Raw genomic sequence first — 72,089 nt, 5'->3', positions numbered from 1 at the left:
ATAGTGGCGGAAGGGTTAGTATCCTACCAGCTATAGGTGATAGTGGTGGAAGGGTTAGTATCCTACCTCTACCAGCTATAGGTGATAGTAGTGGAAGGGTTAGTATCCTACTGCTATAGGTGATAGTGGTGGAAGGGTTAGTATCCTACCTCTACCAGCTATAGGTGTTGGTGGTTGAAGGGTTAGTATCCTACCTCTACCTGCTATAGGTGATAGTGGTGGAAGGGTTAGTATCCTACTGCTATAGGTGTTGGTGGTTGAAGGGTTAGTATCCTACTGCTATAGGTGATAGGGGTGGAAGGTTAGTATCCTACTGCTATAGGTAATAGGGGTGGAAGGGTTAGTATCCTACTGCTATAGGTGATAGGGGTGGAAGGGTTAGTATCCTAACTGCTATAGGTGATAGTGGTGGAAGGGTTAGTATCCTACCTCTCCCGGCTAAAGGTGTTGGTGGTTGAAGGGTTAGTATCCTACCTCTACCAGCTATAGGTGATAGTAGTGGAAGGGTTAGTATCCGACTGCTATAGGTGATAGGGGTGGAAGGGTTAGTATCCTACTGCTATAGGTGTTAGGGGTGGAAGGGTTAGTATACTACCAGCTATAGGTGATAGTGGAGGAATGGTTAGCATCCTACCTCTACCTCTACCAGCTATAGGTGATAGTGGTGGAAAGGTTAGCATCCTACCTCTACCAGCTATAGGTGATAGTGGTGGAAGGGTTAGTATCCTACCTCTACCAGCTATAGGTGATAGTGGTGGAAGGGTTAGTATCCTAAATCTACCAGCTATAGGTGATAGTGGTGGAAGGGTTAGCATCCTACCTCTACCAGCTATAGGTGATAGTGGTGGAAGGGTTAGTATCCTACCTCTACCAGCTATAGGTGATAGTGGTAGAAGGGTTAGTATCCTACCTGCTATACGTGATAGTGGTGGAAGGGTTAGTAACCTACCATCTATAGGTGATAGGGTTGGAAGGGTTAGTATACTACCAGCTGTAGGTGATGGTGGTGGAAGGGTTAGTATCCTACCTCTACCAGCTATAGGTGATAGTGGTGGAAGGGTTAGTATCCTACCATCTATAGGTGATAGTGGTGGAAGGGTTAGTATCCTACCTCTACCAGCTATAGGTGATAGTGGTGGAAGGGTTACTATCCTACCTCTACCAGCTATAGGTGATAGTGGTGGAAGGGTTAGTATCCTACCTCTACCAGCTATAGGTGATAGTGGTGGATGGGTTAGTATCCTACCTGCTATAGGTGATAGTGGTGGAAGGGTTAGTATCCTACCTCTACCAGCTATAGGTGATAGTGGTGGAAGGGTTAGTATCCTACCTCTACCAGCTATAGGTGATAGTGGAGGAAGGGTTAGTATCCTACCAGCTATAGGTGATAGTGGTGGAAGGGTTAGTATCCTATCAGCAATAGGTGATAGGGGTGGAAGGGTTAGTATCCTACCTCTACCAGCTATAGGTGATAGTGGTAGAAGGGTTAGTATCCTAACATCTATAGGTGATAGTGGTGGAAGGGTTAGTATCCTACCTCTACCAGCTATAGGTGATAGTGGTGGAAGGGTTAGTATCCTACCTCTACCAGCTATAGGTGATAGTGGAGGAAGGGTTAGTATCCTACCAGCTATAGGTGATAGTGGCGGAAGGGTTAGTATCCTACCAGCTATAGGTGATAGTGGTGGAAGGGTTAGTATCCTACCTCTACCAGCTATAGGTGATAGTAGTGGAAGGGTTAGTATCCTACTGCTATAGGTGATAGTGGTGGAAGGGTTAGTATCCTACCTCTACCAGCTATAGGTGATAGTGGTGGAAGGGTTAGTATCCTACCTCTACCAGCTATAGGTGATAGTGGAGGAAGGGTTAGTATCCTACCAGCTATAGGTGATAGTGGTGGAAGGGTTAGTATCCTATCAGCAATAGGTGATAGGGGTGGAAGGGTTAGTATCCTACCTCTACCAGCTATAGGTGATAGTGGTAGAAGGGTTAGTATCCTAACATCTATAGGTGATAGTGGTGGGAGGGTTAGTATCCTACCTCTACCAGCTATAGGTGATAGTGGTGGAAGGGTTAGTATCCTACCTCTACCAGCTATAGGTGATAGTGGAGGAAGGGTTAGTATCCTACCAGCTATAGGTGATAGTGGCGGAAGGGTTAGTATCCTACCAGCTATAGGTGATAGTGGTGGAAGGGTTAGTATCCTACCTCTACCAGCTATAGGTGATAGTAGTGGAAGGGTTAGTATCCTACTGCTATAGGTGATAGTGGTGGAAGGGTTAGTATCCTACCTCTACCAGCTATAGGTGTTGGTGGTTGAAGGGTTAGTATCCTACCTCTACCTGCTATAGGTGATAGTGGTGGAAGGGTTAGTATCCTACTGCTATAGGTGTTGGTGGTTGAAGGGTTAGTATCCTACTGCTATAGGTGATAGGGGTGGAAGGTTAGTATCCTACTGCTATAGGTAATAGGGGTGGAAGGGTTAGTATCCTACTGCTATAGGTGATAGGGGTGGAAGGGTTAGTATCCTAACTGCTATAGGTGATAGTGGTGGAAGGGTTAGTATCCTACCTCTCCCGGCTAAAGGTGTTGGTGGTTGAAGGGTTAGTATCCTACCTCTACCAGCTATAGGTGATAGTAGTGGAAGGGTTAGTATCCGACTGCTATAGGTGATAGGGGTGGAAGGGTTAGTATCCTACTGCTATAGGTGTTAGGGGTGGAAGGGTTAGTATACTACCAGCTATAGGTGATAGTGGAGGAATGGTTAGCATCCTACCTCTACCTCTACCAGCTATAGGTGATAGTGGTGGAAGGGTTAGTATCCTACCTCTACCAGCTATAGGTGATAGTGGTGGAAGGGTTAGTATCCTAAATCTACCAGCTATAGGTGATAGTGGTGGAAGGGTTAGCATCCTACCTCTACCAGCTATAGGTGATAGTGGTGGAAGGGTTAGTATCCTACCTCTACCAGCTATAGGTGATAGTGGTGGAAGGGTTAGTATCCTACCTGCTATACGTGATAGTGGTGGAAGGGTTAGTAACCTACCATCTATAGGTGATAGTGTTGGAAGGGTTAGTATACTACCAGCTGTAGGTGATGGTGGTGGAAGGGTTAGTATCCTACCTCTACCAGCTATAGGTGATAGTGGTGGAAGGGTTAGTATCCTACCATCTATAGGTGATAGTGGTGGAAGGGTTAGTATCCTACCTCTACCAGCTATAGGTGATAGTGGTGGAAGGGTTACTATCCTACCTCTACCAGCTATAGGTGATAGTGGTGGAAGGGTTAGTATCCTACCTCTACCAGCTATAGGTGATAGTGGTGGATGGGTTAGTATCCTACCTGCTATAGGTGATAGTGGTGGAAGGGTTAGTATCCTACCTCTACCAGCTATAGGTGATAGTGGTGGAAGGGTTAGTATCCTACCTCTACCAGCTATAGGTGATAGTGGAGGAAGGGTTAGTATCCTACCAGCTATAGGTGATAGTGGTGGAAGGGTTAGTATCCTATCAGCAATAGGTGATAGGGGTGGAAGGGGTAGTATCCTACCTCTACCAGCTATAGGTGATAGTGGTAGAAGGGTTAGTATCCTAACATCTATAGGTGATAGTGGTGGAAGGGTTAGTATCCTACCTCTACCAGCTATAGGTGATAGTGGTGGAAGGGTTAGTATCCTACCTCTACCAGCTATAGGTGATAGTGGAGGAAGGGTTAGTATCCTACCAGCTATAGGTGATAGTGGCGGAAGGGTTAGTATCCTACCAGCTATAGGTGATAGTGGTGGAAGGGTTAGTATCCTACCTCTACCAGCTATAGGTGATAGTAGTGGAAGGGTTAGTATCCTACTGCTATAGGTGATAGTGGTGGAAGGGTTAGTATCCTACCTCTACCAGCTATAGGTGTTGGTGGTTGAAGGGTTAGTATCCTACCTCTACCTGCTATAGGTGATAGTGGTGGAAGGGTTAGTATCCTAATGCTATAGGTGTTGGTGGTTGAAGGGTTAGTATCCTACTGCTATAGGTGATAGGGGTGGAAGGTTAGTATCCTACTGCTATAGGTAATAGGGGTGGAAGGGTTAGTATCCTACTGCTATAGGTGATAGGGGTGGAAGGGTTAGTATCCTAACTGCTATAGGTGATAGTGGTGGAAGGGTTAGTATCCTACCTCTCCCGGCTAAAGGTGTTGGTGGTTGAAGGGTTAGTATCCTACCTCTACCAGCTATAGGTGATAGTAGTGGAAGGGTTAGTATCCGACTGCTATAGGTGATAGGGGTGGAAGGGTTAGTATCCTACTGCTATAGGTGTTAGGGGTGGAAGGGTTAGTATACTACCAGCTATAGGTGATAGTGGAGGAATGGTTAGCATCCTACCTCTACCTCTACCAGCTATAGGTGATAGTGGTGGAAGGGTTAGTATCCTACCTCTACCAGCTATAGGTGATAGTGGTGGAAGGGTTAGTATCCTACCTCTACCAGCTATAGGTGATCCTCTCTAGGTTTCTTCCTAGGTATTGGCCTTTCTAGGGAGTTTTTCCTAGCCACCGTGCTTCTCCACCTGCATTGCTTGCTGTTTGGGGTTTTAGGCTGGGTTTCTGTACAGCACTTTGAGATATCAGCTGATGTACGAAGGGCTATATAAATAAATTTGATTTGATTTGATTTGATAGTGGTGGAAGGGTTAGTATCCTAAATCTACCAGCTATAGGTGATAGTGGTGGAAGGGTTAGCATCCTACCTCTACCAGCTATAGGTGATAGTGGTGGAAGGGTTAGTATCCTACCTCTACCAGCTATAGGTGATAGTGGTGGAAGGGTTAGTATCCTACCTGCTATACGTGATAGTGGTGGAAGGGTTAGTAACCTACCATCTATAGGTGATAGTGTTGGAAGGGTTAGTATACTACCAGCTGTAGGTGATGGTGGTGGAAGGGTTAGTATCCTACCTCTACCAGCTATAGGTGATAGTGGTGGAAGGGTTAGTATCCTACCATCTATAGGTGATAGTGGTGGAAGGGTTAGTATCCTACCTCTACCAGCTATAGGTGATAGTGGTGGAAGGGTTACTATCCTACCTCTACCAGCTATAGGTGATAGTGGTGGAAGGGTTAGTATCCTACCTCTACCAGCTATAGGTGATAGTGGTGGATGGGTTAGTATCCTACCTGCTATAGGTGATAGTGGTGGAAGGGTTAGTATCCTACCTCTACCAGCTATAGGTGATAGTGGTGGAAGGGTTAGTATCCTACCTCTACCAGCTATAGGTGATAGTGGAGGAAGGGTTAGTATCCTACCAGCTATAGGTGATAGTGGTGGAAGGGTTAGTATCCTATCAGCAATAGGTGATAGGGGTGGAAGGGTTAGTATCCTACCTCTACCAGCTATAGGTGATAGTGGTAGAAGGGTTAGTATCCTAACATCTATAGGTGATAGTGGTGGAAGGGTTAGTATCCTACCTCTACCAGCTATAGGTGATAGTGGTGGAAGGGTTAGTATCCTACCTCTACCAGCTATAGGTGATAGTGGAGGAAGGGTTAGTATCCTACCAGCTATAGGTGATAGTGGCGGAAGGGTTAGTATCCTACCAGCTATAGGTGATAGTGGTGGAAGGGTTAGTATCCTACCTCTACCAGCTATAGGTGATAGTAGTGGAAGGGTTAGTATCCTACTGCTATAGGTGATAGTGGTGGAAGGGTTAGTATCCTACCTCTACCAGCTATAGGTGTTGGTGGTTGAAGGGTTAGTATCCTACCTCTACCTGCTATAGGTGATAGTGGTGGAAGGGTTAGTATCCTACTGCTATAGGTGTTGGTGGTTGAAGGGTTAGTATCCTACTGCTATAGGTGATAGGGGTGGAAGGTTAGTATCCTACTGCTATAGGTAATAGGGGTGGAAGGGTTAGTATCCTACTGCTATAGGTGATAGGGGTGGAAGGGTTAGTATCCTAACTGCTATAGGTGATAGTGGTGGAAGGGTTAGTATCCTACCTCTCCCGGCTAAAGGTGTTGGTGGTTGAAGGGTTAGTATCCTACCTCTACCAGCTATAGGTGATAGTAGTGGAAGGGTTAGTATCCGACTGCTATAGGTGATAGGGGTGGAAGGGTTAGTATCCTACTGCTATAGGTGTTAGGGGTGGAAGGGTTAGTATACTACCAGCTAAAGGTGATAGTGGAGGAATGGTTAGCATCCTACCTCTACCTCTACCAGCTATAGGTGATAGTGGTGGAAGGGTTAGTATCCTAAATCTATCAGCTATAGGTGATAGTGGTGGAAGGGTTAGCATCCTACCTCTACCAGCTATAGGTGATAGTGGTGGAAGGGTTAGTATCCTACCTCTACCAGCTATAGGTGATAGTGGTGGAAGGGTTAGTATCCTACCTGCTATACGTGATAGTGGTGGAAGGGTTAGTAACCTACCATCTATAGGTGATAGTGTTGGAAGGGTTAGTATACTACCAACTGTAGGTGATGGTGGTGGAAGGGTTAGTATCCTACCTCTACCAGCTATAGGTGATAGTGGTGGAAGGGTTAGTATCCTACCATCTATAGGTGATAGTGGTGGAAGGGTTAGTATCCTACCTCTACCAGCTATAGGTGATAGTGGTGGAAGGGTTACTATCCTACCTCTACCAGCTATAGGTGATAGTGGTGGAAGGGTTAGTATCCTACCTCTACCAGCTGTAGGTGATGGTGGTGGAAGGGTTAGTATCCTACCTCTACCAGCTATAGGTGATAGTGGCGGAAGGGTTAGTGTCCTACCAGCTATAGGTGATAGTGGTGGAAGGGTTAGTATCCTATCAGCTATAGGTGATAGGGGTGGAAGGGTTAGTATCCTACCTCTACCAGCTATAGGTGATAGTGGTAGAAGGGTTAGTATCATAACATCTATAGGTGATAGTGGTGGAAGGGTTAGTATCCTACCAGCTATAGGTGATAGTGGTGGAAGGGTTGGTATCCTACCAGCTATATGTGATGGTGGTGGAAGGGTTAGTATCCTACCTCTACCAGCTATAGGTGATAGTGGTAGAAGGGTTAGTATCCTAACATCTATAGGTGATAGTGGTGGAAGGGTTAGTATCCTACCTCTACCAGCTATAGGTGATAGTGGAGGAAGGGTTAGTATCCTACCAGCTATAGGTGATAGTGGCGGAAGGGTTAGTATCCTACCAGCTATAGGTGTTGGTGGTTGAAGGGTTAGTATCCTACCTCTACCTGCTATAGGTGATAGTGGTGGAAGGGTTAGTATCCTACTGCTATAGGTGTTGGTGGTTGAAGGGTTAGTATCCTACCTCTACCTGCTATAGGTGATAGTGGTGGAAGGGTTAGTATCCTACCTCTACCAGCTATAGGTGATAGTAGTGGAAGGGTTAGTATCCTACCTCTCCCGGCTATAGGTGACGGTAGTGGAAGGGTTAGTATCCTACTGCTATAGGTGATAGGGGTGGAAGGGTTAGTATCCTACTGCTATAGGTGATAGGGGTGGAAGGGTTAGTATCCTACTGCTATAGGTGATAGGGGTGGAAGGGTTAGTATCCTAACTGCTATAGGTGATAGTGGTGGAAGGGTTAGTATCCTACCTCTCCCGGCTAAAGGTGTTGGTGGTTGAAGGGTTAGTATCCTACCTCTACCAGCTATAGGTGATAGTAGTGGAAGGGTTAGTATCCGACTGCTATAGGTGATAGGGGTGGAAAGGTTAGTATCCTACTGCTATAGGTGTTAGGGGTGGAAGGGTTAGTATCCTACCAGCTATAGGTGATAGTGGTGGAAGGGTTAGTATCCTACCTCTACCAGCTATAGGTGATAGTGGTGGAAGGGTTAGTATCCTAAATCTACCAGCTATAGGTGATAGTGGTGGAAGGGTTAGCATCCTACCTCTACCAGCTATAGGTGATAGTGGTGGAAGGGTTAGTATCCTACCTCTACCAGCTATAGGTGATAGTGGTGGAAGGGTTAGTATCCTACCTGCTATACGTGATAGTGGTGGAAGGGTTAGTAACCTACCATCTATAGGTGATAGTGTTGGAAGGGTTAGTATACTACCAGCTGTAGGTGATGGTGGTGGAAGGGTTAGTATCCTACCTCTACCAGCTATAGGTGATAGTGGTGGAAGGGTTAGTATCCTACCATCTATAGGTGATAGTGGTGGAAGGGTTAGTATCCTACCTCTACCAGCTATAGGTGATAGTGGTGGAAGGGTTACTATCCTACCTCTACCAGCTATAGGTGATAGTGGTGGAAGGGTTAGTATCCTACCTCTACCAGCTATAGGTGATAGTGGTGGATGGGTTAGTATCCTACCTGCTATAGGTGATAGTGGTGGAAGGGTTAGTATCCTACCTCTACCAGCTATGGGTGATAGTGGTGGAAGGGTTAGTATCCTACCTCTACCAGCTATAGGTGATAGTGGAGGAAGGGTTAGTATCCTACCAGCTATAGGTGATAGTGGTGGAAGGGTTAGTATCCTATCAGCAATAGGTGATAGGGGTGGAAGGGTTAGTATCCTACCTCTACCAGCTATAGGTGATAGTGGTAGAAGGGTTAGTATCCTAACATCTATAGGTGATAGTGGTGGAAGGGTTAGTATCCTACCTCTACCAGCTATAGGTGATAGTGGTGGAAGGGTTAGTATCCTACCTCTACCAGCTATAGGTGATAGTGGAGGAAGGGTTAGTATCCTACCAGCTATAGGTGATAGTGGCGGAAGGGTTAGTATCCTACCAGCTATAGGTGATAGTGGTGGAAGGGTTAGTATCCTACCTCTACCAGCTATAGGTGATAGTAGTGGAAGGGTTAGTATCCTACTGCTATAGGTGATAGTGGTGGAAGGGTTAGTATCCTACCTCTACCAGCTATAGGTGTTGGTGGTTGAAGGGTTAGTATCCTACCTCTACCAGCTATAGGTGATAGTGGTGGAAGGGTTAGTATCCTACTGCTATAGGTGTTGGTGGTTGAAGGGTTAGTATCCTACTGCTATAGGTGATAGGGGTGGAAGGTTAGTATCCTACTGCTATAGGTAATAGGGGTGGAAGGGTTAGTATCCTACTGCTATAGGTGATAGGGGTGGAAGGGTTAGTATCCTAACTGCTATAGGTGATAGTGGTGGAAGGGTTAGTATCCTACCTCTCCCGGCTAAAGGTGTTGGTGGTTGAAGGGTTAGTATCCTACCTCTACCAGCTATAGGTGATAGTAGTGGAAGGGTTAGTATCCGACTGCTATAGGTGATAGGGGTGGAAGTTTTAGTATCCTACTGCTATAGGTGTTAGGGGTGGAAGGGTTAGTATACTACCAGCTATAGGTGATAGTGGAGGAATGGTTAGCATCCTACCTCTACCTCTACCAGCTATAGGTGATAGTGGTGGAAGGGTTAGTATCCTACCTCTACCAGCTATAGGTGATAGTGGTGGAAGGGTTAGTATCCTACCTCTACCAGCTATAGGTGATAGTGGTGGAAGGGTTAGTATCCTAAATCTATCAGCTATAGGTGATAGTGGTGGAAGGGTTAGCATCCTACCTCTACCAGCTATAGGTGATAGTGGTGGAAGGGTTAGTATCCTACCTCTACCAGCTATAGGTGATAGTGGTGGAAGGGTTAGTATCCTACCTGCTATACGTGATAGTGGTGGAAGGGTTAGTAACCTACCATCTATAGGTGATAGTGTTGGAAGGGTTAGTATACTACCAACTGTAGGTGATGGTGGTGGAAGGGTTAGTATCCTACCTCTACCAGCTATAGGTGATAGTGGTGGAAGGGTTAGTATCCTACCATCTATAGGTGATAGTGGTGGAAGGGTTAGTATCCTACCTCTACCAGCTATAGGTGATAGTGGTGGAAGGGTTACTATCCTACCTCTACCAGCTATAGGTGATAGTGGTGGAAGGGTTAGTATCCTACCTCTACCAGCTGTAGGTGATGGTGGTGGAAGGGTTAGTATCCTACCAGCTATAGGTGATAGTGGTGGAAGGGTTAGTATCCTATCAGCTATAGGTGATAGGGGTGGAAGGGTTAGTATCCTACCTCTACCAGCTATAGGTGATAGTGGAGGAAGGGTTAGTATCCTACCAGCTATAGGTGATAGTGGTGGAAGGGTTGGTATCCTACCAGCTATATGTGATGGTGGTGGAAGGGTTAGTATCCTACCTCTAACAGCTATAGGTGATAGTGGTAGAAGGGTTAGTATCATAACATCTATAGGTGATAGTGGTGGAAGGGTTAGTATCCTACCAGCTATAGGTGATAGTGGTGGAAGGGTTGGTATCCTACCAGCTATATGTGATGGTGGTGGAAGGGTTAGTATCCTACCTCTACCAGCTATAGGTGATAGTGGTAGAAGGGTTAGTATCCTAACATCTATAGGTGATAGTGGTGGAAGGGTTAGTATCCTACCTCTACCAGCTATAGGTGATAGTGGAGGAAGGGTTAGTATCCTACCAGCTATAGGTGATAGTGGCGGAAGGGTTAGTATCCTACCAGCTATAGGTGTTGGTGGTTGAAGGGTTAGTATCCTACCTCTACCTGCTATAGGTGATAGTGGTGGAAGGGTTAGTATCCTACTGCTATAGGTGTTGGTGGTTGAAGGGTTAGTATCCTACCTCTACCTGCTATAGGTGATAGTGGTGGAAGGGTTAGTATCCTACCTCTACCAGCTATAGGTGATAGTAGTGGAAGGGTTAGTATCCTACCTCTCCCGGCTATAGGTGACGGTAGTGGAAGGGTTAGTATCCTACTGCTATAGGTGATAGGGGTGGAAGGGTTAGTATCCTACTGCTATAGGTGATAGGGGTGGAAGGGTTAGTATCCTACTGCTATAGGTGATAGGGGTGGAAGGGTTAGTATCCTAACTGCTATAGGTGATAGTGGTGGAAGGGTTAGTATCCTACCTCTCCCGGCTAAAGGTGTTGGTGGTTGAAGGGTTAGTATCCTACCTCTACCAGCTATAGGTGATAGTAGTGGAAGGGTTAGTATCCGACTGCTATAGGTGATAGGGGTGGAAGGGTTAGTATCCTACTGCTATAGGTGTTAGGGGTGGAAGGGTTAGTATCCTACCAGCTATAGGTGATAGTGGTGGAAGGGTTAGTATCCTACCTCTACCAGCTATAGGTGATAGTGGTGGAAGGGTTAGTATCCTAAATCTACCAGCTATAGGTGATAGTGGTGGAAGGGTTAGCATCCTACCTCTACCAGCTATAGGTGATAGTGGTGGAAGGGTTAGTATCCTACCTCTACCAGCTATAGGTGATAGTGGTGGAAGGGTTAGTATCCTACCTGCTATACGTGATAGTGGTGGAAGGGTTAGTAACCTACCATCTATAGGTGATAGTGTTGGAAGGGTTAGTATACTACCAGCTGTAGGTGATGGTGGTGGAAGGGTTAGTATCCTACCTCTACCAGCTATAGGTGATAGTGGTGGAAGGGTTAGTATCCTACCATCTATAGGTGATAGTGGTGGAAGGGTTAGTATCCTACCTCTACCAGCTATAGGTGATAGTGGTGGAAGGGTTACTATCCTACCTCTACCAGCTATAGGTGATAGTGGTGGAAGGGTTAGTATCCTACCTCTACCAGCTATAGGTGATAGTGGTGGATGGGTTAGTATCCTACCTGCTATAGGTGATAGTGGTGGAAGGGTTAGTATCCTACCTCTACCAGCTATGGGTGATAGTGGTGCAAGGGTTAGTATCCTACCTCTACCAGCTATAGGTGATAGTGGAGGAAGGGTTAGTATCCTACCAGCTATAGGTGATAGTGGTGGAAGGGTTAGTATCCTATCAGCAATAGGTGATAGGGGTGGAAGGGTTAGTATCCTACCTCTACCAGCTATAGGTGATAGTGGTAGAAGGGTTAGTATCCTAACATCTATAGGTGATAGTGGTGGAAGGGTTAGTATCCTACCTCTACCAGCTATAGGTGATAGTGGTGGAAGGGTTAGTATCCTACCTCTACCAGCTATAGGTGATAGTGGAGGAAGGGTTAGTATCCTACCAGCTATAGGTGATAGTGGCGGAAGGGTTAGTATCCTACCAGCTATAGGTGATAGTGGTGGAAGGGTTAGTATCCTACCTCTACCAGCTATAGGTGATAGTAGTGGAGGGGTTAGTATCCTACTGCTATAGGTGATAGTGGTGGAAGGGTTAGTATCCTACCTCTACCAGCTATAGGTGTTGGTGGTTGAAGGGTTAGTATCCTACCTCTACCAGCTATAGGTGATAGTGGTGGAAGGGTTAGTATCCTACTGCTATAGGTGTTGGTGGTTGAAGGGTTAGTATCCTACTGCTATAGGTGATAGGGGTGGAAGGTTAGTATCCTACTGCTATAGGTAATAGGGGTGGAAGGGTTAGTATCCTACTGCTATAGGTGATAGGGGTGGAAGGGTTAGTATCCTAACTGCTATAGGTGATAGTGGTGGAAGGGTTAGTATCCTACCTCTCCCGGCTAAAGGTGTTGGTGGTTGAAGGGTTAGTATCCTACCTCTACCAGCTATAGGTGATAGTAGTGGAAGGGTTAGTATCCGACTGCTATAGGTGATAGGGGTGGAAGTTTTAGTATCCTACTGCTATAGGTGTTAGGGGTGGAAGGGTTAGTATACTACCAGCTATAGGTGATAGTGGAGGAATGGTTAGCATCCTACCTCTACCTCTACCAGCTATAGGTGATAGTGGTGGAAGGGTTAGTATCCTACCTCTACCAGCTATAGGTGATAGTGGTGGAAGGGTTAGTATCCTACCTCTACCAGCTATAGGTGATAGTGGTGGAAGGGTTAGTATCCTAAATCTATCAGCTATAGGTGATAGTGGTGGAAGGGTTAGCATCCTACCTCTACCAGCTATAGGTGATAGTGGTGGAAGGGTTAGTATCCTACCTCTACCAGCTATAGGTGATAGTGGTGGAAGGGTTAGTATCCTACCTGCTATACGTGATAGTGGTGGAAGGGTTAGTAACCTACCATCTATAGGTGATAGTGTTGGAAGGGTTAGTATACTACCAACTGTAGGTGATGGTGGTGGAAGGGTTAGTATCCTACCTCTACCAGCTATAGGTGATAGTGGTGGAAGGGTTAGTATCCTACCATCTATAGGTGATAGTGGTGGAAGGGTTAGTATCCTACCTCTACCAGCTATAGGTGATAGTGGTGGAAGGGTTACTATCCTACCTCTACCAGCTATAGGTGATAGTGGTGGAAGGGTTAGTATCCTACCTCTACCAGCTGTAGGTGATGGTGGTGGAAGGGTTAGTATCCTACCTCTACCAGCTATAGGTGATAGTGGCGGAAGGGTTAGTGTCCTACCAGCTATAGGTGATAGTGGTGGAAGGGTTAGTATCCTATCAGCTATAGGTGATAGGGGTGGAAGGGTTAGTATCCTACCTCTACCAGCTATAGGTGATAGTGGAGGAAGGGTTAGTATCCTACCAGCTATAGGTGATAGTGGTGGAAGGGTTGGTATCCTACCAGCTATATGTGATGGTGGTGGAAGGGTTAGTATCCTACCTCTAACAGCTATAGGTGATAGTGGTAGAAGGGTTAGTATCATAACATCTATAGGTGATAGTGGTGGAAGGGTTAGTATCCTACCAGCTATAGGTGATAGTGGTGGAAGGGTTGGTATCCTACCAGCTATATGTGATGGTGGTGGAAGGGTTAGTATCCTACCTCTACCAGCTATAGGTGATAGTGGTAGAAGGGTTAGTATCCTAACATCTATAGGTGATAGTGGTGGAAGGGTTAGTATCCTACCTCTACCAGCTATAGGTGATAGTGGAGGAAGGGTTAGTATCCTACCAGCTATAGGTGATAGTGGCGGAAGGGTTAGTATCCTACCAGCTATAGGTGTTGGTGGTTGAAGGGTTAGTATCCTACCTCTACCTGCTATAGGTGATAGTGGTGGAAGGGTTAGTATCCTACTGCTATAGGTGTTGGTGGTTGAAGGGTTAGTATCCTACCTCTACCTGCTATAGGTGATAGTGGTGGAAGGGTTAGTATCCTACCTCTACCAGCTATAGGTGATAGTAGTGGAAGGGTTAGTATCCTACCTCTCCCGGCTATAGGTGATAGTAGTGGAAGGGTTAGTATCCTACTGCTATAGGTGATAGGGGTGGAAGGGTTAGTATCCTACTGCTATAGGTGATAGGGGTGGAAGGGTTAGTATCCTACTGCTATAGGTGATAGGGGTGGAAGGGTTAGTATCCTAACTGCTATAGGTGATAGTGGTGGAAGGGTTAGTATCCTACCTCTCCCGGCTAAAGGTGTTGGTGGTTGAAGGGTTAGTATCCTACCTCTACCAGCTATAGGTGATAGTAGTGGAAGGGTTAGTATCCGACTGCTATAGGTGATAGGGGTGGAAGGGTTAGTATCCTACTGCTATAGGTGTTAGGGGTGGAAGGGTTAGTATCCTACCAGCTATAGGTGATAGTGGTGGAAGGGTTAGCATCCCACATCTACCAGCTATAGGTGATAGTGGTGGAAGGGTTAGGATCCTACCTCTACCATCTATAGGTGATAGTGGTGGAAGGGTTAGTATCCTACCTCTACCAGCTATAGGTGATAGTGGTGGAAGGGTTAGTATCCTACCTGCTATACGTGATAGTGGTGGAAGGGTTAGTAACCTACCATCTATAGGTGATAGTGTTGGAAGGGTTAGTATACTACCAGCTGTAGGTGATGGTGGTGGAAGGGTTAGTATCCTACCTCTACCAGCTATAGGTGATAGTGGTGGAAGGGTTAGTATCCTACCATCTATAGGTGATAGTGGTGGAAGGGTGAGTATCCTACCTCTACCAGCTATAGGTGATAGTGGTGGAAGGGTTACTATCCTACCTCTACCAGCTATAGGTGATAGTGGAGGAAGGGTTAGTGTCCTACCAGCTATAGGTGATAGTGGTGGAAGGGTTAGTATCCTATCAGCTATAGGTGATAGGGGTGGAAGGGTTAGTATCCTACCTCTACCAGCTATAGGTGATAGTGGAGGAATGGTTAGTATCCTACCAGCTATAGGTGAAATTGGTGGAAGGGTTGGTATCCTACCAGCTATATGTGATGGTGGTGGAAGGGTTAGTATCCTACCTCTACCAGCTACAGGTGATAGTAGTGGAAGGGTTAGTATCCTACCTCTACCAGCTATAGGTGATAGTAGTGGAAGGGTTAGAATCCTACCTCTCCCGGCTATAGGTGATAGTAGTGGAAGGGTTAGTATCCTACTGCTATAGGTGATAGGGGTGGAAGGTTAGTATCCTACTGCTATAGGTGATAGGGGTGGAAGGGTTAGTATCCTACCTCTACCAGCTATAGGTGATAGGGGTGGAAGGGTTAGTATCCTACCTCTACCAGCTATAGGTGATAGTGGAGGAATGGTTAGTATCCTACCAGCTATAGGTGAAATTGGTGGAAGGGTTGGTATCCTACCAGCTATATGTGATGGTGGTGGAAGGGTTAGTATCCTACCTCTACCAGCTACAGGTGATAGTAGTGGAAGGGTTAGTATCCTACCTCTACCAGCTATAGGTGATAGTAGTGGAAGGGTTAGAATCCTACCTCTCCCGGCTATAGGTGATAGTAGTGGAAGGGTTAGTATCCTACTGCTATAGGTGATAGGGGTGGAAGGTTAGTATCCTACTGCTATAGGTGATAGGGGTGGAAGGGTTAGTATCCTACTGCTATAGGTGATAGTGGTGGAAGGGTTAGTATCCTACCTCTCCCGGCTAAAGGTGTTGGTGGTTGAAGGGTTAGTATCCTACCTCTACCAGCTATAGGTGATAGTAGTGGAAGGGTTAGTATCCGACTGCTATAGGTGATAGTGGTGGAAGGGTTAGTATCCTACTGCTATAGGTGTTAGGGGTGGAAGGGTTAGTATACTACCAGCTATAGGTGATAGTGGAGGAATGGTTAGCATCCTACCTCTACCTCTACCAGCTATAGGTGATAGTGGTGGAAGGGTTAGTATCCTACCTCTACCAGCTATAGGTGATAGTGGTGGGTGGGTTAGTATCCTAAATCTACCAGCTATAGGTGATAGTGGTGGAAGGGTTAGCATCCTACCTCTACCAGCTATAGGTGATAGTGGTGGAAGGGTTAGTATCCTACCTCTACCAGCTATAGGTGATAGTGGTGGAAGGGTTAGTATCCTACCTGCTATACGTGATAGTGGTGGAAGGGTTAGTAACCTACCATCTATAGGTGATAGTGTTGGAAGGGTTAGTATACTACCAGCTGTAGGTGATGGTGGTGGAAGGGTTAGTATCCTACCTCTACCAGCTATAGGTGATAGTGGTGGAAGGGTTAGTATCCTACCATCTATAGGTGATAGTGGTGGAAGGGTTAGTATCCTACCTCTACCAGCTATAGGTGATAGTGGTGGAAGGGTTACTATCCTACCTCTACCAGCTATAGGTGATAGTGGTGGAAGGGTTAGTATCCTACCTCTACCAGCTGTAGGTGATGGTGGTGGAAGGGTTAGTATTCTACCTCTACCAGCTATAGGTGATAGCGGCAGAAGGGTTAGTGTCCTACCAGCTATAGGTGATAGTGGTTGAAGGGTTAGTATCCTATCAGCTATAGGTGATAGGGGTGGAAGGGTTAGTATCCTACCTCTACCAGCTATAGGTGATAGTGGAGGAAGGGTTAGTATCCTACCAGCTATAGGTGATAGTGGTGGAAGGGTTGGTATCCTACCAGCTATATGTGATGGTGGTGGAAGGGTTAGTATCCTACCTCTACCAGCTATAGGTGATAGTGGTAGAAGGGTTAGTATCCTAACATCTATAGGTGATAGTGGTGGAAGGGTTAGTATCCTACCTCTACCAGCTATAGGTGATAGTGATGGAAGGGTTAGTATCCTACTGCTATAGGTGATAGGGGTGGAAGGGTTAGTATCCTAACTGCTATAGGTGATAGTGGTGGAAGGGTTAGTATCCTACCTCTCCCGGCTAAAGGTGTTGGTGGTTTAAGGGTTAGTATCCTACCTCTACCAGCTATAGGTGATAGTAGTGGAAGGGTTAGTATCCGACTGCTATAGGTGATAGGGGTGGAAGGGTTAGTATCCTACTGCTATAGGTGTTAGGGGTGGAAGGGTTAGTATACTACCAGCTATAGGTGATAGTGGTGGAAGGGTTAGCATCCCACCTCTACCAGCTATAGGTGATAGTGGTGGAAGGGTTAGTATCCTACCTCTACCAGCTATAGGTGATAGTGGTGGAAGGGTTAGTATCCTACCTGCTATATGTGATAGTGGTGGAAGGGTTAGTAACCTACCATCTATAGGTGATAGTGTTGGAAGGGTTAGTATACTACCAGCTGTAGGTGATGGTGGTGGAAGGGTTAGTATCCTACCTCTACCAGCTATAGGTGATAGTGGTGGAAGGGTTAGTATCCTACCATCTATAGGTGATAGTGGTGGAAGGGTTAGTATCCTACCTCTACCATCTATAGGTGATAGTGTTGGAAGGGTTAGTATACTACCAGCTGTAGGTGATGGTGGTGGAAGGGTTAGTATCCTACCTCTACCAGCTATAGGTGATAGTGGCGGAAGGGTTAGTGTCCTACCAGCTATAGGTGATAGTGGTGGAAGGGTTAGTATCCTACCTGCTATATGTGATAGTGGTGGAAGGGTTAGTAACCTACCATCTATAGGTGATAGTGTTGGAAGGGTTAGTATACTACCAGCTGTAGGTGATGGTGGTGGAAGGGTTAGTATCCTACCTCTACCAGCTATAGGTGATAGTGGTGGAAGGGTTAGTATCCTACCATCTATAGGTGATAGTGGTGGAAGGGTTAGTATCCTACCTCTACCATCTATAGGTGATAGTGTTGGAAGGGTTAGTATACTACCAGCTGTAGGTGATGGTGGTGGAAGGGTTAGTATCCTACCTCTACCAGCTATAGGTGATAGTGGTGGAAGGGTTACTATCCTACCTCTACCAGCTATAGGTGATAGTGGTGGAAGGGTTAGTATCCTACCTCTACCAGCTGTAGGTGATGGTGGTGGAAGGGTTAGTATTCTACCTCTACCAGCTATAGGTGATAGCGGCAGAAGGGTTAGTGTCCTACCAGCTATAGGTGATAGTGGTTGAAGGGTTAGTATCCTATCAGCTATAGGTGATAGGGGTGGAAGGGTTAGTATCCTACCTCTACCAGCTATAGGTGATAGTGGAGGAAGGGTTAGTATCCTACCAGCTATAGGTGATAGTGGTGGAAGGGTTGGTATCCTACCAGCTATATGTGATGGTGGTGGAAGGGTTAGTATCCTACCTCTACCAGCTATAGGTGATAGTGGTAGAAGGGTTAGTATCCTAACATCTATAGGTGATAGTGGTGGAAGGGTTAGTATCCTACCTCTACCAGCTATAGGTGATAGTGATGGAAGGGTTAGTATCCTACTGCTATAGGTGATAGGGGTGGAAGGGTTAGTATCCTAACTGCTATAGGTGATAGTGGTGGAAGGGTTAGTATCCTACCTCTCCCGGCTAAAGGTGTTGGTGGTTTAAGGGTTAGTATCCTACCTCTACCAGCTATAGGTGATAGTAGTGGAAGGGTTAGTATCCGACTGCTATAGGTGATAGGGGTGGAAGGGTTAGTATCCTACTGCTATAGGTGTTAGGGGTGGAAGGGTTAGTATACTACCAGCTATAGGTGATAGTGGTGGAAGGGTTAGCATCCCACCTCTACCAGCTATAGGTGATAGTGGTGGAAGGGTTAGTATCCTACCTCTACCAGCTATAGGTGATAGTGGTGGAAGGGTTAGTATCCTACCTGCTATATGTGATAGTGGTGGAAGGGTTAGTAACCTACCATCTATAGGTGATAGTGTTGGAAGGGTTAGTATACTACCAGCTGTAGGTGATGGTGGTGGAAGGGTTAGTATCCTACCTCTACCAGCTATAGGTGATAGTGGTGGAAGGGTTAGTATCCTACCATCTATAGGTGATAGTGGTGGAAGGGTTAGTATCCTACCTCTACCATCTATAGGTGATAGTGTTGGAAGGGTTAGTATACTACCAGCTGTAGGTGATGGTGGTGGAAGGGTTAGTATCCTACCTCTACCAGCTATAGGTGATAGTGGCGGAAGGGTTAGTGTCCTACCAGCTATAGGTGATAGTGGTGGAAGGGTTAGTATCCTATCAGCTATAGGTGATAGGGGTGGAAGGGTTAGTATCCTACCTCTACCAGCTATAGGTGATAGTGGAGGAATGGTTAGTATCCTACCAGCTATAGGTGAAATTGGTGGAAGGGTTGGTATCCTACCAGCTATATGTGATGGTGGTGGAAGGGTTAGTATCCTACCTCTACCAGCTATAGGTGATAGTAGTGGAAGGGTTAGTATCCTACCTCTACCAGCTATAGGTGATAGTAGTGGAAGGGTTAGAATCCTACCTCTCCCGGCTATAGGTGATAGTAGTGGAAGGGTTAGTATCCTACTGCTATAGGTGATAGGGGTGGAAGGTTAGTATCCTACTGCTATAGGTGATAGGGGTGGAAGGGTTAGTATCCTACTGCTATAGGTGATAGGGGTGGAAGGGTTAGTATCCTAACTGCTATAGGTGATAGTGGTGGAAGGGTTAGTATCCTACCTCTCCCGGCTAAAGGTGTTGGTGGTTGAAGGGTTAGTATCCTACCTCTACCAGCTATAGGTGATAGTAGTGGAAGGGTTAGTATCAGACTGCTATAGGTGATAGGGGTGGAAGGGTTAGTATCCTACTGCTATAGGTGTTAGGGGTGGAAGGGTTAGTATACTACCAGCTATAGGTGATAGTGGAGGAATGGTTAGCATCCTACCTCTACCTCTACCAGCTATAGGTGATAGTGGTGGAAGGGTTAGTATCCTACCTCTACCAGCTATAGGTGATAGTGGTGGAAGGGTTAGTATCCGAAATCTACCAGCTATAGGTGATAGTGGTGGAAGGGTTAGCATCCTACCTCTACCAGCTATAGGTGATAGTGGTGGAAGGGTTAGTATCCTACCTCTACCAGCTATAGGTGATAGTGGTGGAAGGGTTAGTATCCTACCTGCTATACGTGATAGTGGTGGAAGGGTTAGTAACCTACCATCTATAGGTGATAGTGTTGGAAGGGTTAGTATACTACCAGCTGTAGGTGATGGTGGTGGAAGGGTTAGTATCCTACCTCTACCAGCTATAGGTGATAGTGGTGGAAGGGTTAGTATCCTACCATCTATAGGTGATAGTGGTGGAAGGGTTAGTATCCTACCTCTACCAGCTATAGGTGATAGTGGTGGAAGGGTTACTATCCTACCTCTACCAGCTATAGGTGATAGTGGTGGAAGGGTTAGTATCCTACCTCTACCAGCTGTAGGTGATGGTGGTGGAAGGGTTAGTATCCTACCTCTACCAGCTATAGGTGATAGTGGCGGAAGGGTTAGTGTCCTACCAGCTATAGGTGATAGTGGTTGAAGGGTTAGTATCCTATCAGCTATAGGTGATAGGGGTGGAAGGGTTAGTATCCTACCTCTACCAGCTATAGGTGATAGTGGAGGAAGGGTTAGTATCCTACCAGCTATAGGTGATAGTGGTGGAAGGGTTGGTATCCTACCAGCTATATGTGATGGTGGTGGAAGGGTTAGTATCCTACCTCTACCAGCTATACGTGATAGTGGTAGAAGGGTTAGTATCCTAACATCTATAGGTGATAGTGGTGGAAGGGTTAGTATCCTACCTCTACCAGCTATAGGTGATAGTGGTGGAAGGGTTAGTATCCTACCTCTACCAGCTATAGGTGATAGTGGAGGAAGGGTTAGTATCCTACCAGCTATAGGTGATAGTGGCGGAAGGGTTAGTATCCTACCAGCTATAGGTGTTGGTGGTTGAAGGGTTAGTATCCTACCTCTACCTGCTATAGGTGATAGTGGTAGAAGGGTTAGTATCCTAACATCTATAGGTGATAGTGGTGGAAGGGTTAGTATCCTACCTCTACCAGCTATAGGTGATAGTGGTGGAAGGGTTAGTATCCTACTGCTATAGGTGATAGGGGTGGAAGGGTTAGTATCCTAACTGCTATAGGTGATAGTGGTGGAAGGGTTAGTATCCTACCTCTCCCGGCTAAAGGTGTTGGTGGTTGAAGGGTTAGTATCCTACCTCTACCAGCTATAGGTGATAGTAGTGGAAGGGTTAGTATCCGACTGCTATAGGTGATAGGGGTGGAAGGGTTAGTATCCTACTGCTATAGGTGTTAGGGGTGGAAGGGTTAGTATACTACCAGCTATAGGTGATAGTGGTGGAAGGGTTAGCATCCCACCTCTACCAGCTATAGGTGATAGTGGTGGAAGGGTTAGGATCCTACCTCTACCATCTATAGGTGATAGTGGTGGAAGGGTTAGTATCCTACCTCTACCAGCTATAGGTGATAGTGGTGGAAGGGTTAGTATCCTACCTGCTATACGTGATAGTGGTGGAAGGGTTAGTAACCTACCATCTATAGGTGATAGTGTTGGAAGGGTTAGTATACTACCAGCTGTAGGTGATGGTGGTGGAAGGGTTAGTATCCTACCTCTACCAGCTATAGGTGATAGTGGTGGAAGGGTTAGTATCCTACCATCTATAGGTGATAGTGGTGGAAGGGTTAGTATCCTACCTCTACCAGCTATAGGTGATAGTGGTGGAAGGGTTACTATCCTACCTCTACCAGCTATAGGTGATAGTGGCGGAAGGGTTAGTGTCCTACCAGCTATAGGTGATAGTGGTGGAAGGGTTAGTATCCTATCAGCTATAGGTGATAGGGGTGGAAGGGTTAGTATCCTACCTCTACCAGCTATAGGTGATAGTGGAGGAATGGTTAGTATCCTACCAGCTATAGGTGAAATTGGTGGAAGGGTTGGTATCCTACCAGCTATATGTGATGGTGGTGGAAGGGTTAGTATCCTACCTCTACCAGCTATAGGTGATAGTAGTGGAAGGGTTAGTATCCTACCTCTACCAGCTATAGGTGATAGTAGTGGAAGGGTTAGAATCCTACCTCTCCCGGCTATAGGTGATAGTAGTGGAAGGGTTAGTATCCTACTGCTATAGGTGATAGGGGTGGAAGGTTAGTATCCTACTGCTATAGGTGATAGGGGTGGAAGGGTTAGTATCCTACTGCTATAGGTGATAGGGGTGGAAGGGTTAGTATCCTAACTGCTATAGGTGATAGTGGTGGAAGGGTTAGTATCCTACCTCTCCCGGCTAAAGGTGTTGGTGGTTGAAGGGTTAGTATCCTACCTCTACCAGCTATAGGTGATAGTAGTGGAAGGGTTAGTATCAGACTGCTATAGGTGATAGGGGTGGAAGGGTTAGTATCCTACTGCTATAGATGTTAGGGGTGGAAGGGTTAGTATACTACCAGCTATAGGTGATAGTGGAGGAATGGTTAGCATCCTACCTCTACCTCTACCAGCTATAGGTGATAGTGGTGGAAGGGTTAGTATCCTACCTCTACCAGCTATAGGTGATAGTGGTGGAAGGGTTAGTATCCGAAATCTACCAGCTATAGGTGATAGTGATGGAAGGGTTAGCATCCTACCTCTACCAGCTATAGGTGATAGTGGTGGAAGGGTTAGTATCCTACCTCTACCAGCTATAGGTGATAGTGGTGGAAGGGTTAGTATCCTACCTGCTATACGTGATAGTGGTGGAAGGGTTAGTAACCTACCATCTATAGGTGATAGTGTTGGAAGGGTTAGTATACTACCAGCTGTAGGTGATGGTGGTGGAAGGGTTAGTATCCTACCTCTACCAGCTATAGGTGATAGTGGTGGAAGGGTTAGTATCCTACCATCTATAGGTGATAGTGGTGGAAGGGTTAGTATCCTACCTCTACCAGCTATAGGTGATAGTGGTGGAAGGGTTACTATCCTACCTCTACCAGCTATAGGTGATAGTGGTGGAAGGGTTAGTATCCTACCTCTACCAGCTGTAGGTGATGGTGGTGGAAGGGTTAGTATCCTACCTCTACCAGCTATAGGTGATAGTGGCGGAAGGGTTAGTGTCCTACCAGCTATAGGTGATAGTGGTTGAAGGGTTAGTATCCTATCAGCTATAGGTGATAGGGGTGGAAGGGTTAGTATCCTACCTCTACCAGCTATAGGTGATAGTGGAGGAAGGGTTAGTATCCTACCAGCTATAGGTGATAGTGGTGGAAGGGTTGGTATCCTACCAGCTATATGTGATGGTGGTGGAAGGGTTAGTATCCTACCTCTACCAGCTATACGTGATAGTGGTAGAAGGGTTAGTATCCTAACATCTATAGGTGATAGTGGTGGAAGGGTTAGTATCCTACCTCTACCAGCTATAGGTGATAGTGGTGGAAGGGTTAGTATCCTACCTCTACCAGCTATAGGTGATAGTGGAGGAAGGGTTAGTATCCTACCAGCTATAGGTGATAGTGGCGGAAGGGTTAGTATCCTACCAGCTATAGGTGTTGGTGGTTGAAGGGTTAGTATCCTACCTCTACCTGCTATAGGTGATAGTGGTAGAAGGGTTAGTATCCTAACATCTATAGGTGATAGTGGTGGAAGGGTTAGTATCCTACCTCTACCAGCTATAGGTGATAGTGGTGGAAGGGTTAGTATCCTACTGCTATAGGTGATAGGGGTGGAAGGGTTAGTATCCTAACTGCTATAGGTGATAGTGGTGGAAGGGTTAGTATCCTACCTCTCCCGGCTAAAGGTGTTGGTGGTTGAAGGGTTAGTATCCTACCTCTACCAGCTATAGGTGATAGTAGTGGAAGGGTTAGTATCCGACTGCTATAGGTGATAGGGGTGGAAGGGTTAGTATCCTACTGCTATAGGTGTTAGGGGTGGAAGGGTTAGTATACTACCAGCTATAGGTGATAGTGGTGGAAGGGTTAGCATCCCACCTCTACCAGCTATAGGTGATAGTGGTGGAAGGGTTAGGATCCTACCTCTACCATCTATAGGTGATAGTGGTGGAAGGGTTAGTATCCTACCTCTACCAGCTATAGGTGATAGTGGTGGAAGGGTTAGTATCCTACCTGCTATACGTGATAGTGGTGGAAGGGTTAGTAACCTACCATCTATAGGTGATAGTGTTGGAAGGGTTAGTATACTACCAGCTGTAGGTGATGGTGGTGGAAGGGTTAGTATCCTACCTCTACCAGCTATAGGTGATAGTGGTGGAAGGGTTAGTATCCTACCATCTATAGGTGATAGTGGTGGAAGGGTTAGTATCCTACCTCTACCAGCTATAGTTGATAGTGGTGGAAGGGTTACTATCCTACCTCTACCAGCTATAGGTGATAGTGGCGGAAGGGTTAGTGTCCTACCAGCTATAGGTGATAGTGGTGGAAGGGTTAGTATCCTATCAGCTATAGGTGATAGGGGTGGAACGGTTAGTATCCTACCTCTACCAGCTATAGGTGATAGTGGAGGAATGGTTAGTATCCTACCAGCTATAGGTGAAATTGGTGGAAGGGTTGGTATCCTACCAGCTATATGTGATGGTGGTGGAAGGGTTAGTATCCTACCTCTACCAGCTATAGGTGATAGTAGTGGAAGGGTTAGTATCCTACCTCTACCAGCTATAGGTGATAGTAGTGGAAGGGTTAGAATCCTACCTCTCCCGGCTATAGGTGATAGTAGTGGAAGGGTTAGTATCCTACTTCTATAGGTGATAGGGGTGGAAGGTTAGTATTCTACTGCTATAGGTGATAGGGGTGGAAGGGTTAGTATCCTACTGCTATAGGTGATAGGGGTGGAAGGGTTAGTATCCTAACTGCTATAGGTGATAGTGGTGGAAGGGTTAGTATCCTACCTCTCCCGGCTAAAGGTGTTGGTGGTTGAAGGGTTAGTATCCTACCTCTACCAGCTATAGGTGATAGTAGTGGAAGGGTTAGTATCCGACTGCTATAGGTGATAGGGGTGGAAGGGTTAGTATCCTACTGCTATAGATGTTAGGGGTGGAAGGGTTAGTATACTACCAGCTATAGGTGATAGTGGAGGAATGGTTAGCATCCTACCTCTACCTCTACCAGCTATAGGTGATAGTGGTGGAAGGGTTAGTATCCTACCTCTACCAGCTATAGGTGATAGTGGTGGAAGGGTTAGTATCCTAAATCTACCAGCTATAGGTGATAGTGGTGGAAGGGTTAGCATCCTACCTCTACCAGCTATAGGTGATAGTGGTGGAAGGGTTAGTATCCTACCTCTACCAGCTATAGGTGATAGTGGTGGAAGGGTTAGTATCCTACCTGCTATACGTGATAGTGGTGGAAGGGTTAGTAACCTACCATCTATAGGTGATAGTGTTGGAAGGGTTAGTATACTAAAAGCTGTAGGTGATGGTGGTGGAAGGGTTAGTATCCTACCTCTACCAGCTATAGGTGATAGTGGTGGAAGGGTTAGTATCCTACCATCTATAGGTGATAGTGGTGGAAGGGTTAGTATCCTACCTCTACCAGCTATAGGTGATAGTGGTGGAAGGGTTACTATCCTACCTCTACCAGCTATAGGTGATAGTGGTGGAAGGGTTAGTATCCTACCTCTACCAGCTGTAGGTGATGGTGGTGGAAGGGTTAGTATCCTACCTCTACCAGCTATAGGTGATAGTGGCGGAAGGGTTAGTGTCCTACCAGCTATAGGTGATAGTGGTTGAAGGGTTAGTATCCTATCAGCTATAGGTGATAGGGGTGGAAGGGTTAGTATCCTACCTCTACCAGCTATAGGTGATAGTGGAGGAAGGGTTAGTATCCTACCAGCTATAGGTGATAGTGGAGGAAGGGTTAGTATCCTACCTCTACCAGCTATAGGTGATAGTGGTAGAAGGGTTAGTATCCTAACATCTATAGGTGATAGTGGTGGACGGGTTAGTATCCTACCTCTACCAGCTATAGGTGATAGTGGTGGAAGGGTTAGTATCCTACCTCTACCAGCTATAGGTGATAGTGGAGGAAGGGTTAGTATCCTACCAGCTATAGGTGATAGTGGCGGAAGGGTTAGTATCCTACCAGCTATAGGTGTTGGTGGTTGAAGGGTTAGTATCCTACCTCTACCTGCTATAGGTGATAGGGGTGGAAGGGTTAGTATCCTAACTGCTATAGGTGATAGTGGTGGAAGGGTTAGTATCCTACCTCTCCCGGCTAAAGGTGTTGGTGGTTGAAGGGTTAGTATCCTACCTCTACCAGCTATAGGTGATAGTAGTGGAAGGGTTAGTATCCGACTGCTATAGGTGATAGGGGTGGAAGGGTTAGTATCCTACTGCTATAGGTGTTAGGGGTGGAAGGGTTAGTATACTACCAGCTATAGGTGATAGTGGTGGAAGGGTTAGCATCCTACCTCTACCAGCTATAGGTGATAGTGGTGGAAGGGTTAGGATCCTACCTCTACCAGCTATAGGTGATAGTGGTGGAAGGGTTAGTATCCTACCTCTACCAGCTATAGGTGATAGTGGTGGAAGGGTTAGTATCCAACCTGCTATACGTGATAGTGGTGGAAGGGTTAGTAACCTACCATCTATAGGTGATAGTGTTGGAAGGATTAGTATACTACCAGCTGTAGGTGATGGTGGTGGAAGGGTTAGTATCCTACCTCTACCAGCTATAGGTGATAGTGGTGGAAGGGTTAGTATCCTACCATCTATAGGTGATAGTGGTGGAAGGGTTAGTATCCTACCTCTACCAGCTATAGGTGATAGTGGTGGAAGGGTTGGTATCCTACCAGCTATATGTGATGGTGGTGGAAGGGTTAGTATCCTACCTCTACCAGCTATAGGTGATAGTGGTAGAAGGGTTAGTATCCTAACATCTATAGGTGATAGTGGCGGAAGGGTTAGTATCCTACCAGCTATAGGTGATAGTGGTGGAAGGGTTAGAATCCTACCTCTACCAGCTATAGGTGATAGTAGTGGAAGGGTTAATATCCTACTGCTATAGGTGATAGTGGTGGAAGGGTTAGTATCCTACCTCTACCAGCTATAGGTGATAGTGGTGGAAGGGTTACTATCCTACCTCTACCAGCTATAGGTGATAGTGGTGGAAGGGTTAGTATCCTACCTCTACCAGCTGTAGGTGATGGTGGTGGAAGGGTTAGTATCCTACCTCTACCAGCTATAGGTGATAGTGGTGGAAGGGTTAGTGTCCTACCAGCTATAGGTGATAGTGGTGGAAGGGTTAGTATCCTATCAGCTATAGGTGATAGTGGAGGAAGGGTTAGTATCCTACCAGCTATAGGTGATAGTGGTGGAAGGGTTGGTATCCTACCAGCTATAGGTGATAGTGGTGGAAGGGTTAGTATCCTACCTCTACCAGCTATAGGTGATAGTGGTGGAAGGGTTAGTATCCTACCTCTACCAGCTATAGGTGATAGTGGAGGAAGGGTTAGTATCCTACCAGCTATAGGTGATAGTGGCGGAAGGGTTAGTATCCTACCAGCTATAGGTGTTGGTGGTTGAAGGGTTAGTATCCTACCTCTACCTGCTATAGGTGATAGTGGTGGAAGGGTTAGTATCCTACTGCTATAGGTTGGTGGTTGAAGGGTTAGTATCCTACCTCTACCTGCTATAGGTGATAGTGGTGGAAGGGTTAGTATCCTACCTCTACCAGCTATAGGTGATAGTAGTGGAAGGGTTAGTATCCTACCTCTCCCGGCTATAGGTGATAGTATTGGAAGGGTTAGTATCCTACTGCTATAGGTGATAGGGGTGGAAGGGTTAGTATCCTACTGCTATAGGTGATAGGGGTGGAAGGGTTAGTATCCTACTGCTATAGGTGATAGGGGTGGAAGGGTTAGTATCCTAACTGCTATAGGTGATAGTGGTGGAAGGGTTAGTATCCTACCTCTCCCGGCTAAAGGTGTTGGTGGTTGAAGGGTTAGTATCCTACCTCTACCAGCTATAGGTGATAGTGGTGGAAGGGTTAGTGTCCTACCTCTACCAGCTATAGGTGATAGTGGCGGAAGGGTTAGTGTCCTACCATCTATAGGTGACAGTGTTGGAAGGATTAGTATACTACCAGCTGTAGGTGATGGTGGTGGAAGGGTTAGTATCCTACCTCTACCAGCTATAGGTGATAGTGGTGGAAGGGTTACTATCCTACTGCTATAGGTGATAGTGGTGGAAGGGTTAGTATCCTACCTCTACCAGCTATAGGTGATAGTGGTGGAAGGGTTACTATCCTACCTCTACCAGCTATAGGTGATAGTGGTGGAAGGGTTAGTATCCTACCTCTACCAGCTGTAGGTGATGGTGGTGGAAGGGTTAGTATCCTACCTCTACCAGCTATAGGTGATAGTGGTGGAAGGGTTAGTGTCCTACCAGCTATAGGTGATAGTGGTGGAAGGGTTAGTATCCTATCAGCTATAGGTGATAGTGGAGGAAGGGTTAGTATCCTACCAGCTATAGGTGATAGTGGTGGAAGGGTTGGTATCCTACCAGATATATGTGATGGTGGTGGAAGGGTTAGTATCCTACCTCTACCAGCTATAGGTGATAGTGGTGGAAGGGTTAGTATCCTACCTCTACCAGCTATAGGTGATAGTGGAGGAAGGGTTAGTATCCTACCAGCTATAGGTGATAGTGGCGGAAGGGTTAGTATCCTACCAGCTATAGGTGTTGGTGGTTGAAGGGTTAGTATCCTACCTCTACCTGCTATAGGTGATAGTGGTGGAAGGGTTAGTATCCTACTGCTATAGGTTGGTGGTTGAAGGGTTAGTATCCTACCTCTACCTGCTATAGGTGATAGTGGTGGAAGGGTTAGTATCCTACCTCTACCAGCTATAGGTGATAGTAGTGGAAGGGTTAGTATCCTACCTCTCCCGGCTATAGGTGATAGTAGTGGAAGGGTTAGTATCCTACTGCTATAGGTGATAGGGGTGGAAGGGTTAGTATCCTACTGCTATAGGTGATAGGGATGGAAGGGTTAGTATCCTACTGCTATAGGTGATAGGGGTGGAAGGGTTAGTATCCTAACTGCTATAGGTGATAGTGGTGGAAGGGTTAGTATCCTACCTCTCCCGGCTAAAGGTGTTGGTGGTTGAAGGGTTAGTATCCTACCTCTACCAGCTATAGGTGATAGTGGCGGAAGGGTTAGTATCCTACCAGCTATAGGTGATAGTGGTGGAAGGGTTAGAATCCTACCTCTACCAGCTATAGGTGATAGTAGTGGAAGGGTTAGTATCCTACTGCTATAGGTGATAGTGGTGGAAGGGTTAGTATCCTACCTCTACCAGCTATAGGTGATAGTGGTGGAAGGGTTACTATCCTACCTCTACCAGCTATAGGTGATAGTGGTGGAAGGGTTAGTGTCCTACCTCTACCAGCTGTAGGTGATGGTGGTGGAAGGGTTAGTATCCTACCTCTACCAGCTATAGGTGATAGTGGCGGAAGGGTTAGTGTCCTACCAGCTATAGGTGATAGTGGTGGAAGGGTTAGTATCCTATCAGCTATAGGTGATAGGGGTGGAAGGGTTAGTATCCTACCTCTACCAGCTATAGGTGATAGTGGAGGAATGGTTAGTATCCTACCAGCTATAGGTGAAATTGGTGGAAGGGTTGGTATCCTACCAGCTATATGTGATGGTGGTGGAAGGGTTAGTATCCTACCTCTACCAGCTATAGGTGATAGTAGTGGAAGGGTTAGTATCCTACCTCTACCAGCTATAGGTGATAGTAGTGGAAGGGTTAGAATCCTACCTCTCCCGGCTATAGGTGATAGTAGTGGAAGGGTTAGTATCCTACTGCTATAGGTGATAGGGGTGGAAGGTTAGTATCCTACTGCTATAGGTGATAGGGGTGGAAGGGTTAGTATCCTACTGCTATAGGTGATAGGGGTGGAAGGGTTAGTATCCTAACTGCTATAGGTGATAGTGGTGGAAGGGTTAGTATCCTACCTCTCCCGGCTAAAGGTGTTGGTGGTTGAAGGGTTAGTATCCTACCTCTACCAGCTATAGGTGATAGTAGTGGAAGGGTTAGTATCAGACTGCTATAGGTGATAGGGGTGGAAGGGTTAGTATCCTACTGCTATAGGTGTTAGGGGTGGAAGGGTTAGTATACTACCAGCTATAGGTGATAGTGGAGGAATTGTTAGCATCCTACCTCTACCTCTACCAGCTATAGGTGATAGTGGTGGAAGGGTTAGTATCCTACCTCTACCAGCTATAGGTGATAGTGGTGGAAGGGTTAGTATCCGAAATCTACCAGCTATAGGTGATAGTGGTGGAAGGGTTAGCATCCTACCTCTACCAGCTATAGGTGATAGTGGTGGAAGGGTTAGTATCCTACCTCTACCAGCTATAGGTGATAGTGGTGGAAGGGTTAGTATCCTACCTGCTATACGTGATAGTGGTGGAAGGGTTAGTAACCTACCATCTATAGGTGATAGTGTTGGAAGGGTTAGTATACTACCAGCTGTAGGTGATGGTGGTGGAAGGGTTAGTATCCTACCTCTACCAGCTATAGGTGATAGTGGTGGAAGGGTTAGTATCCTACCATCTATAGGTGATAGTGGTGGAAGGGTTAGTATCCTACCTCTACCAGCTATAGGTGATAGTGGTGGAAGGGTTACTATCCTACCTCTACCAGCTATAGGTGATAGTGGTGGAAGGGTTAGTATCCTACCTCTACCAGCTGTAGGTGATGGTGGTGGAAGGGTTAGTATCCTACCTCTACCAGCTATAGGTGATAGTGGCGGAAGGGTTAGTGTCCTACCAGCTATAGGTGATAGTGGTTGAAGGGTTAGTATCCTATCAGCTATAGGTGATAGGGGTGGAAGGGTTAGTATCCTACCTCTACCAGCTATAGGTGATAGTGGAGGAAGGGTTAGTATCCTACCAGCTATAGGTGATAGTGGAGGAAGGGTTAGTATCCTACCAGCTATAGGTGATAGTGGTGGAAGGGTTGGTATCCTACCAGCTATATGTGATGGTGGTGGAAGGGTTAGTATCCTACCTCTACCAGCTATACGTGATAGTGGTAGAAGGGTTAGTATCCTAACATCTATAGGTGATAGTGGTGGAAGGGTTAGTATCCTACCTCTACCAGCTATAGGTGATAGTGGTGGAAGGGTTAGTATCCTACCTCTACCAGCTATAGGTGATAGTGGAGGAAGGGTTAGTATCCTACCAGCTATAGGTGATAGTGGCGGAAGGGTTAGTATCCTACCAGCTATAGGTGTTGGTGGTTGAAGGGTTAGTATCCTACCTCTACCTGCTATAGGTGATAGTGGTAGAAGGGTTAGTATCCTAACATCTATAGGTGATAGTGGTGGAAGGGTTAGTATCCTACCTCTACCAGCTATAGGTGATAGTGGTGGAAGGGTTAGTATCCTACTGCTATAGGTGATAGGGGTGGACGGGTTAGTATCCTAACTGCTATAGGTGATAGTGGTGGAAGGGTTAGTATCCTACCTCTACCAGCTATAGGTGATAGTGGAGGAAGGGTTAGTATCCTACCAGCTATAGGTGATAGTGGCGGAAGGGTTAGTATCCTACCAGCTATAGGTGTTGGTGGTTGAAGGGTTAGTATCCTACCTCTACCTGCTATAGGTGATAGTGGTAGAAGGGTTAGTATCCTAACATCTATAGGTGATAGTGGTGGAAGGGTTAGTATCCTACCTCTACCAGCTATAGGTGATAGTGGCGGAAGGGTTAGTGTCCTACCAGCTATAGGTGATAGTGGTGGAAGGGTTAGTATCCTATCAGCTATAGGTGATAGGGGTGGAAGGGTTAGTATCCTACCTCTACCAGCTATAGGTGATAGTGGAGGAATGGTTAGTATCCTACCAGCTATAGGTGAAATTGGTGGAAGGGTTGGTATCCTACCAGCTATATGTGATGGTGGTGGAAGGGTTAGTATCCTACCTCTACCAGCTATAGGTGATAGTAGTGGAAGGGTTAGTATCCTACCTCTACCAGCTATAGGTGATAGTAGTGGAAGGGTTAGAATCCTACCTCTCCCGGCTATAGGTGATAGTAGTGGAAGGGTTAGTATCCTACTGCTATAGGTGATAGGGGTGGAAGGTTAGTATCCTACTGCTATAGGTGATAGGGGTGGAAGGGTTAGTATCCTACTGCTATAGGTGATAGGGGTGGAAGGGTTAGTATCCTAACTGCTATAGGTGATAGTGGTGGAAGGGTTAGTATCCTACCTCTCCCGGCTAAAGGTGTTGGTGGTTGAAGGGTTAGTATCCTACCTCTACCAGCTATAGGTGATAGTAGTGGAAGGGTTAGTATCAGACTGCTATAGGTGATAGGGGTGGAAGGGTTAGTATCCTACTGCTATAGGTGTTAGGGGTGGAAGGGTTAGTATACTACCAGCTATAGGTGATAGTGGAGGAATTGTTAGCATCCTACCTCTACCTCTACCAGCTATAGGTGATAGTGGTGGAAGGGTTAGTATCCTACCTCTACCAGCTATAGGTGATAGTGGTGGAAGGGTTAGTATCCGAAATCTACCAGCTATAGGTGATAGTGGTGGAAGGGTTAGCATCCTACCTCTACCAGCTATAGGTGATAGTGGTGGAAGGGTTAGTATCCTACCTCTACCAGCTATAGGTGATAGTGGTGGAAGGGTTAGTATCCTACCTGCTATACGTGATAGTGGTGGAAGGGTTAGTAACCTACCATCTATAGGTGATAGTGTTGGAAGGGTTAGTATACTACCAGCTGTAGGTGATGGTGGTGGAAGGGTTAGTATCCTACCTCTACCAGCTATAGGTGATAGTGGTGGAAGGGTTAGTATCCTACCATCTATAGGTGATAGTGGTGGAAGGGTTAGTATCCTACCTCTACCAGCTATAGGTGATAGTGGTGGAAGGGTTACTATCCTACCTCTACCAGCTATAGGTGATAGTGGTGGAAGGGTTAGTATCCTACCTCTACCAGCTGTAGGTGATGGTGGTGGAAGGGTTAGTATCCTACCTCTACCAGCTATAGGTGATAGTGGCGGAAGGGTTAGTGTCCTACCAGCTATAGGTGATAGTGGTTGAAGGGTTAGTATCCTATCAGCTATAGGTGATAGGGGTGGAAGGGTTAGTATCCTACCTCTACCAGCTATAGGTGATAGTGGAGGAAGGGTTAGTATCCTACCAGCTATAGGTGATAGTGGAGGAAGGGTTAGTATCCTACCAGCTATAGGTGATAGTGGTGGAAGGGTTGGTATCCTACCAGCTATATGTGATGGTGGTGGAAGGGTTAGTATCCTACCTCTACCAGCTATACGTGATAGTGGTAGAAGGGTTAGTATCCTAACATCTATAGGTGATAGTGGTGGAAGGGTTAGTATCCTACCTCTACCAGCTATAGGTGATAGTGGTGGAAGGGTTAGTATCCTACCTCTACCAGCTATAGGTGATAGTGGAGGAAGGGTTAGTATCCTACCAGCTATAGGTGTTGGTGGTTGAAGGGTTAGTATCCTACCTCTACCTGCTATAGGTGATAGTGGTAGAAGGGTTAGTATCCTAACATCTATAGGTGATAGTGGTGGAAGGGTTAGTATCCTACCTCTACCAGCTATAGGTGATAGTGGTGGAAGGGTTAGTATCCTACTGCTATAGGTGATAGGGGTGGACGGGTTAGTATCCTAACTGCTATAGGTGATAGTGGTGGAAGGGTTAGTATCCTACCTCTCCCGGCTAAAGGTGTTGGTGGTTGAAGGGTTAGTATCCTACCTCTACCAGCTATAGGTGATAGTAGTGGAAGGGTTAGTATCCGACTGCTATAGGTGATAGGGGTGGAAGGGTTAGTATCCTACTGCTATAGGTGTTAGGGGTGGAAGGGTTAGTATACTACCAGCTATAGGTGATAGTGGTGGAAGGGTTAGCATCCCACCTCTACCAGCTATAGGTGATAGTGGTGGAAGGGTTAGGATCCTACCTCTACCATCTATAGGTGATAGTGGTGGAAGGGTTAGTATCCTACCTCTACCAGCTATAGGTGATAGTGGTGGAAGGGTTAGTATCCTACCTGCTATACGTGATAGTGGTGGAAGGGTTAGTATCCTATCAGCTATAGGTGATAGGGGTGGAACGGTTAGTATCCTACCTCTACCAGCTATAGGTGATAGTGGAGGAATGGTTAGTATCCTACCAGCTATAGGTGAAATTGGTGGAAGGGTTGGTATCCTACCAGCTATATGTGATGGTGGTGGAAGGGTTAGTATCCTACCTCTACCAGCTATAGGTGATAGTAGTGGAAGGGTTAGTATCCTACCTCTACCAGCTATAGGTGATAGTAGTGGAAGGGTTAGAATCCTACCTCTCCCGGCTATAGGTGATAGTAGTGGAAGGGTTAGTATCCTACTGCTATAGGTGATAGGGGTGGAAGGTTAGTATCCTACTGCTATAGGTGATAGGGGTGGAAGGGTTAGTATCCTACTGCTATAGGTGATAGGGGTGGAAGGGTTAGTATCCTAACTGCTATAGGTGATAGTGGTGGAAGGGTTAGTATCCTACCTCTCCCGGCTAAAGGTGTTGGTGGTTGAAGGGTTAGTATCCTACCTCTACCAGCTATAGGTGATAGTAGTGGAAGGGTTAGTATCCGACTGCTATAGGTGATAGGGGTGGAAGGGTTAGTATCCTACTGCTATAGATGTTAGGGGTGGAAGGGTTAGTATACTACCAGCTATAGGTGATAGTGGAGGAATGGTTAGCATCCTACCTCTACCTCTACCAGCTATAGGTGATAGTGGTGGTGGAAGGGTTAGTATCCTACCTCTACCAGCTATAGGTGATAGTGGTGGAAGGGTTAGTATCCTAAATCTACCAGCTATAGGTGATAGTGGTGGAAGGGTTAGCATCCTACCTCTACCAGCTATAGGTGATAGTGGTGGAAGGGTTAGTATCCTACCTCTACCAGCTATAGGTGATAGTGGTGGAAGGGTTAGTATCCTACCTGCTATACGTGATAGTGGTGGAAGGGTTAGTAACCTACCATCTATAGGTGATAGTGTTGGAAGGGTTAGTATACTACCAGCTGTAGGTGATGGTGGTGGAAGGGTTAGTATCCTACCTCTACCAGCTATAGGTGATAGTGGTGGAAGGGTTAGTATCCTACCATCTATAGGTGATAGTGGTGGAAGGGTTAGTATCCTACCTCTACCAGCTATAGGTGATAGTGGTGGAAGGGTTACTATCCTACCTCTACCAGCTATAGGTGATAGTGGTGGAAGGGTTAGTATCCTACCTCTACCAGCTGTAGGTGATGGTGGTGGAAGGGTTAGTATCCTACCTCTACCAGCTATAGGTGATAGTGGCGGAAGGGTTAGTGTCCTACCAGCTATAGGTGATAGTGGTTGAAGGGTTAGTATCCTATCAGCTATAGGTGATAGGGGTGGAAGGGTTAGTATCCTACCTCTACCAGCTATAGGTGATAGTGGAGGAAGGGTTAGTATCCTACCAGCTATAGGTGATAGTGGAGGAAGGGTTAGTATCCTACCAGCTATAGGTGATAGTGGTGGAAGGGTTGGTATCCTACCAGCTATATGTGATGGTGGTGGAAGGGTTAGTATCCTACCTCTACCAGCTATAGGTGATAGTGGTAGAAGGGTTAGTATCCTAACATCTATAGGTGATAGTGGTGGAAGGGTTAGTATCCTACCTCTACCAGCTATAGGTGATAGTGGTGGAAGGGTTAGTATCCTACCTCTACCAGCTATAGGTGATAGTGGAGGAAGGGTTAGTATCCTACCAGCTATAGGTGATAGTGGCAGAAGGGTTAGTATCTTACCAGCTATAGGTGTTGGTGGTTGAAGGGTTAGTATCCTACCTCTACCTGCTATAGGTGATAGTGGTGGAAGGGTTAGTATCCTACTGCTATAGGTGTTGGTGGTTGAAGGGTTAGTATCCTACCTCTACCTGCTATAGGTGATAGTGGTGGAAGGGTTAGTATCCTACCTCTACCAGCTATAGGTGATAGTAGTGGAAGGGTTAGTATCCTACTGCTATAGGTGATAGGGGTGGAAGGGTTAGTATCCTACTGCTATAGGTGATAGGGGTGGAAGGGTTAGTGTCCTAACTGCTATAGGTGATAGTGGTGGAAGGGTTAGTATCCTACCTCTCCCGGCTAAAGGTGTTGGTGGTTGAAGGGTTAGTATCCTACCTCTACCAGCTATAGGTGATAGTAGTGGAAGGGTTAGTATCCGACTGCTATAGGTGATAGGGGTGGAAGGGTTAGTATCCTACTGCTATAGGTGTTAGGGGTGGAAGGGTTAGTATACTACCAGCTATAGGTGATAGTGGTGGAAGGGTTAGCATCCTACCTCTACCAGCTATAGGTGATAGTGGTGGAAGGGTTAGGATCCTACCTCTACCAGCTATAGGTGAAAGTGGTGGAAGGGTTAGTATCCTACCTCTACCAGCTATAGGTGATAGTGGTGGAAGGGTTAGTATCCAACCTGCTATACGTGATAGTGGTGGAAGGGTTAGTAACCTACCATCTATAGGTGATAGTGTTGGAAGGATTAGTATACTACCAGCTGTAGGTGATGGTGGTGGAAGGGTTAGTATCCTACCTCTACCAGCTATAGGTGATAGTGGTGGAAGGGTTAGTATCCTACCATCTATAGGTGATAGTGGTGGAAGGGTTAGTATCCTACCTCTACCAGCTATAGGTGATAGTGGTGGAAGGGTTACTATCCTACCTCTACCAGCTATAGGTGATAGTGGCGGAAGGGTTAGTGTCCTACCAGCTATAGGTGATAGTGGTGGAAGGGTTAGTATCCTATCAGCTATAGGTGATAGGGGTGGAAGGGTTAGTATCCTACCTCTACCAGCTATAGGTGATAGTGGTGGAAGGGTTGGTATCCTACCAGCTATATGTGATGGTGGTGGAAGGGTTAGTATCCTACCTCTACCAGCTATAGGTGATAGTGGTAGAAGGGTTAGTATCCTAACATCTATAGGTGATAGTGGCGGAAGGGTTAGTATCCTACCAGCTATAGGTGATAGTGGTGGAAGGGTTAGAATCCTACCTCTACCAGCTATAGGTGATAGTAGTGGAAGGGTTAATATCCTACTGCTATAGGTGATAGTGGTGGAAGGGTTAGTATCCTACCTCTACCAGCTATAGGTGATAGTGGTGGAAGGGTTACTATCCTACCTCTACCAGCTATAGGTGATAGTGGTGGAAGGGTTAGTATCCTACCTCTACCAGCTGTAGGTGATGGTGGTGGAAGGGTTAGTATCCTACCTCTACCAGCTATAGGTGATAGTGGTGGAAGGGTTAGTGTCCTACCAGCTATAGGTGATAGTGGTGGAAGGGTTAGTATCCTATCAGCTATAGGTGATAGTGGAGGAAGGGTTAGTATCCTACCAGCTATAGGTGATAGTGGTGGAAGGGTTGGTATCCTACCAGCTATATGTGATGGTGGTGGAAGGGTTAGTATCCTACCTCTACCAGCTATAGGTGATAGTGGTGGAAGGGTTAGTATCCTACCTCTACCAGCTATAGGTGATAGTGGAGGAAGGGTTAGTATCCTACCAGCTATAGGTGATAGTGGCGGAAGGGTTAGTATCCTACCAGCTATAGGTGTTGGTGGTTGAAGGGTTAGTATCCTACCTCTACCTGCTATAGGTGATAGTGGTGGAAGGGTTAGTATCCTACTGCTATAGGTTGGTGGTTGAAGGGTTAGTATCCTACCTCTACCTGCTATAGGTGATAGTGGTGGAAGGGTTAGTATCCTACCTCTACCAGCTATAGGTGATAGTAGTGGAAGGGTTAGTATCCTACCTCTCCCGGCTATAGGTGATAGTAGTGGAAGGGTTAGTATCCTACTGCTATAGGTGATAGGGGTGGAAGGGTTAGTATCCTACTGCTATAGGTGATAGGGGTGGAAGGGTTAGTATCCTACTGCTATAGGTGATAGGGGTGGAAGGGTTAGTATCCTAACTGCTATAGGTGATAGTGGTGGAAGGGTTAGTATCCTACCTCTCCCGGCTAAAGGTGTTGGTGGTTGAAGGGTTAGTATCCTACCTCTACCAGCTATAGGTGATAGTGGTGGAAGGGTTAGTGTCCTACCTCTACCAGCTATAGGTGATAGTGGCGGAAGGGTTAGTGTCCTACCATCTATAGGTGATAGTGTTGGAAGGATTAGTATACTACCAGCTGTAGGTGATGGTGGTGGAAGGGTTAGTATCCTACCTCTACCAGCTATAGGTGATAGTGGTGGAAGGGTTACTATCCTACTGCTATAGGTGATAGTGGTGGAAGGGTTAGTATCCTACCTCTACCAGCTATAGGTGATAGTGGTGGAAGGGTTAGTATCCAACCTGCTATACGTGATAGTGGTGGAAGGGTTAGTAACCTACCATCTATAGGTGATAGTGTTGGAAGGATTAGTATACTACCAGCTGTAGGTGATGGTGGTGGAAGGGTTAGTATCCTACCTCTACCAGCTATAGGTGATAGTGGTGGAAGGGTTAGTATCCTACCATCTATAGGTGATAGTGGTGGAAGGGTTAGTATCCTACCTCTACCAGCTATAGGTGATAGTGGTGGAAGGGTTACTATCCTACCTCTACCAGCTATAGGTGATAGTGGCGGAAGGGTTAGTGTCCTACCAGCTATAGGTGATAGTGGTGGAAGGGTTAGTATCCTATCAGCTATAGGTGATAGGGGTGGAAGGGTTAGTATCCTACCTCTACCAGCTATAGGTGATAGTGGTGGAAGGGTTGGTATCCTACCAGCTATATGTGATGGTGGTGGAAGGGTTAGTATCCTACCTCTACCAGCTATAGGTGATAGTGGTAGAAGGGTTAGTATCCTAACATCTATAGGTGATAGTGGCGGAAGGGTTAGTATCCTACCAGCTATAGGTGATAGTGGTGGAAGGGTTAGAATCCTACCTCTACCAGCTATAGGTGATAGTAGTGGAAGGGTTAATATCCTACTGCTATAGGTGATAGTGGTGGAAGGGTTAGTATCCTACCTCTACCAGCTATAGGTGATAGTGGTGGAAGGGTTACTATCCTACCTCTACCAGCTATAGGTGATAGTGGTGGAAGGGTTAGTATCCTACCTCTACCAGCTGTAGGTGATGGTGGTGGAAGGGTTAGTATCCTACCTCTACCAGCTATAGGTGATAGTGGTGGAAGGGTTAGTGTCCTACCAGCTATAGGTGATAGTGGTGGAAGGGTTAGTATCCTATCAGCTATAGGTGATAGTGGAGGAAGGGTTAGTATCCTACCAGCTATAGGTGATAGTGGTGGAAGGGTTGGTATCCTACCAGCTATATGTGATGGTGGTGGAAGGGTTAGTATCCTACCTCTACCAGCTATAGGTGATAGTGGTGGAAGGGTTAGTATCCTACCTCTACCAGCTATAGGTGATAGTGGAGGAAGGGTTAGTATCCTACCAGCTATAGGTGATAGTGGCGGAAGGGTTAGTATCCTACCAGCTATAGGTGTTGGTGGTTGAAGGGTTAGTATCCTACCTCTACCTGCTATAGGTGATAGTGGTGGAAGGGTTAGTATCCTACTGCTATAGGTTGGTGGTTGAAGGGTTAGTATCCTACCTCTACCTGCTATAGGTGATAGTGGTGGAAGGGTTAGTATCCTACCTCTACCAGCTATAGGTGATAGTAGTGGAAGGGTTAGTATCCTACCTCTCCCGGCTATAGGTGATAGTAGTGGAAGGGTTAGTATCCTACTGCTATAGGTGATAGGGGTGGAAGGGTTAGTATCCTACTGCTATAGGTGATAGGGGTGGAAGGGTTAGTATCCTACTGCTATAGGTGATAGGGGTGGAAGGGTTAGTATCCTAACTGCTATAGGTGATAGTGGTGGAAGGGTTAGTATCCTACCTCTCCCGGCTAAAGGTGTTGGTGGTTGAAGGGTTAGTATCCTACCTCTACCAGCTATAGGTGATAGTGGTGGAAGGGTTAGTGTCCTACCTCTACCAGCTATAGGTGATAGTGGCGGAAGGGTTAGTGTCCTACCATCTATAGGTGATAGTGTTGGAAGGATTAGTATACTACCAGCTGTAGGTGATGGTGGTGGAAGGGTTAGTATCCTACCTCTACCAGCTATAGGTGATAGTGGTGGAAGGGTTACTATCCTACTGCTATAGGTGATAGGGGTGGAAGGGTTAGTATCCTAACTGCTATAGGTGATAGTGGTGGAAGGGTTAGTATCCTACCTCTCCCGGCTAAAGGTGTTGGTGGTTGAAGGGTTAGTATCCTACCTCTACCAGCTATAGGTGATAGTGGTGGAAGGGTTAGTGTCCTACCTCTACCAGCTATAGGTGATAGTGGCGGAAGGGTTAGTGTCCTACCATCTATAGGTGATAGTGTTGGAAGGATTAGTATACTACCAGCTGTAGGTGATGGTGGTGGAAGGGTTAGTATCCTACCTCTACCAGCTATAGGTGATAGTGGTGGAAGGGTTACTATCCTACTGCTATAGGTGATAGTGGTGGAAGGGTTAGTATCCTACCTCTACCAGCTATAGGTGATAGTGGTGGAAGGGTTAGTATCCAACCTGCTATACGTGATAGTGGTGGAAGGGTTAGTAACCTACCATCTATAGGTGATAGTGTTGGAAGGATTAGTATACTACCAGCTGTAGGTGATGGTGGTGGAAGGGTTAGTATCCTACCTCTACCAGCTATAGGTGATAGTGGTGGAAGGGTTAGTATCCTACCATCTATAGGTGATAGTGGTGGAAGGGTTAGTATCCTACCTCTACCAGCTATAGGTGATAGTGGTGGAAGGGTTACTATCCTACCTCTACCAGCTATAGGTGATAGTGGCGGAAGGGTTAGTGTCCTACCAGCTATAGGTGATAGTGGTGGAAGGGTTAGTATCCTATCAGCTATAGGTGATAGGGGTGGAAGGGTTAGTATCCTACCTCTACCAGCTATAGGTGATAGTGGTGGAAGGGTTGGTATCCTACCAGCTATATGTGATGGTGGTGGAAGGGTTAGTATCCTACCTCTACCAGCTATAGGTGATAGTGGTAGAAGGGTTAGTATCCTAACATCTATAGGTGATAGTGGCGGAAGGGTTAGTATCCTACCAGCTATAGGTGATAGTGGTGGAAGGGTTAGAATCCTACCTCTACCAGCTATAGGTGATAGTAGTGGAAGGGTTAATATCCTACTGCTATAGGTGATAGTGGTGGAAGGGTTAGTATCCTACCTCTACCAGCTATAGGTGATAGTGGTGGAAGGGTTACTATCCTACCTCTACCAGCTATAGGTGATAGTGGTGGAAGGGTTAGTATCCTACCTCTACCAGCTGTAGGTGATGGTGGTGGAAGGGTTAGTATCCTACCTCTACCAGCTATAGGTGATAGTGGTGGAAGGGTTAGTGTCCTACCAGCTATAGGTGATAGTGGTGGAAGGGTTAGTATCCTATCAGCTATAGGTGATAGTGGAGGAAGGGTTAGTATCCTACCAGCTATAGGTGATAGTGGTGGAAGGGTTGGTATCCTACCAGCTATATGTGATGGTGGTGGAAGGGTTAGTATCCTACCTCTACCAGCTATAGGTGATAGTGGTGGAAGGGTTAGTATCCTACCTCTACCAGCTATAGGTGATAGTGGAGGAAGGGTTAGTATCCTACCAGCTATAGGTGATAGTGGCGGAAGGGTTAGTATCCTACCAGCTATAGGTGTTGGTGGTTGAAGGGTTAGTATCCTACCTCTACCTGCTATAGGTGATAGTGGTGGAAGGGTTAGTATCCTACTGCTATAGGTTGGTGGTTGAAGGGTTAGTATCCTACCTCTACCTGCTATAGGTGATAGTGGTGGAAGGGTTAGTATCCTACCTCTACCAGCTATAGGTGATAGTAGTGGAAGGGTTAGTATCCTACCTCTCCCGGCTATAGGTGATAGTAGTGGAAGGGTTAGTATCCTACTGCTATAGGTGATAGGGGTGGAAGGGTTAGTATCCTACTGCTATAGGTGATAGGGGTGGAAGGGTTAGTATCCTACTGCTATAGGTGATAGGGGTGGAAGGGTTAGTATCCTAACTGCTATAGGTGATAGTGGTGGAAGGGTTAGTATCCTACCTCTCCCGGCTAAAGGTGTTGGTGGTTGAAGGGTTAGTATCCTACCTCTACCAGCTATAGGTGATAGTGGTGGAAGGGTTAGTGTCCTACCTCTACCAGCTATAGGTGATAGTGGCGGAAGGGTTAGTGTCCTACCATCTATAGGTGATAGTGTTGGAAGGATTAGTATACTACCAGCTGTAGGTGATGGTGGTGGAAGGGTTAGTATCCTACCTCTACCAGCTATAGGTGATAGTGGTGGAAGGGTTACTATCCTACTGCTATAGGTGATAGTGGTGGAAGGGTTAGTATCCTACCTCTACCAGCTATAGGTGATAGTGGTGGAAGGGTTACTATCCTACCTCTACCAGCTATAGGTGATAGTGGTGGAAGGGTTAGTATCCTACCTCTACCAGCTGTAGGTGATGGTGGTGGAAGGGTTAGTATCCTACCTCTACCAGCTATAGGTGATAGTGGTGGAAGGGTTAGTGTCCTACCAGCTATAGGTGATAGTGGTGGAAGGGTTAGTATCCTATCAGCTATAGGTGATAGTGGAGGAAGGGTTAGTATCCTACCAGCTATAGGTGATAGTGGTGGAAGGGTTGGTATCCTACCAGATATATGTGATGGTGGTGGAAGGGTTAGTATCCTACCTCTACCAGCTATAGGTGATAGTGGTGGAAGGGTTAATATCCTACTGCTATAGGTGATAGTGGTGGAAGGGTTAGTATCCTACCTCTACCAGCTATAGGTGATAGTGGTGGAAGGGTTACTATCCTACCTCTACCAGCTATAGGTGATAGTGGTGGAAGGGTTAGTATCCTACCTCTACCAGCTGTAGGTGATGGTGGTGGAAGGGTTAGTATCCTACCTCTACCAGCTATGGGTGATAGTGGTGGAAGGGTTAGAATCCTACCTCTACCAGCTATAGGTGATAGTAGTGGAAGGGTTAATATCCTACTGCTATAGGTGATAGTGGTGGAAGGGTTAGTATCCTACCTCTACCAGCTATAGGTGATAGTGGTGGAAGGGTTTCTATCCTACCTCTACCAGCTATAGGTGATAGTGGTGGAAGGGTTAGTATCCTACCTCTACCAGCTGTAGGTGATGGTGGTGGAAGGGTTAGTATCCTACCTCTACCAGCTATAGGTGATAGTGGTGGAAGGGTTAGTGTCCTACCAGCTATAGGTGATAGTGGTGGAAGGGTTAGTATCCTATCAGCTATAGGTGATAGTGGAGGAAGGGTTAGTATCCTACCAGCTATAGGTGATAGTGGTGGAAGGGTTGGTATCCTACCAGCTATATGTGATGGTGGTGGAAGGGTTAGTATCCTACCTCTACCAGCTATAGGTGATAGTGGTGGAAGGGTTAGTATCCTACCTCTACCAGCTATAGGTGATAGTGGAGGAAGGGTTAGTATCCTACCAGCTATAGGTGATAGTGGCGGAAGGGTTAGTATCCTACCAGCTATAGGTGTTGGTGGTTGAAGGGTTAGTATCCTACCTCTACCTGCTATAGGTGATAGTGGTGGAAGGGTTAGTATCCTACTGCTATAGGTTGGTGGTTGAAGGGTTAGTATCCTACCTCTACCTGCTATAGGTGATAGTGGTGGAAGGGTTAGTATCCTACCTCTACCAGCTATAGGTGATAGTAGTGGAAGGGTTAGTATCCTACCTCTCCCGGCTATAGGTGATAGTAGTGGAAGGGTTAGTATCCTACTGCTATAGGTGATAGGGGTGGAAGGGTTAGTATCCTACTGCTATAGGTGATAGGGGTGGAAGGGTTAGTATCCTACTGCTATAGGTGATAGGGGTGGAAGGGTTAGTATCCTAACTGCTATAGGTGATAGTGGTGGAAGGGTTAGTATCCTACCTCTCCCGGCTAAAGGTGTTGGTGGTTGAAGGGTTAGTATCCTACCTCTACCAGCTATAGGTGATAGTGGTGGAAGGGTTAGTGTCCTACCTCTACCAGCTATAGGTGATAGTGGCGGAAGGGTTAGTGTCCTACCATCTATAGGTGATAGTGTTGGAAGGATTAGTATACTACCAGCTGTAGGTGATGGTGGTGGAAGGGTTAGTATCCTACCTCTACCAGCTATAGGTGATAGTGGTGGAAGGGTTACTATCCTACTGCTATAGGTGATAGTGGTGGAAGGGTTAGTATCCTACCTCTACCAGCTATAGGTGATAGTGGTGGAAGGGTTACTATCCTACCTCTACCAGCTATAGGTGATAGTGGTGGAAGGGTTAGTATCCTACCTCTACCAGCTGTAGGTGATGGTGGTGGAAGGGTTAGTATCCTACCTCTACCAGCTATAGGTGATAGTGGTGGAAGGGTTAGTGTCCTACCAGCTATAGGTGATAGTGGTGGAAGGGTTAGTATCCTATCAGCTATAGGTGATAGTGGAGGAAGGGTTAGTATCCTACCAGCTATAGGTGATAGTGGTGGAAGGGTTGGTATCCTACCAGATATATGTGATGGTGGTGGAAGGGTTAGTATCCTACCTCTACCAGCTATAGGTGATAGTGGTGGAAGGGTTAGTATCCTACCTCTACCAGCTATAGGTGATAGTGGAGGAAGGGTTAGTATCCTACCAGCTATAGGTGATAGTGGCGGAAGGGTTAGTATCCTACCAGCTATAGGTGTTGGTGGTTGAAGGGTTAGTATCCTACCTCTACCTGCTATAGGTGATAGTGGTGGAAGGGTTAGTATCCTACTGCTATAGGTTGGTGGTTGAAGGGTTAGTATCCTACCTCTACCTGCTATAGGTGATAGTGGTGGAAGGGTTAGTATCCTACCTCTACCAGCTATAGGTGATAGTAGTGGAAGGGTTAGTATCCTACCTCTCCCGGCTATAGGTGATAGTAGTGGAAGGGTTAGTATCCTACTGCTATAGGTGATAGGGGTGGAAGGGTTAGTATCCTACTGCTATAGGTGATAGGGATGGAAGGGTTAGTATCCTACTGCTATAGGTGATAGGGGTGGAAGGGTTAGTATCCTAACTGCTATAGGTGATAGTGGTGGAAGGGTTAGTATCCTACCTCTCCCGGCTAAACGTGTTGGTGGTTGAAGGGTTAGTATCCTACCTCTACCAGCTATAGGTGATAGTGGCGGAAGGGTTAGTATCCTACCAGCTATAGGTGATAGTGGTGGAAGGGTTAGAATCCTACCTCTACCAGCTATAGGTGATAGTAGTGGAAGGGTTAGTATCCTACTGCTATAGGTGATAGTGGTGGAAGGGTTAGTATCCTACCTCTACCAGCTATAGGTGATAGTGGTGGAAGGGTTACTATCCTACCTCTACCAGCTATAGGTGATAGTGGTGGAAGGGTTAGTGTCCTACCTCTACCAGCTGTAGGTGATGGTGGTGGAAGGGTTAGTATCCTACCTCTACCAGCTATAGGTGATAGTGGCGGAAGGGTTAGTGTCCTACCAGCTATAGGTGATAGTGGTGGAAGGGTTAGTATCCTATCAGCTATAGGTGATAGTGGAGGAAGGGTTAGTATCCTACCAGCTATAGGTGATAGTGGTGGAAGGGTTGGTATCCTACCAGCTATATGTGATGGTGGTGGAAGGGTTAGTATCCTACCTCTACCAGCTATAGGTGATAGTGGTAGAAGGGTTAGTATCCTAACATCTATAGGTGATAGTGGTGGAAGGGTTAGTATCCTACCTCTACCAGCTATAGGTGATAGTGGTGGAAGGGTTAGTATCCTACCTATACCAGCTATAGGTGATAGTGGAGGAAGGGTTAGTATCCTACCAGCTATAGGTGATAGTGGCGGAAGGGTTAGTATCCTACCAGCTATAGGTGTTGGTGGTTGAAGGGTTAGTATCCTACCTCTACCTGCTATAGGTGATAGTGGTGGAAGGGTTAGTATCCTACTGCTATAGGTTGGTGGTTGAAGGGTTAGTATCCTACCTCTACCTGCTATAGGTGATAGTGGTGGAAGGGTTAGTATCCTACTGCTATAGGTTGGTGGTTGAAGGGTTAGTATCCTACCTCTACCTGCTATAGGTGATAGTGGTGGAAGGGTTAGTATCCTACCTCTACCAGCTATAGGTGATAGTAGTGGAAGGGTTAGTATCCTACCTCTCCCGGCTATAGGTGATAGTAGTGGAAGGGTTAGTATCCTACTGCTATAGGTGATAGGGGTGGAAGGGTTAGTATCCTACTGCTATAGGTGATAGGGGTGGAAGGGTTAGTATCCTACTGCTATAGGTGATAGGGGTGGAAGGGTTAGTATCCTAACTGCTATAGGTGATAGTGGTGGAAGGGTTAGTATCCTACCTCTCCCGGCAAAAGGTGTTGGTGGTTGAAGGGTTAGTATCCTACCTCTACCAGCTATAGGTGATAGTGGCGGAAGGGTTAGTATCCTACCAGCTATAGGTGATAGTGGTGGAAGGGTTAGAATCCTACCTCTACCAGGTATAGGTGATAGTAGTGGAAGGGTTAGTATCCTACTGCTATAGGTGATAGTGGTGGAAGGGTTAGTATCCTACCTCTACCAGCCATAGGTGATAGTGGTGGAAGGGTTACTATCCTACCTCTACCAGCTATAGGTGATAGTGGTGGAACGGTTAGTGTCCTACCTCTACCAGCTGTAGGTGATGGTGGTGGAAGGGTTAGTATCCTACCTCTACCAGCTATAGGTGATAGTGGCGGAAGGGTTAGTATCCTATCAGCTATAGGTGATAGTGGAGGAAGGGTTAGTATCCTACCAGCTATAGGTGATAGTGGTGGAAGGGTTGGTATCCTACCAGCTATATGTGATGGTGGTGGAAGGGTTAGTATCCTACCTCTACCAGCTATAGGTGATAGTGGTAGAAGGGTTAGTATCCTAACATCTATAGGTGATAGTGGTGGAAGGGTTAGTATCCTACCTCTACCAGCTATAGGTGATAGTGGTGGAAGGGTTAGTATCCTACCTCTACCTGCTATAGGTGATAGTGGTGGAAGGGTAAGTATCCTACCTCTACCAGCTATAGGTGATAGTAGTGGAAGGGTTAGTATCCTACCTCTCCCGGCTATAGGTGATAGTAGTGGAAGGGTTAGTATCCTACTGCTATAGGTGATAGGGGTGGAAGGGTTAGTATCCTACTGCTATAGGTGATAGGGGTGGAAGGGTTAGTATCCTACTGCTATAGGTGATAGGGGTGGAAGTGTTAGTATCCTAACTGCTATAGGTGATAGTGGTGGAAGGGTTAGTATCCTACCTCTCCCGGCTAAAGTGTTGGTGGTTGAAGGGTTAGTATCCTACCTCTACCAGCTATAGGTGATAGTAGTGGAAGGGTTAGTATCCGACTGCTATAGGTGGTAGGGGTGGAAGGGTTAGTATCCTACTGCTATAGGTGTTAGGGGTGGAAGGGTTAGTATACTACCAGCTATAGGTGATAGTGGTGGAAGGGTTAGCATCCAACCTCTACCAGCTATAGGTGATAGTGGTGGAAGGGTTAGTATCCTACCTCTACCAGCTATAGGTGATAGTGGTGGAAGGGTTAGTATCCTACCTGCTATACGTGATAGTGGTGGAAGGGTTAGTAACCTACCATCTATAGGTGATAGTGTTGGAAGGGTTAGTATACTACCAGCTGTAGGTGATGGTGGTGGAAGGGTTAGTATCCTACCTTTACCAGCTATAGGTGATAGTGGTGGAAGGGTTAGTATCCTACCATCTATAGGTGATAGTGGTGGAAGGGTTAGTATCCTACCTCTACCAGCTATAGGTGATAGTGGTGGAAGGGTTACTATCCTACCTCTACCAGCTATAGGTGATAGTGGCGGAAGGGTCAGTGTCCTACCAGCTATAGGTGATAGTGGTGGAAGGGTTAGTATCCTATCAGCTATAGGTGATTGTGGCGGAAGGGTTAGTGTCCTACCAGCTATAGGTGATAGTGTTGGAAGGGTTAGTATCCTATCAGCTATAGGTGATAGGGGTGGAAGGGTTAGTATCCTACCTCTACCAGCTATAGGTGATAGTGGTGGAAGGGTTGGTATCCTACCAGCTATATGTGATGGTGGTGGAAGGGTTAGTATCCTACCTCTACCAGCTATAGGTGATAGTGGTATAAGGGTTAGTATCCTAACATCTATAGGTGATAGTGGTGGAAGGGTTAGTATCCTACCTCTACCAGCTATAGGTGATAGTGGAGGAAGGGTTAGTATCCTACCAGCTATAGGTGATAGAGGTGGAAGGGTTAGAATCCTACCTCTACCAGCTATAGGTGATAGTAGTGGAAGGGTTAGTATCCTACTGCTATAGGTGATAGTGGTGGAAGGGTTAGTATCCTACCTCTACCAGCTATAGGTGTTGGTGGTTGAAGGGTTAGTATCCTACCTCTACCTGCTATAGGTGATAGTGGTGGAAGGGTTAGTATCCTACTGCTATAGGTGTTGGTGGTTGAAGGGTTAGTATCCTACCTCTACCTGCTATAGGTGATAGTGGTGGAAGGGTTAGTATCCTACCTCTACCAGCTATAGGTGATAGTAGTGGAAGGGTTAGTATCCTACTGCTATAGGTGATAGGGGTGGAAGGGTTAGTATCCTACTGCTAAAGGTGATAGGGGTGGAAGGGTTAGTATCCTACTGCTATAGGTGATAGGGGTGGAAGGGTTAGTATCTAACTGCTATAGGTGATAGTGGTGGAAGGGTTAGTATCCTACCTCTCCCGGCTAAAGGTGTTGGTGGTTGAAGGGTTAGTATCCTACCTCTACCAGCTATAGGTGATAGTAGTGGAAGGGTTAGTATCCTACCTCTCCCGGCTAAAGGTGTTGGTGGTTGAAGGGTTAGTATCCTACCTCTACCAGCTATAGGTGATAGGGGTGGAAGGGTTAGTATCCTACTGCTATAGGTGTTAGGGGTGGAAGGGTTAGTATCCTACTGCTATAGGAGATAGGGGTGGAAGGGTTAGTATCCTACCTGCTATAGGTGATAGGGGTGGATGGGTTAGTATCCTACCTGCTATAGGTGATAGGGGTGGAAGGGTTAGTATCCTACTAGCTATAGGTGATAGGGGTGGAAGGGTTAGTATCCTACCTGCTATAGGTGATAGGGGTGGAAGGGTTAGTATCCTACCAGCTATAGGTGATAGGGGTGGAAGGGTTAGTATCCTACCAGCTATATGTGATGGTGGTGGAAGGGTTAGTATCCTACCAGCTATAGGTGATAGTGGTGGAAGGGTTAGTTTCCTACCTGCTATGGGTGATAGTGGTGGAAGGGTTAGTATTCTACCTCTACCAGCTATAGGTGATAGTGGTGGAAGGGTTAGTATCCTACCTCTACCAGCTATAGGTGATAGTGGTGGAAGGGTTAGTATCCTACCTCTACCAGCTATGGGTGATAGTGGTGATAGGGTTAGTATCCTACCAGCTATAGGTGATAGTGGTGGAAGTGTTAGTATCCTACCTCTACCAGCTATAGGTGATAGTGGTGGAAGGGTTAGTATCCTACCTGCTATAGGTGATAGGGGTGGAAGGGTTCGTATCCTACCAGTTATAGGTGATTGTGGTGGAAGGGTTAGTATCCTACCAGCTATAGGTGATAGGGGTGGAAGGGTTAGTATCCAACCAGCTATAGGTGATAGGGGTGGAATGGTTAGCATCCTACCTCTACATTCAATGGGTGATAGGGGTGGGAGGGTTAGTATCCTACCAGCTATATGTGATGGTGGTGGAAGGGTTAGTATCCTACCAGCTATCGGTGATAGTGGTGGAAGGGTTAGTTTCCTACCTGCTATGGGTGATAGTGGTGGAAGGGTTAGTATTCTACCTCTACCAGCTATAGGTGATAGTGGTGGAAGGGTTAGTATCCTACCTCTACCAGCTATAGGTGATAGTGGTGGAAGGGTTAGTATCTTACCTCTACCAGTTATGGGTGATAATGGTGGAATTGTTAGTATCCTACCTGCTGTAGGTGATAGTGGTGGACGGGTTAGTATCCTACCTTTACCAGCTATAGGTGATAGTGGTGGAAGGGTTAGTATCCTACCTGCTATAGGTGATAGGGGTGGAAGGGTTCGTATCCAACCAGCTATAGGTGATAGGGGTGGAATGGTTAGTATCCTACCATCTATAGGTGGTAGTGGTGGAAGGGTTAGCATCCTACCTCTACATTCAATGGGTGATAGGGGTGGGAGGGTTAGTATCCTACCATCTATAGGAGATAGGGGTGGAAGGGTTAGTATCCTACCACCTCTATGTGATGGTGGTGGAAGGGTTAGTATCCTATCTCTACCTGCTATAGGTGATAGTGGTGGAAGGGTTAGTATCCTACCTGCTATGGGTGATAGTGGTGTAAGGGTTAGTATTCAACCTCTACCAGCTATAGGTGATAGGGTGGAAGGGTTAGTATCCTACCAGCTATAGGTATTAGTGGTTGAAGGGTTAGTATCCTACCAGCTATAGGTGATAGAGGTGGAAGGGTTAGTATCCTACCTGCTATTGGTGATAGTGGTGGAAGGGTTAGTATCCTACCTCTACCAGCTATAGGTGATAGTGGAGGAAGGGTTAGTATCCTACCAGCTATAGGTGATAGTGGCGGAAGGGTTAGTATCCTACCAGCTATAGGTGTTGGTGGTTGAAGGGTTAGTATCCTACCTCTACCTGCTATAGGTGATAGTGGTGGAAGGGTTAGTATCCTACTGCTATAGGTTGGTGGTTGAAGGGTTAGTATCCTACCTCTACCTGCTATAGGTGATAGTGGTGGAAGGGTTAGTATCCTACCTCTACCAGCTATAGGTGATAGTAGTGGAAGGGTTAGTATCCTACCTCTCCCGGCTATAGGTGATAGTAGTGGAAGGGTTAGTATCCTACTGCTATAGGTGATAGGGGTGGAAGGGTTAGTATCCTACTGCTATAGGTGATAGGGGTGGAAGGGTTAGTATCCTACTGCTATAGGTGATAGGGGTGGAAGGGTTAGTATCCTAACTGCTATAGGTGATAGTGGTGGAAGGGTTAGTATCCTACCTCTCCCGGCTAAAGGTGTTGGTGGTTGAAGGGTTAGTATCCTACCTCTACCAGCTATAGGTGATAGTGGTGGAAGGGTTAGTGTCCTACCTCTACCAGCTATAGGTGATAGTGGCGGAAGGGTTAGTGTCCTACCATCTATAGGTGATAGTGTTGGAAGGATTAGTATACTACCAGCTGTAGGTGATGGTGGTGGAAGGGTTAGTATCCTACCTCTACCAGCTATAGGTGATAGTGGTGGAAGGGTTACTATCCTACTGCTATAGGTGATAGTGGTGGAAGGGTTAGTATCCTACCTCTACCAGCTATAGGTGATAGTGGTGGAAGGGTTACTATCCTACCTCTACCAGCTATAGGTGATAGTGGTGGAAGGGTTAGTATCCTACCTCTACCAGCTGTAGGTGATGGTGGTGGAAGGGTTAGTATCCTACCTCTACCAGCTATAGGTGATAGTGGTGGAAGGGTTAGTGTCCTACCAGCTATAGGTGATAGTGGTGGAAGGGTTAGTATCCTATCAGCTATAGGTGATAGTGGAGGAAGGGTTAGTATCCTACCAGCTATAGGTGATAGTGGTGGAAGGGTTGGTATCCTACCAGATATATGTGATGGTGGTGGAAGGGTTAGTATCCTACCTCTACCAGCTATAGGTGATAGTGGTGGAAGGGTTAGTATCCTACCTCTACCAGCTATAGGTGATAGTGGAGGAAGGGTTAGTATCCTACCAGCTATAGGTGATAGTGGCGGAAGGGTTAGTATCCTACCAGCTATAGGTGTTGGTGGTTGAAGGGTTAGTATCCTACCTCTACCTGCTATAGGTGATAGTGGTGGAAGGGTTAGTATCCTACTGCTATAGGTTGGTGGTTGAAGGGTTAGTATCCTACCTCTACCTGCTATAGGTGATAGTGGTGGAAGGGTTAGTATCCTACCTCTACCAGCTATAGGTGATAGTAGTGGAAGGGTTAGTATCCTACCTCTCCCGGCTATAGGTGATAGTAGTGGAAGGGTTAGTATCCTACTGCTATAGGTGATAGGGGTGGAAGGGTTAGTATCCTACTGCTATAGGTGATAGGGATGGAAGGGTTAGTATCCTACTGCTATAGGTGATAGGGGTGGAAGGGTTAGTATCCTAACTGCTATAGGTGATAGTGGTGGAAGGGTTAGTATCCTACCTCTCCCGGCTAAAGGTGTTGGTGGTTGAAGGGTTAGTATCCTACCTCTACCAGCTATAGGTGATAGTGGCGGAAGGGTTAGTATCCTACCAGCTATAGGTGATAGTGGTGGAAGGGTTAGAATCCTACCTCTACCAGCTATAGGTGATAGTAGTGGAAGGGTTAGTATCCTACTGCTATAGGTGATAGTGGTGGAAGGGTTAGTATCCTACCTCTACCAGCTATAGGTGATAGTGGTGGAAGGGTTACTATCCTACCTCTACCAGCTATAGGTGATAGTGGTGGAAGGGTTAGTGTCCTACCTCTACCAGCTGTAGGTGATGGTGGTGGAAGGGTTAGTATCCTACCTCTACCAGCTATAGGTGATAGTGGCGGAAGGGTTAGTGTCCTACCAGCTATAGGTGATAGTGGTGGAAGGGTTAGTATCCTATCAGCTATAGGTGATAGTGGAGGAAGGGTTAGTATCCTACCAGCTATAGGTGATAGTGGTGGAAGGGTTGGTATCCTACCAGCTATATGTGATGGTGGTGGAAGGGTTAGTATCCTACCTCTACCAGCTATAGGTGATAGTGGTAGAAGGGTTAGTATCCTAACATCTATAGGTGATAGTGGAGGAAGGGTTAGTATCCTACCTCTACCAGCTATAGGTGATAGTGGTGGAAGGGTTAGTATCCTACCTATACCAGCTATAGGTGATAGTGGAGGAAGGGTTAGTATCCTACCAGCTATAGGTGATAGTGGCGGAAGGGTTAGTATCCTACCAGCTATAGGTGTTGGTGGTTGAAGGGTTAGTATCCTACCTCTACCTGCTATAGGTGATAGTGGTGGAAGGGTTAGTATCCTACTGCTATAGGTTGGTGGTTGAAGGGTTAGTATCCTACCTCTACCTGCTATAGGTGATAGTGGTGGAAGGGTTAGTATCCTACTGCTATAGGTTGGTGGTTGAAGGGTTAGTATCCTACCTCTACCTGCTATAGGTGATAGTGGTGGAAGGGTTAGTATCCTACCTCTACCAGCTATAGGTGATAGTAGTGGAAGGGTTAGTATCCTACCTCTCCCGGCTATAGGTGATAGTAGTGGAAGGGTTAGTATCCTACTGCTATAGGTGATAGGGGTGGAAGGGTTAGTATCCTACTGCTATAGGTGATAGGGGTGGAAGGGTTAGTATCCTACTGCTATAGGTGATAGGGGTGGAAGGGTTAGTATCCTAACTGCTATAGGTGATAGTGGTGGAAGGGTTAGTATCCTACCTCTCCCGGGAAAAGGTGTTGGTGGTTGAAGGGTTAGTATCCTACCTCTACCAGCTATAGGTGATAGTGGCGGAAGGGTTAGTATCCTACCAGCTATAGGTGATAGTGGTGGAAGGGTTAGAATCCTACCTCTACCAGCTATAGGTGATAGTAGTGGAAGGGTTAGTATCCTACTGCTATAGGTGATAGTGGTGGAAGGGTTAGTATCCTACCTCTACCAGCCATAGGTGATAGTGGTGGAAGGGTTACTATCCTACCTCTACCAGCTATAGGTGATAGTGGTGGAACGGTTAGTGTCCTACCTCTACCAGCTGTAGGTGATGGTGGTGGAAGGGTTAGTATCCTACCTCTACCAGCTATAGGTGATAGTGGCGGAAGGGTTAGTGTCCTACCAGCTATAGGTGATAGTGGTGGAAGGGTTAGTATCCTATCAGCTATAGGTGATAGTGGAGGAAGGGTTAGTATCCTACCAGCTATAGGTGATAGTGGTGGAGGGGTTGGTATCCTACCAGCTATATGTGATGGTGGTGGAAGGGTTAGTATCCTACCTCTACCAGCTATAGGTGATAGTGGTAGAAGGGTTAGTATCCTAACATCTATAGGTGATAGTGGTGGAAGGGTTAGTATCCTACCTCTACCAGCTATAGGTGATAGTGGTGGAAGGGTTAGTATCCTACCTATACCAGCTATAGGTGATAGTGGAGGAAGGGTTAGTATCCTACCAGCTATAGGTGATAGTGGCGGAAGGGTTAGTATCCTACCAGCTATAGGTGTTGGTGGTTGAAGGGTTAGTATCCTACCTCCACCTGCTATAGGTGATAGTGGTGGAAGGGTTAGTATCCTACTGCTATAGGTTGGTGGTTGAAGGGTTAGTATCCTACCTCTACCTGCTATAGGTGATAGTGGTGGAAGGGTTAGTATCCTACTGCTATAGGTTGGTGGTTGAAGGGTTAGTATCCTACCTCTACCTGCTATAGGTGATAGTGGTGGAAGGGTAAGTATCCTACCTCTACCAGCTATAGGTGATAGTAGTGGAAGGGTTAGTATCCTACCTCTCCCGGCTATAGGTGATAGTAGTGGAAGGGTTAGTATCCTACTGCTATAGGTGATAGGGGTGGAAGGGTTAGTATCCTACTGCTATAGGTGATAGGGGTGGAAGGGTTAGTATCCTACTGCTATAGGTGATAGGGGTGGAAGTGTTAGTATCCTAACTGCTATAGGTGATAGTGGTGGAAGGGTTAGTATCCTACCTCTCCCGGCTAAAGGTGTTGGTGGTTGAAGGGTTAGTATCCTACCTCTACCAGCTATAGGTGAATATAGTGGAAGGGTTAGTATCCGACTGCTATAGGTGGTAGGGGTGGAAGGGTTAGTATCCTACTGCTATAGGTGTTAGGGGTGGAAGGGTTAGTATACTTCCAGCTATAGGTGATAGTGGTGGAAGGGTTAGCATCCAACCTCTACCAGCTATAGGTGATAGTGGTGGAAGGGTTAGTATCCTACCTCTACCAGCTATAGGTGATAGTGGTGGAAGGGTTAGTATCCTACCTGCTATACGTGATAGTGGTGGAAGGGTTAGTAACCTACCATCTATAGGTGATAGTGTTGGAAGGGTTAGTATACTACCAGCTGTAGGTGATGGTGGTGGAAGGGTTAGTATCCTACCTCTACCTGCTATAGGTGATAGTGGTGGAAGGGTAAGTATCCTACCTCTACCAGCTATAGGTGATAGTAGTGGAAGGGTTAGTATCCTACCTCTCCCGGCTATAGGTGATAGTAGTGGAAGGGTTAGTATCCTACTGCTATAGGTGATAGGGGTGGAAGGGTTAGTATCCTACTGCTATAGGTGATAGGGGTGGAAGGGTTAGTATCCTACTGCTATAGGTGATAGGGGTGGAAGTGTTAGTATCCTAACTGCTATAGGTGATAGTGGTGGAAGGGTTAGTATCCTACCTCTCCCGGCTAAAGGTGTTGGTGGTTGAAGGGTTAGTATCCTACCTCTACCAGCTATAGGTGAATATAGTGGAAGGGTTAGTATCCGACTGCTATAGGTGGTAGGGGTGGAAGGGTTAGTATCCTACTGCTATAGGTGTTAGGGGTGGAAGGGTTAGTATACTTCCAGCTATAGGTGATAGTGGTGGAAGGGTTAGCATCCAACCTCTACCAGCTATAGGTGATAGTGGTGGAAGGGTTAGTATCCTACCTCTACCAGCTATAGGTGATAGTGGTGGAAGGGTTAGTATCCTACCTGCTATACGTGATAGTGGTGGAAGGGTTAGTAACCTACCATCTATAGGTGATAGTGTTGGAAGGGTTAGTATACTACCAGCTGTAGGTGATGGTGGTGGAAGGGTTAGTATCCTACCTCTACCAGCTATAGGTGATAGTGGTGGAAGGGTTAGTATCCTACCATCTATAGGTGATAGTGGTGGAAGGGTTAGTATCCTACCTCTACCAGCTATAGGTGATAGTGGTGGAAGGGTTACTATCCTACCTCTACCAGCTATAGGTGATAGTGGCGGAAGGGTCAGTGTCCTACCAGCTATAGGTGATAGTGGTGGAAGGGTTAGTATCCTATCAGCTATAGGTGATTGTGGCGGAAGGGTTAGTGTCCTACCAGCTATAGGTGATAGTGTTGGAAGGGTTAGTATCCTATCAGCTATAGGTGATAGGGGTGGAAGGGTTAGTATCCTACCTCTACCAGCTATAGGTGATAGTGGTGGAAGGGTTGGTATCCTACCAGCTATATGTGATGGTGGTGGAAGGGTTAGTATCCTACCTCTACCAGCTATAGGTGATAGTGGTATAAGGGTTAGTATCCTAACATCTATAGGTGATAGTGGTGGAAGGGTTAGTATCCTACCTCTACCAGCTATAGGTGATAGTGGAGGAAGGGTTAGTATCCTACCAGCTATAGGTGATAGAGGTGGAAGGGTTAGAATCCTACCTCTACCAGCTATAGGTGATAGTAGTGGAAGGGTTAGTATCCTACTGCTATAGGTGATAGTGGTGGAAGGGTTAGTATCCTACCTCTACCAGCTATAGGTGTTGGTGGTTGAAGGGTTAGTATCCTACCTCTACCTGCTATAGGTGATAGTGGTGGAAGGGTTAGTATCCTACTGCTATAGGTGTTGGTGGTTGAAGGGTTAGTATCCTACCTCTACCTGCTATAGGTGATAGTGGTGGAAGGGTTAGTATCCTACCTCTACCAGCTATAGGTGATAGTAGTGGAAGGGTTAGTATCCTACTGCTATAGGTGATAGGGGTGGAAGGGTTAGTATCCTACTGCTAAAGGTGATAGGGGTGGAAGGGTTAGTATCCTACTGCTATAGGTGATAGGGGTGGAAGGGTTAGTATCTAACTGCTATAGGTGATAGTGGTGGAAGGGTTAGTATCCTACCTCTCCCGGCTAAAGGTGTTGGTGGTTGAAGGGTTAGTATCCTACCTCTACCAGCTATAGGTGATAGTAGTGGAAGGGTTAGTATCCTACCTCTCCCGGCTAAAGGTGTTGGTGGTTGAAGGGTTAGTATCCTACCTCTACCAGCTATAGGTGATAGGGGTGGAAGGGTTAGTATCCTACTGCTATAGGTGTTAGGGGTGGAAGGGTTAGTATCCTACTGCTATAGGAGATAGGGGTGGAAGGGTTAGTATCCTACCTGCTATAGGTGATAGGGGTGGATGGGTTAGTATCCTACCTGCTATAGGTGATAGGGGTGGAAGGGTTAGTATCCTACTAGCTATAGGTGATAGGGGTGGAAGGGTTAGTATCCTACCTGCTATAGGTGATAGGGGTGGAAGGGTTAGTATCCTACCAGCTATAGGTGATAGGGGTGGAAGGGTTAGTATCCTACCAGCTATATGTGATGGTGGTGGAAGGGTTAGTATCCTACCAGCTATAGGTGATAGTGGTGGAAGGGTTAGTATCCTACCTGCTATGGGTGATAGTGGTGGAAGGGTTAGTATTCTACCTCTACCAGCTATAGGTGATAGTGGTGGAAGGGTTAGTATCCTACCTCTACCAGCTATAGGTGATAGTGGTGGAAGGGTTAGTATCCTACCTCTACCAGCTATGGGTGATAGTGGTGATAGGGTTAGTATCCTACCAGCTATAGGTGATAGTGGTGGAAGTGTTAGTATCCTACCTCTACCAGCTATAGGTGATAGTGGTGGAAGGGTTAGTATCCTACCTGCTATAGGTGATAGGGGTGGAAGGGTTCGTATCCTACCAGTTATAGGTGATTGTGGTGGAAGGGTTAGTATCCTACCAGCTATAGGTGATAGGGGTGGAAGGGTTAGTATCCAACCAGCTATAGGTGATAGGGGTGGAATGGTTAGCATCCTACCTCTACATTCAATGGGTGATAGGGGTGGGAGGGTTAGTATCCTACCAGCTATATGTGATGGTGGTGGAAGGGTTAGTATCCTACCAGCTATCGGTGATAGTGGTGGAAGGGTTAGTATTCAACCTCTACCAGCTATAGGTGATAGGGTGGAAGGGTTAGTATCCTACCAGCTATAGGTATTAGTGGTTGAAGGGTTAGTATCCTACCAGCTATAGGTGATAGAGGTGGAAGGGTTAGTATCCTACCTGCTATTGGTGATAGTGGTGGAAGCGTTAGTATCCTACCTCTACCATCTATTGGTGATAGTGGTGGAAGGGTTAGTATCCTATCTCTACCAGCTATGGGTGATAGTGGTGGAAGGGTTAGTATCCTACCAGCTATAGGTGATAGTTGTGGAAGGGTTAGTATCCTACCAGCTATAGGTGATAGGGGTGGAAGGGTTAGTATCCTACCAGCTATATGTGATGGTGGTGGAAGGGTTAGTATCCTACCTCTACCAGCTATAGGTGATAGTGGTGGAAGGGTTAGTATCCTACCATCTATAGGTGATAGTGGTGGAAGGGTTAGTATCCTACCTCTACCAGCTATAGGTGATAGTGGTGGAAGGGTTACTATCCTACCTCTACCAGCTATAGGTGATAGTGGCGGAAGGGTCAGTGTCCTACCAGCTATAGGTGATAGTGGTGGAAGGGTTAGTATCCTATCAGCTATAGGTGATTGTGGCGGAAGGGTTAGTGTCCTACCAGCTATAGGTGATAGTGTTGGAAGGGTTAGTATCCTATCAGCTATAGGTGATAGGGGTGGAAGGGTTAGTATCCTACCTCTACCAGCTATAGGTGATAGTGGTGGAAGGGTTGGTATCCTACCAGCTATATGTGATGGTGGTGGAAGGGTTAGTATCCTACCTCTACCAGCTATAGGTGATAGTGGTATAAGGGTTAGTATCCTAACATCTATAGGTGATAGTGGTGGAAGGGTTAGTATCCTACCTCTACCAGCTATAGGTGATAGTGGAGGAAGGGTTAGTATCCTACCAGCTATAGGTGATAGAGGTGGAAGGGTTAGAATCCTACCTCTACCAGCTATAGGTGATAGTAGTGGAAGGGTTAGTATCCTACCTCTACCAGCTATAGGTGTTGGTGGTTGAAGGGTTAGTATCCTACCTCTACCTGCTATAGGTGATAGTGGTGGAAGGGTTAGTATCCTACTGCTATAGGTGTTGGTGGTTGAAGGGTTAGTATCCTACCTCTACCTGCTATAGGTGATAGTGGTGGAAGGGTTAGTATCCTACCTCTACCAGCTATAGGTGATAGTAGTGGAAGGGTTAGTATCCTACTGCTATAGGTGATAGGGGTGGAAGGGTTAGTATCCTACTGCTAAAGGTGATAGGGGTGGAAGGGTTAGTATCCTACTGCTATAGGTGATAGGGGTGGAAGGGTTAGTATCTAACTGCTATAGGTGATAGTGGTGGAAGGGTTAGTATCCTACCTCTCCCGGCTAAAGGTGTTGGTGGTTGAAGGGTTAGTATCCTACCTCTACCAGCTATAGGTGATAGTAGTGGAAGGGTTAGTATCCTACCTCTCCCGGCTAAAGGTGTTGGTGGTTGAAGGGTTAGTATCCTACCTCTACCAGCTATAGGTGATAGGGGTGGAAGGGTTAGTATCCTACTGCTATAGGTGTTAGGGGTGGAAGGGTTAGTATCCTACTGCTATAGGAGATAGGGGTGGAAGGGTTAGTATCCTACCTGCTATAGGTGATAGGGGTGGATGGGTTAGTATCCTACCTGCTATAGGTGATAGGGGTGGAAGGGTTAGTATCCTACTAGCTATAGGTGATAGGGGTGGAAGGGTTAGTATCCTACCTGCTATAGGTGATAGGGGTGGAAGGGTTAGTATCCTACCAGCTATAGGTGATAGGGGTGGAAGGGTTAGTATCCTACCAGCTATATGTGATGGTGGTGGAAGGGTTAGTATCCTACCAGCTATAGGTGATAGTGGTGGAAGGGTTAGTTTCCTACCTGCTATGGGTGATAGTGGTGGAAGGGTTAGTATTCTACCTCTACCAGCTATAGGTGATAGTGGTGGAAGGGTTAGTATCCTACCTCTACCAGCTATAGGTGATAGTGGTGGAAGGGTTAGTATCCTACCTCTACCAGCTATGGGTGATAGTGGTGATAGGGTTAGTATCCTACCAGCTATAGGTGATAGTGGTGGAAGTGTTAGTATCCTACCTCTACCAGCTATAGGTGATAGTGGTGGAAGGGTTAGTATCCTACCTGCTATAGGTGATAGGGGTGGAAGGGTTCGTATCCTACCAGTTATAGGTGATTGTGGTGGAAGGGTTAGTATCCTACCAGCTATAGGTGATAGGGGTGGAAGGGTTAGTATCCAACCAGCTATAGGTGATAGGGGTGGAATGGTTAGCATCCTACCTCTACATTCAATGGGTGATAGGGGTGGGAGGGTTAGTATCCTACCAGCTATATGTGATGGTGGTGGAAGGGTTAGTATCCTACCAGCTATCGGTGATAGTGGTGGAAGGGTTAGTTTCCTACCTGCTATGGGTGATAGTGGTGGAAGGGTTAGTATTCTACCTCTACCAGCTATAGGTGATAGTGGTGGAAGGGTTAGTATCCTACCTCTACCAGCTATAGGTGATAGTGGTGGAAGGGTTAGTATCTTACCTCTACCAGTTATGGGTGATAATGGTGGAAGGGTTAGTATCCTACCTGCTGTAGGTGATAGTGGTGGACGGGTTAGTATCCTACCTTTACCAGCTATAGGTGATAGTGGTGGAAGGGTTAGTATCCTACCTGCTATAGGTGATAGGGGTGGAAGGGTTCGTATCCAACCAGCTATAGGTGATAGGGGTGGAATGGTTAGTATCCTACCATCTATAGGTGGTAGTGGTGGAAGGGTTAGCATCCTACCTCTACATTCAATGGGTGATAGGGGTGGGAGGGTTAGTATCCTACCATCTATAGGAGATAGGGGTGGAAGGGTTAGTATCCTACCACCTCTATGTGATGGTGGTGGAAGGGTTAGTATCCTACCTCTACCTGCTATAGGTGATAGTGGTGGAAGGGTTAGTATCCTACCTGCTATGGGTGATAGTGGTGTAAGGGTTAGTATTCAACCTCTACCAGCTATAGGTGATAGGGTGGAAGGGTTAGTATCCTACCAGCTATAGGTGATAGAGGTGGAAGGGTTAGTATCCTACCTGCTATTGGTGATAGTGGTGGAAGCGTTAGTATCCTACCTCTACCATCTATTGGTGATAGTGGTGGAAGGGTTAGTATCCTATCTCTACCAGCTATGGGTGATAGTGGTGGAAGGGTTAGTATCCTACCAGCTATAGGTGATAGTTGTGGAAGGGTTAGTATCCTACCAGCTATAGGTGATAGGGGTGGAAGGGTTAGTATCCTACCAGCTATATGTGATAGTTGTGGAAGGGTTAGTATCCTACCAGCTATAGGTGATAGTGGTGGAAGGGTTAGTATCCTATCTCTACCAGCTATGGGTGATAGTGGTGGAAGGGTTAGTATCCTACCAGCTATAGGTGATAGTGGTGGAAGGGTTAGTTTCCTACCTGCTATGGGTGATAGTGGTGGAAGGGTTAGTATTCTACCTCTACCAGCTATAGGTGATAGTGGTGGAAGGGTTAGTATCCTACCTCTACCAGCTATAGGTGATAGTGGTGGAAGGGTTAGTATCCTACCTCTACCAGCTATGGGTGATAGTGGTGATAGGGTTAGTATCCTACCAGCTATAGGTGATAGTGGTGGAAGGGTTAGTATCCTACCTCTACCAGCTATAGGTGATAGTGGTGGAAGGGTTAGTATCCTACCTGCTATAGGTGATAGGGGTGGAAGGGTTCGTATCCTACCAGTTATAGGTGATTGTGGTGGAAGGGTTAGTATCCTACCAGCTATAGGTGATAGGGGTGGAATGGTTAGCATCCTACCTCTACATTCAATGGGTGATAGGGGTGGGAGGGTTAGTATCCTACCAGCTATATGTGATGGTGGTGGAAGGGTTAGTATTCTACCAGCTATAGGTGATAGTGGTGGAAGGGTTAGTTTCCTACCTGCTATGGGTGATAGTGGTGGAAGGGTTAGTATTCTACCTCTACCAGCTATAGGTGATAGTGGTGGAAGGGTTAGTATCCTACCTCTACCAGCTATAGGTGATAGTGGTGGAAGGGTTAGTATCTTACCTCTACCAGTTATGGGTGATAATGGTGGAAGGGTTAGTATCCTACCTGCTGTAGGTGATAGTGGTGGACGGGTTAGTATCCTACCTCTACCAGCTATAGGTGATAGTGGTGGAAGGGTTAGTATCCTACCTGCTATAGGTGATAGGGGTGGAAGGGTTCGTATCCTACCAGTTATAGGTGATTGTGGTGGAAGGGTTAGTATCCTACCTGCTATAGGTGATAGGGGTGGAAGGGTTCGTATCCTACCAGTTATAGGTGATTGTGGTGGAAGGGTTAGTATCCTACCAGCTATAGGTGATAGGGGTGGAAGGGTTAGTATCCAACCAGCTATAGGTGATAGGGGTGGAATGGTTAGTATCCTACCATCTATAGGTGGTAGTGGTGGAAGGGTTAGCATCCTACCTCTACATTCAATGGGTGATAGGGGTGGGAGGGTTAGTATCCTACCATCTATAGGAGATAGGGGTGGAAGGGTTAGTATCCTACCACCTCTATGTGATGGTGGTGGAAGGGTTAGTATCCTACCTCTACCTGCTATAGGTGATAGTGGTGGAAGGGTTAGTATCCTACCTGCTATGGGTGATAGTGGTGTAAGGGTTAGTATTCAACCTCTACCAGCTATAGGTGATAGGGTGGAAGGGTTAGTATCCTACCAGCTATAGGTATTAGTGGTTGAAGGGTTAGTATCCTACCAGCTATAGGTGATAGAGGTGGAAGGGTTAGTATCCTACCTGCTATTGGTGATAGTGGTGGAAGCGTTAGTATCCTACCTCTACCATCTATTGGTGATAGTGGTGGAAGGGTTAGTATCCTATCTCTACCAGCTATGGGTGATAGTGGTGGAAGGGTTAGTATCCTACCAGCTATAGGTGATAGTTGTGGAAGGGTTAGTATCCTACCAGCTATAGGTGATAGTGGTGGAAGGGTTAGTATCCTACCAGCTATAGGTGATAGTGGTGGAAGGGTTAGTATCCTACCTCTACCAGCTATGGTTGATAGTGGTGGAATGGTTAGTATCCTACCAGCTATAGGTGATAGTTGTGGAAGGGTTAGTATCCTACCTCTACCAGCTATAGGTGATAGTGGTGGAAGGGTTAGTATCCTACCTCTACCAGCTATGGGTGATAGTGGTGATAGGGTTAGTATCCTACCAGCTATAGGTGATAGTGGTGGAAGGGTTAGTATCCTACCTCTACCAGCTATAGGTGATAGTGGTGGAAGGGTTAGTATCCTACCTGCTATAGGTGATAGGGGTGGAAGGGTTCGTATCCTACCAGTTATAGGTGATTGTGGTGGAAGGGTTAGTATCCTACCAGCTATAGGTATTAGTGGTTGAAGGGTTAGTATCCTACCAGCTATAGGTGATAGAGGTGGAAGGGTTAGTATCCTACCTGCTATTGGTGATAGTGGTGGAAGCGTTAGTATCCTACCTCTACCATCTATTGGTGATAGTGGTGGAAGGGTTAGTATCCTATCTCTACCAGCTATGGGTGATAGTGGTGGAAGGGTTAGTATCCTACCAGCTATAGGTGATAGTTGTGGAAGGGTTAGTATCCTACCAGCTATAGGTGATAGTGGTGGAAGGGTTAGTATCCTACCAGCTATAGGTGATAGTGGTGGAAGGGTTAGTATCCTACCTCTACCAGCTATGGTTGATAGTGGTGGAATGGTTAGTATCCTACCAGCTATAGGTGATAGTTGTGGAAGGGTTAGTATCCTACCTCTACCAGCTATAGGTGATAGTGGTGGAAGGGTTAGTATCCTACCTCTACCAGCTATGGGTGATAGTGGTGATAGGGTTAGTATCCTACCAGCTATAGGTGATAGTGGTGGAAGGGTTAGTATCCTACCTCTACCAGCTATAGGTGATAGTGGTGGAAGGGTTAGTATCCTACCTGCTATAGGTGATAGGGGTGGAAGGGTTCGTATCCTACCAGTTATAGGTGATTGTGGTGGAAGGGTTAGTATCCTACCAGCTATAGGTGATAGGGGTGGAAGGGTTAGTATCCAACCAGCTATAGGTGATAGGGGTGGAATGGTTAGCATCCTACCTCTACATTCAATGGGTGATAGGGGTGGGAGGGTTAGTATCCTACCAGCTATATGTGATGGTGGTGGAAGGGTTAGTATCCTACCAGCTATCGGTGATAGTGGTGGAAGGGTTAGTTTCCTACCTGCTATGGGTGATAGTGGTGGAAGGGTTAGTATTCTACCTCTACCAGCTATAGGTGATAGTGGTGGAAGGGTTAGTATCCTACCTCTACCAGCTATAGGTGATAGTGGTGGAAGGGTTAGTATCTTACCTCTACCAGTTATGGGTGATAATGGTGGAAGGGTTAGTATCCTACCTGCTGTAGGTGATAGTGGTGGACGGGTTAGTATCCTACCTTTACCAGCTATAGGTGATAGTGGTGGAAGGGTTAGTATCCTACCTGCTATAGGTGATAGGGGTGGAAGGGTTCGTATCCAACCAGCTATAGGTGATAGGGGTGGAATGGTTAGTATCCTACCATCTATAGGTGGTAGTGGTGGAAGGGTTAGCATCCTACCTCTACATTCAATGGGTGATAGGGGTGGGAGGGTTAGTATCCTACCATCTATAGGAGATAGGGGTGGAAGGGTTAGTATCCTACCACCTCTATGTGATGGTGGTGGAAGGGTTAGTATCCTACCTCTACCTGCTATAGGTGATAGTGGTGGAAGGGTTAGTATCCTACCTGCTATGGGTGATAGTGGTGTAAGGGTTAGTATTCAACCTCTACCAGCTATAGGTGATAGGGTGGAAGGGTTAGTATCCTACCAGCTATAGGTGATAGAGGTGGAAGGGTTAGTATCCTACCTGCTATTGGTGATAGTGGTGGAAGCGTTAGTATCCTACCTCTACCATCTATTGGTGATAGTGGTGGAAGGGTTAGTATCCTATCTCTACCAGCTATGGGTGATAGTGGTGGAAGGGTTAGTATCCTACCAGCTATAGGTGATAGTTGTGGAAGGGTTAGTATCCTACCAGCTATAGGTGATAGGGGTGGAAGGGTTAGTATCCTACCAGCTATATGTGATAGTTGTGGAAGGGTTAGTATCCTACCAGCTATAGGTGATAGTGGTGGAAGGGTTAGTATCCTACCTCTACCAGCTATAGGTGATAGTGGTGGAAGGGTTAGTATCTTACCTCTACCAGTTATGGGTGATAATGGTGGAAGGGTTAGTATCCTACCTGCTGTAGGTGATAGTGGTGGACGGGTTAGTATCCTACCTCTACCAGCTATAGGTGATAGTGGTGGAAGGGTTAGTATCCTACCTGCTATAGGTGATAGGGGTGGAAGGGTTCGTATCCTACCAGTTATAGGTGATTGTGGTGGAAGGGTTAGTATCCTACCAGCTATAGGTGATAGGGGTGGAAGGGTTAGTATCCAACCAGCTATAGGTGATAGGGGTGGAATGGTTAGTATCCTACCATCTATAGGTGGTAGTGGTGGAAGGGTTAGCATCCTACCTCTACATTCAATGGGTGATAGGGGTGGGAGGGTTAGTATCCTACCATCTATAGGAGATAGGGGTGGAAGGGTTAGTATCCTACCACCTCTATGTGATGGTGGTGGAAGGGTTAGTATCCTACCTCTACCTGCTATAGGTGATAGTGGTGGAAGGGTTAGTATCCTACCTGCTATGGGTGATAGTGGTGTAAGGGTTAGTATTCAACCTCTACCAGCTATAGGTGATAGGGTGGAAGGGTTAGTATCCTACCAGCTATAGGTATTAGTGGTTGAAGGGTTAGTATCCTACCAGCTATAGGTGATAGAGGTGGAAGGGTTAGTATCCTACCTGCTATTGGTGATAGTGGTGGAAGCGTTAGTATCCTACCTCTACCATCTATTGGTGATAGTGGTGGAAGGGTTAGTATCCTATCTCTACCAGCTATGGGTGATAGTGGTGGAAGGGTTAGTATCCTACCAGCTATAGGTGATAGTTGTGGAAGGGTTAGTATCCTACCAGCTATAGGTGATAGTGGTGGAAGGGTTAGTATCCTACCAGCTATAGGTGATAGTGGTGGAAGGGTTAGTATCCTACCTCTACCAGCTATGGTTGATAGTGGTGGAATGGTTAGTATCCTACCAGCTATAGGTGATAGTTGTGGAAGGGTTAGTATCCTACCTCTACCAGCTATAGGTGATAGTGGTGGAAGGGTTAGTATCCTACCTCTACCAGCTATGGGTGATAGTGGTGATAGGGTTAGTATCCTACCAGCTATAGGTGATAGTGGTGGAAGGGTTAGTATCCTACCTCTACCAGCTATAGGTGATAGTGGTGGAAGGGTTAGTATCCTACCTGCTATAGGTGATAGGGGTGGAAGGGTTCGTATCCTACCAGTTATAGGTGATTGTGGTGGAAGGGTTAGTATCCTACCAGCTATAGGTATTAGTGGTTGAAGGGTTAGTATCCTACCAGCTATAGGTGATAGAGGTGGAAGGGTTAGTATCCTACCTGCTATTGGTGATAGTGGTGGAAGCGTTAGTATCCTACCTCTACCATCTATTGGTGATAGTGGTGGAAGGGTTAGTATCCTATCTCTACCAGCTATGGGTGATAGTGGTGGAAGGGTTAGTATCCTACCAGCTATAGGTGATAGTTGTGGAAGGGTTAGTATCCTACCAGCTATAGGTGATAGTGGTGGAAGGGTTAGTATCCTACCAGCTATAGGTGATAGTGGTGGAAGGGTTAGTATCCTACCTCTACCAGCTATGGTTGATAGTGGTGGAATGGTTAGTATCCTACCAGCTATAGGTGATAGTTGTGGAAGGGTTAGTATCCTACCTCTACCAGCTATAGGTGATAGTGGTGGAAGGGTTAGTATCCTACCTCTACCAGCTATGGGTGATAGTGGTGATAGGGTTAGTATCCTACCAGCTATAGGTGATAGTGGTGGAAGGGTTAGTATCCTACCTCTACCAGCTATAGGTGATAGTGGTGGAAGGGTTAGTATCCTACCTGCTATAGGTGATAGGGGTGGAAGGGTTCGTATCCTACCAGTTATAGGTGATTGTGGTGGAAGGGTTAGTATCCTACCAGCTATAGGTGATAGGGGTGGAAGGGTTAGTATCCAACCAGCTATAGGTGATAGGGGTGGAATGGTTAGCATCCTACCTCTACATTCAATGGGTGATAGGGGTGGGAGGGTTAGTATCCTACCAGCTATATGTGATGGTGGTGGAAGGGTTAGTATCCTACCAGCTATCGGTGATAGTGGTGGAAGGGTTAGTTTCCTACCTGCTATGGGTGATAGTGGTGGAAGGGTTAGTATTCTACCTCTACCAGCTATAGGTGATAGTGGTGGAAGGGTTAGTATCCTACCTCTACCAGCTATAGGTGATAGTGGTGGAAGGGTTAGTATCTTACCTCTACCAGTTATGGGTGATAATGGTGGAAGGGTTAGTATCCTACCTGCTGTAGGTGATAGTGGTGGACGGGTTAGTATCCTACCTTTACCAGCTATAGGTGATAGTGGTGGAAGGGTTAGTATCCTACCTGCTATAGGTGATAGGGGTGGAAGGGTTCGTATCCAACCAGCTATAGGTGATAGGGGTGGAATGGTTAGTATCCTACCATCTATAGGTGGTAGTGGTGGAAGGGTTAGCATCCTACCTCTACATTCAATGGGTGATAGGGGTGGGAGGGTTAGTATCCTACCATCTATAGGAGATAGGGGTGGAAGGGTTAGTATCCTACCACCTCTATGTGATGGTGGTGGAAGGGTTAGTATCCTACCTCTACCTGCTATAGGTGATAGTGGTGGAAGGGTTAGTATCCTACCTGCTATGGGTGATAGTGGTGTAAGGGTTAGTATTCAACCTCTACCAGCTATAGGTGATAGGGTGGAAGGGTTAGTATCCTACCAGCTATAGGTGATAGAGGTGGAAGGGTTAGTATCCTACCTGCTATTGGTGATAGTGGTGGAAGCGTTAGTATCCTACCTCTACCATCTATTGGTGATAGTGGTGGAAGGGTTAGTATCCTATCTCTACCAGCTATGGGTGATAGTGGTGGAAGGGTTAGTATCCTACCAGCTATAGGTGATAGTTGTGGAAGGGTTAGTATCCTACCAGCTATAGGTGATAGGGGTGGAAGGGTTAGTATCCTACCAGCTATATGTGATAGTTGTGGAAGGGTTAGTATCCTACCAGCTATAGGTGATAGTGGTGGAAGGGTTAGTATCCTATCTCTACCAGCTATGGGTGATAGTGGTGGAAGGGTTAGTATCCTACCAGCTATAGGTGATAGTGGTGGAAGGGTTAGTTTCCTACCTGCTATGGGTGATAGTGGTGGAAGGGTTAGTATTCTACCTCTACCAGCTATAGGTGATAGTGGTGGAAGGGTTAGTATCCTACCTCTACCAGCTATAGGTGATAGTGGTGGAAGGGTTAGTATCCTACCTCTACCAGCTATGGGTGATAGTGGTGATAGGGTTAGTATCCTACCAGCTATAGGTGATAGTGGTGGAAGGGTTAGTATCCTACCTCTACCAGCTATAGGTGATAGTGGTGGAAGGGTTAGTATCCTACCTGCTATAGGTGATAGGGGTGGAAGGGTTCGTATCCTACCAGTTATAGGTGATTGTGGTGGAAGGGTTAGTATCCTACCAGCTATAGGTGATAGGGGTGGAAGGGTTAGTATCCAACCAGCTATAGGTGATAGGGGTGGAATGGTTAGCATCCTACCTCTACATTCAATGGGTGATAGGGGTGGGAGGGTTAGTATCCTACCAGCTATATGTGATGGTGGTGGAAGGGTTAGTATTCTACCAGCTATAGGTGATAGTGGTGGAAGGGTTAGTTTCCTACCTGCTATGGGTGATAGTGGTGGAAGGGTTAGTATTCTACCTCTACCAGCTATAGGTGATAGTGGTGGAAGGGTTAGTATCCTACCTCTACCAGCTATAGGTGATAGTGGTGGAAGGGTTAGTATCTTACCTCTACCAGTTATGGGTGATAATGGTGGAAGGGTTAGTATCCTACCTGCTGTAGGTGATAGTGGTGGACGGGTTAGTATCCTACCTCTACCAGCTATAGGTGATAGTGGTGGAAGGGTTAGTATCCTACCTGCTATAGGTGATAGGGGTGGAAGGGTTCGTATCCTACCAGTTATAGGTGATTGTGGTGGAAGGGTTAGTATCCTACCAGCTATAGGTGATAGGGGTGGAAGGGTTAGTATCCAACCAGCTATAGGTGATAGGGGTGGAATGGTTAGTATCCTACCATCTATAGGTGGTAGTGGTGGAAGGGTTAGCATCCTACCTCTACATTCAATGGGTGATAGGGGTGGGAGGGTTAGTATCCTACCATCTATAGGAGATAGGGGTGGAAGGGTTAGTATCCTACCACCTCTATGTGATGGTGGTGGAAGGGTTAGTATCCTACCTCTACCTGCTATAGGTGATAGTGGTGGAAGGGTTAGTATCCTACCTGCTATGGGTGATAGTGGTGTAAGGGTTAGTATTCAACCTCTACCAGCTATAGGTGATAGTGGTGGAAGGGTTAGTATCCTACCTGCTATAGGTGATAGGGGTGGAAGGGTTCGTATCCAACCAGCTATAGGTGATAGGGGTGGAATGGTTAGTATCCTACCATCTATAGGTGGTAGTGGTGGAAGGGTTAGCATCCTACCTCTACATTCAATGGGTGATAGGGGTGGGAGGGTTAGTATCCTACCATCTATAGGAGATAGGGGTGGAAGGGTTAGTATCCTACCACCTCTATGTGATGGTGGTGGAAGGGTTAGTATCCTACCTCTACCTGCTATAGGTGATAGTGGTGGAAGGGTTAGTATCCTACCTGCTATGGGTGATAGTGGTGTAAGGGTTAGTATTCAACCTCTACCAGCTATAGGTGATAGGGTGGAAGGGTTAGTATCCTACCAGCTATAGGTGATAGAGGTGGAAGGGTTAGTATCCTACCTGCTATTGGTGATAGTGGTGGAAGCGTTAGTATCCTACCTCTACCATCTATTGGTGATAGTGGTGGAAGGGTTAGTATCCTATCTCTACCAGCTATGGGTGATAGTGGTGGAAGGGTTAGTATCCTACCAGCTATAGGTGATAGTTGTGGAAGGGTTAGTATCCTACCAGCTATAGGTGATAGGGGTGGAAGGGTTAGTATCCTACCAGCTATATGTGATAGTTGTGGAAGGGTTAGTATCCTACCAGCTATAGGTGATAGTGGTGGAAGGGTTAGTATCCTATCTCTACCAGCTATGGGTGATAGTGGTGGAAGGGTTAGTATCCTACCAGCTATAGGTGATAGTGGTGGAAGGGTTAGTTTCCTACCTGCTATGGGTGATAGTGGTGGAAGGGTTAGTATTCTACCTCTACCAGCTATAGGTGATAGTGGTGGAAGGGTTAGTATCCTACCTCTACCAGCTATAGGTGATAGTGGTGGAAGGGTTAGTATCCTACCTCTACCAGCTATGGGTGATAGTGGTGATAGGGTTAGTATCCTACCAGCTATAGGTGATAGTGGTGGAAGGGTTAGTATCCTACCTCTACCAGCTATAGGTGATAGTGGTGGAAGGGTTAGTATCCTACCTGCTATAGGTGATAGGGGTGGAAGGGTTCGTATCCTACCAGTTATAGGTGATTGTGGTGGAAGGGTTAGTATCCTACCAGCTATAGGTGATAGGGGTGGAAGGGTTAGTATCCAACCAGCTATAGGTGATAGGGGTGGAATGGTTAGCATCCTACCTCTACATTCAATGGGTGATAGGGGTGGGAGGGTTAGTATCCTACCAGCTATATGTGATGGTGGTGGAAGGGTTAGTATTCTACCAGCTATAGGTGATAGTGGTGGAAGGGTTAGTTTCCTACCTGCTATGGGTGATAGTGGTGGAAGGGTTAGTATTCTACCTCTACCAGCTATAGGTGATAGTGGTGGAAGGGTTAGTATCCTACCTCTACCAGCTATAGGTGATAGTGGTGGAAGGGTTAGTATCTTACCTCTACCAGTTATGGGTGATAATGGTGGAAGGGTTAGTATCCTACCTGCTGTAGGTGATAGTGGTGGACGGGTTAGTATCCTACCTCTACCAGCTATAGGTGATAGTGGTGGAAGGGTTAGTATCCTACCTGCTATAGGTGATAGGGGTGGAAGGGTTCGTATCCTACCAGTTATAGGTGATTGTGGTGGAAGGGTTAGTATCCTACCAGCTATAGGTGATAGGGGTGGAAGGGTTAGTATCCAACCAGCTATAGGTGATAGGGGTGGAATGGTTAGTATCCTACCATCTATAGGTGGTAGTGGTGGAAGGGTTAGCATCCTACCTCTACATTCAATGGGTGATAGGGGTGGGAGGGTTAGTATCCTACCATCTATAGGAGATAGGGGTGGAAGGGTTAGTATCCTACCACCTCTATGTGATGGTGGTGGAAGGGTTAGTATCCTACCTCTACCTGCTATAGGTGATAGTGGTGGAAGGGTTAGTATCCTACCTGCTATGGGTGATAGTGGTGTAAGGGTTAGTATTCAACCTCTACCAGCTATAGGTGATAGGGTGGAAGGGTTAGTATCCTACCAGCTATAGGTATTAGTGGTTGAAGGGTTAGTATCCTACCAGCTATAGGTGATAGAGGTGGAAGGGTTAGTATCCTACCTGCTATTGGTGATAGTGGTGGAAGCGTTAGTATCCTACCTCTACCATCTATTGGTGATAGTGGTGGAAGGGTTAGTATCCTATCTCTACCAGCTATGGGTGATAGTGGTGGAAGGGTTAGTATCCTACCAGCTATAGGTGATAGTTGTGGAAGGGTTAGTATCCTACCAGCTATAGGTGATAGTGGTGGAAGGGTTAGTATCCTACCAGCTATAGGTGATAGTGGTGGAAGGGTTAGTATCCTACCTCTACCAGCTATGGTTGATAGTGGTGGAATGGTTAGTATCCTACCAGCTATAGGTGATAGTTGTGGAAGGGTTAGTATCCTACCAGCTATAGGTGATAGTGGTGGAAGGGTTAGGATCCTACCAGCTATAGGTGATAGTTGTGGAAGAGTTAGTATCCTACCAGCTATAGGTGATAGTGGTGGAAGGGTTAGTATCCTACCAGCTATAGGTGATAGTGGTGGAAGGGTTAGTATCCTACCTCTACCAGCTATAGGTGATAGTGGTGGAAGGGTTAGTATCCTACCTGCTATAGGTGATAGGGGTGGAAGGGTTCGTATCCTACCAGCTATAGGTGATTGTGGTAGAAGGGTTAGTATCCTACCAGCTAT

The sequence above is a fragment of the Oncorhynchus kisutch genome, linkage group LG10, assembly GCF_002021735.2.
Source record: "Oncorhynchus kisutch isolate 150728-3 linkage group LG10, Okis_V2, whole genome shotgun sequence".
Lineage (NCBI taxonomy): Eukaryota > Metazoa > Chordata > Actinopteri > Salmoniformes > Salmonidae > Oncorhynchus > Oncorhynchus kisutch.
The sequence above is the reverse complement of the archived record's forward strand: the minus strand, read 5'-3'. Positions refer to the sequence as shown.